Raw genomic sequence first — 65717 nt, forward strand, 5'->3', positions numbered from 1 at the left:
CATAAGGGGACATAAAGTACTACAGCAGTGTTGGGGACATAAAATACTACAGCAGTGTGGGGGCATAAGGGGACATTAAGTACTACAGCAGTGTGGGGACATAAAGTACTACAGCAGTGTGGGGACATAAGTGGACATAAAGTACTACAGCAGTTTGGGGACATAAAGTACTACAGCAGTGTGGGGACATAAGGGGACATAAAGTACTACAGCAGTGTGGGGACATAAAGTACTACAGCAGTGTGGGGACATAAAGTACTACAGCAGTGTGGGGACATAAGGGGACATAAAGTACTACAGCAGTGTGGGGGACATAAGGGGACATAAAGTACTACAGCAGTGTGGGGACATAAGGGGACATAAAGTACTACAGCAGTGTGGGGACATAAGGGGACATTAAGTACTACAGCAGTGTGGGGGACATAAAGTACTACAGCAGTGTGGGGACATAAGGGGACATAAAGTACTACAGCAGTGTGGGGGACATAAAATACTACAGCAGTGTGGGGGACATAAGGGGACATAAAGTACTACAGCAGTGTGGGGACATAAGGGGACATAAAGTACTACAGCAGTGTGGGGACATAAGGGGACATAAAGTACTACAGCAGTGTGGGGACATAAAGTACTACAGCAGTGTGGGGACATAAGGGGACATAAAGTACTACAGCAGTGTGGGGACATAAAGTACTACAGCAGTGTGGGGACATAAAGTACTACAGCAGTGTGGGGACATAAAGTACTACAGCAGTGTGGGGACATAAGGGGACATAAAGTACTACAGCAGTGTGGGGACATAAAGTACTACAGCAGTGTGGGGACATAAAGTACTACAGCAGTGTGGGGACATAAGGGGACATAAAGTACTACAGCAGTGTGGGGGACATACGGGGACATAAAGTACTACAGCAGTGTGGGGACATAAGGGGACATAAAGTACTACAGCAGTGTGGGGACATAAGGGGACATTAAGTACTACAGCAGTGTGGGGGACATAAAGTACTACAGCAGTGTGGGGGACATAAAGTACTACAGCAGTGTGGGGACATAAGGGGACATAAAGTACTACAGCAGTGTGGGGGACATAAGGGGACATAAAGTACTACAGCAGTGTGGGGACATAAATACTACAGCAGTGTGGGGACATAGGGGGACATTAAGTACTACAGCAGTGTGGGGGACATAAAGTACTACAGCAGTGTGGGGACATAAAGTACTACAGCAGTGTGGGGGACATAAAGTACTACAGCAGTGTGGGGACATAAGGGGACATAAAGTACTACAGCAGTGTGGGGGACATAAGGGGACATAAAGTACTACAGCAGTGTGGGGGACATAAATACTACAGCAGTGTTGGGACATAAGGGTACATTAAGTACTACAGCAGTGTGGGGGACATAAAGTACTACAGCAGTGTGGGGGACATAAAGTACTACAGCAGTGTGGGGACATAAAGTACTAAAAGAGTGTGGGGACATAAAGTACTACAGCAGTGTGGGGGACATAAAGTACTACAGCAGTGTGGGGACATAAAGTACTACAGCAGTGTGGGGGACATAAAGTACTACAGCAGTGTGGGGACATAAAGTACTAAAAGAGTGTGTGGACATAAAGTACTACAGCAGTGTGGGGGACATAAAGTACTACAGCAGTGTGTGGACATAAAGTACTACAGCAGTGTGGGGACATAAAGTACTAAAAGAGTGTGGGGACATAAAGTACTACAGCAGTGTGGGGGACATAAAGTACTACAGCAGTGTGGGGACATAAAGTACTACAGCAGTGTGGGGGACATAAAGTACTACAGCAGTGTGGGGGACATAAAGTACTACAGCAGTGTGGGGACATAAAGTACTACAGCAGTGTGGGGGACATAAGGGGACATAAAGTACTACAGCAGTGTGGGGACATAAGGGGACATTAAGTACTACAGCAGTGTGGGGACATAAAGTACTACAGCAGTGTGGGGACATAAAGTACTACAGCAGTGTGGGGACATAAGTGGACATAAAGTACTACAGCAGTTTGGGGACATAAAGTACTACAGCAGTGTGGGGACATAAGGGGACATAAAGTACTACAGCAGTGTGGGGACATAAGGGGACATAAAGTACTACAGCAGTTTGGGGACATAAAGTACTACAGCAGTGTGGGGACATAAGTGGACATAAAGTACTACAGCAGTTTGGGGACATAAAGTACTACAGCAGTGTGGGGACATAAGGGGACATAAAGTACTACAGCAGTGTGGGGACATAAAGTACTACAGCAGTGTGGGGACATAAAGTACTACAGCAGTGTGGGGACATAAGGGGACATAAAGTACTACAGCAGTGTGGGGACATAATGTACTACAGCAGTGTGGGGACATAAGTGGACATAAAGTACTACAGCAGTTTGGGGACATAAAGTACTACAGCAGTGTGGGGACATAAGTGGACATAAAGTACTACAGCAGTTTGGGGACATAAAGTACTACAGCAGTGTGGGGACATAAGGGGACATAAAGTACTACAGCAGTGTGGGGACATAAAGTACTACAGCAGTGTGGGGACATAAAGTACTACAGCAGTGTGGGGACATAAGGGGACATAAAGTACTACAGCAGTGTGGGGACATAAAGTACTACAGCAGTGTGGGGACATAAAGTACTACAGCAGTGTGGGGAACTTAAGGGGACATAAAGTACTACAGCAGTGTGGGGACATAAGGGGACATAAAGTACTACAGCAGTGTTGGGGACATAAAATACTACAGCAGTGTGGGGGCATAAGGGGACATTAAGTACTACAGCAGTGTGGGGGACATAAAGTACTACAGCAGTGTGGGGACATAAGGGGACATTAAGTACTACAGCAGTGTGGGGGACATAAAGTACTACAGCAGAGTGGGGACATAAAGTACTACAGCAGTGTGGGGACATAAAGTACTACAGCAGTGTGGGGACATAAGGGGACATAAAGTACTACAGCAGTGTGGGGGACATAAGGGGACATAAAGTACTACAGCAGTGTGGGGACATAAGGGGACATAAAGTACTACAGCAGTGTGGGGACATAAGGGGACATTAAGTACTACAGCAGTGTGGGGGACATAAAGTACTACAGCAGTGTGGGGGACATAAAGTACTACAGCAGTGTGGGGACATAAGGGGACATAAAGTACTACAGCAGTGTGGGGGACATAAAGTACTACAGCAGTGTGGGGACATAAAGTACTACAGCAGTGTGGGGACATAAGGGGACATAAAGTACTACAGCAGTGTTGGGGACATAAAATACTACAGCAGTGTGGGGGCATAAGGGGACATTAAGTACTACAGCAGTGTGGGGGACATAAAGTACTACAGCAGTGTGGGGACATAAGGGGACATTAAGTACTACAGCAGTGTGGGGGACATAAAGTACTACAGCAGTGTGGGGGACATAAAGTACTACAGCAGTGTGGGGACATAAAGTACTACAGCAGTGTGGGGGACATAAAGTACTACAGCAGTGTGGGGACATAAGGGGACATAAAGTACTACAGCAGTGTGGGGACATAAAGTACTACAGCAGTGTGGGGGACATAAGGGGACATAAAGTACTACAGCAGTGTGGGGACATAAGGGGACATTAAGTACTACAGCAGTGTGGGGACATAAAGTACTACAGCAGTGTGGGGACATAAAGTACTACAGCAGTGTGGGGACATAAGTGGACATAAAGTACTACAGCAGTTTGGGGACATAAAGTACTATAGCAGTGTGGGGACATAAGGGGACATAAAGTACTACAGCAGTGTGGGCACATAAGGGGACATAAAGTACTACAGCAGTTTGGGGACATAAAGTACTACAGCAGTGTGGGGACATAAGTGGACATAAAGTACTACAGCAGTTTGGGGACATAAAGTACTACAGCAGTGTGGGGACATAAGGGGACATAAAGTACTACAGCAGTGTGGGGACATAAAGTACTACAGCAGTGTGGGGACATAAAGTACTACAGCAGTGTGGGGACATAAGGGGACATAAAGTACTACAGCAGTGTGGGGACATAAAGTACTACAGCAGTGTGGGGACATAAGTGGACATAAAGTACTACAGCAGTTTGGGGACATAAAGTACTACAGCAGTGTGGGGACATAAGTGGACATAAAGTACTACAGCAGTTTGGGGACATAAAGTACTACAGCAGTGTGGGGACATAAGGGGACATAAAGTACTACAGCAGTGTGGGGACATAAAGTACTACAGCAGTGTGGGGACATAAAGTACTACAGCAGTGTGGGGACATAAGGGGACATAAAGTACTACAGCAGTGTGGGGGACATAAGGGGACATAAAGTACTACAGCAGTGTGGGGACATAAGGGGACATAAAGTACTACAGCAGTGTGGGGACATAAGGGGACATTAAGTACTACAGCAGTGTGGGGGACATAAAGTACTACAGCAGTGTGGGGACATAAGGGGACATAAAGTACTACAGCAGTGTGGGGGACATAAGGGGACATAAAGTACTACAGCAGTGTGGGGGACATAAATACTACAGCAGTGTTGGGACATAAGGGTACATTAAGTACTACAGCAGTGTGGGGGACATAAAGTACTACAGCAGTGTGGGGGACATAAAGTACTACAGCAGTGTGGGGACATAAAGTACTAAAAGAGTGTGGGGACATAAAGTACTACAGCAGTGTGGGGGACATAAAGTACTACAGCAGTGTGGGGACATAAAGTACTACAGCAGTGTGGGGGACATAAAGTACTACAGCAGTGTGGGGACATAAAGTACTAAAAGAGTGTGTGGACATAAAGTACTACAGCAGTGTGGGGGACATAAAGTACTACAGCAGTGTGTGGACATAAAGTACTACAGCAGTGTGGGGACATAAAGTACTAAAAGAGTGTGGGGACATAAAGTACTACAGCAGTGTGGGGGACATAAAGTACTACAGCAGTGTGGGGACATAAAGTACTACAGCAGTGTGGGGGACATAAAGTACTACAGCAGTGTGGGGGACATAAAGTACTACAGCAGTGTGGGGACATAAAGTACTACAGCAGTGTGGGGGACATAAGGGGACATAAAGTACTACAGCAGTGTGGGGACATAAGGGGACATTAAGTACTACAGCAGTGTGGGGACATAAAGTACTACAGCAGTGTGGGGACATAAAGTACTACAGCAGTGTGGGGACATAAGTGGACATAAAGTACTACAGCAGTTTGGGGACATAAAGTACTACAGCAGTGTGGGGACATAAGGGGACATAAAGTACTACAGCAGTGTGGGGACATAAGGGGACATAAAGTACTACAGCAGTTTGGGGACATAAAGTACTACAGCAGTGTGGGGACATAAGTGGACATAAAGTACTACAGCAGTTTGGGGACATAAAGTACTACAGCAGTGTGGGGACATAAGGGGACATAAAGTACTACAGCAGTGTGGGGACATAAAGTACTACAGCAGTGTGGGGACATAAAGTACTACAGCAGTGTGGGGACATAAGGGGACATAAAGTACTACAGCAGTGTGGGGACATAATGTACTACAGCAGTGTGGGGACATAAGTGGACATAAAGTACTACAGCAGTTTGGGGACATAAAGTACTACAGCAGTGTGGGGACATAAGTGGACATAAAGTACTACAGCAGTTTGGGGACATAAAGTACTACAGCAGTGTGGGGACATAAGGGGACATAAAGTACTACAGCAGTGTGGGGACATAAAGTACTACAGCAGTGTGGGGACATAAAGTACTACAGCAGTGTGGGGACATAAGGGGACATAAAGTACTACAGCAGTGTGGGGACATAAAGTACTACAGCAGTGTGGGGACATAAAGTACTACAGCAGTGTGGGGAACTTAAGGGGACATAAAGTACTACAGCAGTGTGGGGACATAAGGGGACATAAAGTACTACAGCAGTGTTGGGGACATAAAATACTACAGCAGTGTGGGGGCATAAGGGGACATTAAGTACTACAGCAGTGTGGGGGACATAAAGTACTACAGCAGTGTGGGGACATAAGGGGACATTAAGTACTACAGCAGTGTGGGGGACATAAAGTACTACAGCAGAGTGGGGACATAAAGTACTACAGCAGTGTGGGGACATAAAGTACTACAGCAGTGTGGGGACATAAAGTACTACAGCAGTGTGGGGGACATAAGGGGACATAAAGTACTACAGCAGTGTGGGGACATAAGGGGACATAAAGTACTACAGCAGTGTGGGGACATAAGGGGACATTAAGTACTACAGCAGTGTGGGGGACATAAAGTACTACAGCAGTGTGGGGGACATAAAGTACTACAGCAGTGTGGGGACATAAGGGGACATAAAGTACTACAGCAGTGTGGGGGACATAAAGTACTACAGCAGTGTGGGGACATAAAGTACTACAGCAGTGTGGGGACATAAGGGGACATAAAGTACTACAGCAGTGTTGGGGACATAAAATACTACAGCAGTGTGGGGGCATAAGGGGACATTAAGTACTACAGCAGTGTGGGGGACATAAAGTACTACAGCAGTGTGGGGACATAAGGGGACATTAAGTACTACAGCAGTGTGGGGGACATAAAGTACTACAGCAGTGTGGGGGACATAAAGTACTACAGCAGTGTGGGGACATAAAGTACTACAGCAGTGTGGGGGACATAAAGTACTACAGCAGTGTGGGGACATAAGGGGACATAAAGTACTACAGCAGTGTGGGGACATAAAGTACTACAGCAGTGTGGGGGACATAAGGGGACATAAAGTACTACAGCAGTGTGGGGACATAAGGGGACATTAAGTACTACAGCAGTGTGGGGACATAAAGTACTACAGCAGTGTGGGGACATAAAGTACTACAGCAGTGTGGGGACATAAGTGGACATAAAGTACTACAGCAGTTTGGGGACATAAAGTACTATAGCAGTGTGGGGACATAAGGGGACATAAAGTACTACAGCAGTGTGGGCACATAAGGGGACATAAAGTACTACAGCAGTTTGGGGACATAAAGTACTACAGCAGTGTGGGGACATAAGTGGACATAAAGTACTACAGCAGTTTGGGGACATAAAGTACTACAGCAGTGTGGGGACATAAGGGGACATAAAGTACTACAGCAGTGTGGGGACATAAAGTACTACAGCAGTGTGGGGACATAAAGTACTACAGCAGTGTGGGGACATAAGGGGACATAAAGTACTACAGCAGTGTGGGGACATAAAGTACTACAGCAGTGTGGGGACATAAGTGGACATAAAGTACTACAGCAGTTTGGGGACATAAAGTACTACAGCAGTGTGGGGACATAAGTGGACATAAAGTACTACAGCAGTTTGGGGACATAAAGTACTACAGCAGTGTGGGGACATAAGTGGACATAAAGTACTACAGCAGTTTGGGGACATAAAGTACTACAGCAGTGTGGGGACATAAGGGGACATAAAGTACTACAGCAGTGTGGGGACATAAAGTACTACAGCAGTGTGGGGACATAAGGGGACATAAAGTACTACAGCAGTGTGGGGGACATAAGGGGACATAAAGTACTACAGCAGTGTGGGGACATAAGGGGACATAAAGTACTACAGCAGTGTGGGGACATAAGGGGACATTAAGTACTACAGCAGTGTGGGGGACATAAAGTACTACAGCAGTGTGGGGACATAAGGGGACATAAAGTACTACAGCAGTGTGGGGGACATAAAATACTACAACAGTGTGGGGGACATAAGGGGACATAAAGTACTACAGCAGTGTGGGGACATAAGGGGACATAAAGTACTACAGCAGTGTGGGGACATAAGGGGACATTAAGTACTACAGCAGTGTGGGGGACATAAAGTACTACAGCAGTGTGGGGACATAAGGGGACATAAAGTACTACAGCAGTGTGGGGGACATAAAATACTACAGCAGTGTGGGGGACATAAGGGGACATAAAGTACTACAGCAGTGTGGGGACATAAGGGGACATAAAGTACTACAGCAGTGTGGGGACATAAGGGGACATAAAGTACTACAGCAGTGTGGGGACATAAAGTACTACAGCAGTGTGGGGACATAAGGGGACATAAAGTACTACAGCAGTGTGGGGACATAAAGTACTACAGCAGTGTGGGGACATAAAGTACTACAGCAGTGTGGGGACATAAAGTACTACAGCAGTGTGGGGACATAAGGGGACATAAAGTACTACAGCAGTGTGGGGACATAAAGTACTACAGCAGTGTGGGGACATAAAGTACTACAGCAGTGTGGGGACATAAGGGGACATAAAGTACTACAGCAGTGTGGGGGACATACGGGGACATAAAGTACTACAGCAGTGTGGGGACATAAGGGGACATAAAGTACTACAGCAGTGTGGGGACATAAGGGGACATTAAGTACTACAGCAGTGTGGGGGACATAAAGTACTACAGCAGTGTGTGGACATAAAGTACTACAGCAGTGTGGGGACATAAAGTACTAAAAGAGTGTGGGGACATAAAGTACTACAGCAGTGTGGGGGACATAAAGTACTACAGCAGTGTGGGGACATAAAGTACTACAGCAGTGTGGGGGACATAAAGTACTACAGCAGTGTGGGGGACATAAAGTACTACAGCAGTGTGGGGACATAAAGTACTACAGCAGTGTGGGGACATAAAGTACTACAGCAGTGTGGGGACATAAGGGGACATAAAGTACTAAAGCAGTGTGGGGACATAAAGTACTACAGCAGTGTGGGGACATAAGGGGACATAAAGTACTACAGCAGTGTGGGGGACATAAAGTACTACAGCAGTGTGGGGACATAAGGGGACATAAAGTACTAAAGCAGTGTGGGGACATAAAGTACTACAGCAGTGTGGGGACATAAGGGGACATAAAGTACTACAGCAGTGTGGGGGACATAAAGTACTACAGCAGTGTGGGGACATAAAGTACTACAGCAGTGTGGGGACATAAGGGGACATAAAGTACTAGAGCAGTGTGGGGACATAAGGGGACATAAAGTACTACAGCAGTGTGGGGACATAAGGGGACATAAAGTACTACAGCAGTGTGGGGACATAAGGGGACATAAAGTACTACAGCAGTTTGGGGACATAAAGTACTACAGCAGTGTGGGGACATAAAGTACTACAGCAGTGTGGGGACATAAATACAGTTTATTTATATCACAACAAACAAACAGATTTAGTTTATATTTATTTACAAAAACTGAATTTCACATTTTACAGAAATATTCCTTTATTTTCAATAAAAACTCAAAGTGTTTAAACAGGTTCAAATAAACCAGAGGAAAACATGGAAGAAACAAGTCTGGACCAGGACCAGGACCAGGACCAGGACCAGGACCAGGACCAGGACCAGGACTAGGGCCAGGACCAGGGCCAGGACCAGGGCCAGGACCAGGACCAGGACCAGGACCAGGACCAGGACTAGGGCCAGGACCAGGACCAGGACTAGGGCCAGGACCAGGACCAGGACCAGGACCAGGACCAGGACCAGGACCAGGACCAGGGCCAGGACCAGGACTAGGGCCAGGACCAGGGCCAGGACCAGGACCAGGACCAGGACCAGGGCCAGGACCAGGCTAAGTGTGAACTAGCTCCTAAGTCTAGTTCCAGTTAAGCCCGGCGGCCCCTGGCCCCTGCGGCCCCTGGCCCCTGCGGCCCCTGCGGCCCCTGGCCCCTGCGGCCCCTGGCCCCTGCGGCCCCTGGCCCCGGCGGCCCCTGTGGCCCCTGTCACAGAGGCTTGGGCAGGGCCGCCACCTCCTCCAGGGCCTCGTCGTACTGCTCTTGATAGTCGGCGTGAGGTTTGATCAGAATCACACACGTGGGACGTTTGGACCCGGCAGAAGACCCCAAGTCCTGGAGACAAGACACCAGTCAGAGAGCGGACAAACCGGACTAAACCCAAGACTAAACCCAGACTAAAGACTAAACCCAAGACTAAACCCAGACTAAAGACTAAACCCAAGACTAAACCCAGACTAAAGACTAAACCCAAGACTAAACCCAGACTAAAGACTAAACCCAAGACTAAACCCAGACTAAAGACTAAACCCAAGACTAAACCCAGACTAAAGACTAAACCCAAGACTAAAGACTAAACCCAAGACTAAACCCAGACTAAAGACTAAACCCAAGACTAAACCCAGACTAAAGACTAAACCCAAGACTAAACCCAGACTAAAGACTAAACCCAAGACTAAACCCAGACTAAAGACTAAACCCAAGACTAAACCCAGACTAAAGACTAAACCCAAGACTAAACCCAGACTAAAGACTAAACCCAAGACTAAAGACTAAACCCAAGACTAAACCCAGACTAAAGACTAAACCCAAGACTAAACCCAGACTAAAGACTAAACCCAAGACTAAAGACTAAACCCAGACTAAAGACTAAAGACTAAACCCAAGACTAAAGACTAAACCCAAGACTAAAGACTAAACCCAAGACTAAAGACTAAACCCAAGACTAAAGACTAAACCCAAGACTAAAGACTAAACCCAAGACTAAAGACTAAACCCAAGACTAAAGACTAAACCCAAGACTAAAGACTAAACCCAAGACTAAAGACTAAACCCAAGACTAAAGACTAAACCCAAGACTAAAGACTAAACCCAAGACTAAACCCAAGACTAAAGACTAAACCCAAGACTAAAGACTAAACCCAAGACTAAAGACTAAACCCAAGACTAAACCCAAGACTAAAGACTAAACCCAAGACTAAACCCAAGACTAAACCCAAGACTAAAGACTAAACCCAAGACTAAACCCAAGACTAAAGACTAAACCCAAGACTAAACCCAAGACTAAACCCAAGACTAAACCCAAGACTAAAGACTAAACCCAAGACTAAAGACTAAACCCAAGACTAACGACTAAACCCAAGACTAAACCCAAGACTAAAGACTAAACCCAAGACTAAACCCAGACTAAAGACTAAACCCAGACTAAAGACTAAACCCAGACTAAAGACTAAACCCAAGACTAAACCCAAGACTAAACCCAAGACTAAACCCAAGACTAAACCCAAGACTAAAGACTAAACCCAAGACTAAAGACTAAACCCAAGACTAAAGACTAAACCCAAGACTAAAGACTAAACCCAAGACTAAAGACTAAACCCAAGACTAAAGACTAAACCCAAGACTAAAGACTAAACCCAAGACTAAACCCAGACCTCTCATTGGTTCCCATGTGAGTGTGGTGTTTGCTGAATGTCTCACCAGTTTGGAGGGGATGTAGGCGTACGGCAGGCTGCAGTCCTCACACATGACAGGCAGGTGGCAGTACACGTCGATCGGCAACGTGTCTCCAGCCAAAACCACGATCCTGCAACACAACACACTCTGAACCGGGGCCGAGAGCCGGGGGCCCGAAAGCCAGGGGCCCCGAGAGCCCCCGATAGCCAAGGGCCCGAGACCTGTGTCTTAAGGATTTTGTTGTTGTGGGGTTTGTTTTAAGTCTTCTTCCGGGTCGTGTGTGACATGTGACCAGAGCGTCAGCTCTGATTGGCTGCTGCGCCGCAGGAAAGTTCAGTTTTGTTCAACTTTTCTGCGTCGTACACTCTGGACACTCTGGACACTCTGGACACTCTGGACACTCTGGACACTCTGGACACTCTGGACACTCTGGACAGGACGTGTGTCTCACCCTCGCTCGCCTTTGTTGATGAACTTCTGAACTTCTTTAACTCCACGACGGATTTGTTTCACTTTTGACGCTGCAAAGACAAAGAAGAGTCAGGAACTAAACCAGGTCTAAAGCGGGTCTAAAGCGGGTCTAAAGCGGGACTAAAGCGGGTCTAAAGCGGGACTAAAGCGGGTCTAAAGCGGGACTAAAGCGGGACTAAAGCGGGACTAAAACGGGTCTAAAGCGGGACTAAAGCGGGACTAAAGCGGGTCTAAAGCGGGACTAAAGCGGGACTAAAGCGGGTCTAAAGCGGGACTAAAGCGGGACTAAAGCGGGACTAAAGCGGGACTAAAGCGGGACTAAAGCGGGTCTAAAGCGGGACTAAAGCGGGACTAAAGCGGGACTAAAGCGGGTCTAAAGCGGGACTAAAGCGGGACTAAAGCGGGACTAAAACGGGTCTAAAGCGGGACTAAAGCGGGACTAAAGCGGGTCTAAAGCGGGACTAAAGCGGGTCTAAAGCGGGACTAAAGCGGGTCTAAAGCGGGACTAAAGCGGGTCTAAAGCGGGACTAAAGCGGGACTAAAGCGGGACTAAAGCGGGACTAAAGCGGGACTAAAGCGGGACTAAAGCGGGTCTAAAGCGGGACTAAAGCGGGACTAAAGCGGGTCTAAAGCGGGTCTAAAGCGGGACTAAAGCGGGACTAAAGCGGGACTAAAGCGGGTCTAAAGCGGGTCTAAAGCGGGACTAAAGCGGGACTAAAGCGGGACTAAAGCGGGTCTAAAGCGGGTCTAAAGCGGGTCTAAAGCGGGACTAAAGCGGGACTAAAGCGGGACTAAAGCGGGTCTAAAGCGGGACTAAAGCGGGACTAAAGCGGGACTAAAGCGGGTCTAAAGCGGGACTAAAGCGGGACTAAAGCGGGACTAAAGCGGGTCTAAAGCGGGTCTAAAGCGGGTCTAAAGCGGGACTAAAGCGGGACTAAAGCGGGTCTAAAGCGGGACTAAAGCGGGTCTAAAGCGGGACTAAAGCGGGTCTAAAGCGGGTCTAAAGCGGGTCTAAAGCGGGACTAAAGCGGGTCTAAAGCGGGACTAAAGCGGGTCTAAAGCGGGACTAAAGCGGGACTAAAGCGGGTCTAAAGCGGGTCTAAAGCGGGACTAAAGCGGGACTAAAGCGGGTCTAAAGCGGGACTAAAGCGGGACTAAAGCGGGACTAAAGCGGGTCTAAAGCGGGTCTAAAGCGGGTCTAAAGCGGGACTAAAGCGGGTCTAAAGCGGGACTAAAGCGGGACTAAAGCGGGTCTAAAGCGGGACTAAAGCGGGACTAAAGCGGGTCTAAAGCGGGTCTAAAGCGGGTCTAAAGCGGGTCTAAAGCGGGACTAAAGCGGGTCTAAAGCGGGTCTAAAGCGGGACTAAAGCGGGTCTAAAGCGGGACTAAAGCGGGTCTAAAGCGGGACTAAAGCGGGACTAAAGCGGGTCTAAAGCGGGTCTAAAGCGGGACTAAAGCAGGACTAAAGCGGGTCTAAAGCGGGACTAAAGCAGGTCTAAAGCAGGACTAAAGCGGGTCTAAAGCGGGACTAAAGCAGGACTAAAGCAGGACTAAAGCAGGACTAAAGCGGGTCTAAAGCGGGACTAAAGCGGGACTAAAGCAGGTCTAAAGCGGGTCTAAAGCGGGACTAAAGCAGGACTAAAGCAGGACTAAAACAGGTCTAAAGCAGGACTAAAGCGGGACTAAAGCGGGACTAAAGCAGGACTAAAGCGGGTCTAAAGCAGGTCTAAAGCAGGACTAAAACAGGTCTAAAGCGGGACTAAAGCGGGACTAAAGCAGGACTAAAGCAGGACTAAAGCGGGTCTAAAGCGGGTCTAAAGCAGGACTAAAGCGGGTCTAAAGCGGGTCTAAAGCGGGTCTAAAGCGGGTCTAAAGCAGGACTAAAGCGGGTCTAAAGCGGGTCTAAAGCAGGACTAAAGCGGGTCTAAAGCGGGACTAAAGCAGGACTAAAGCGGGACTAAAGCGGGTCTAAAGCAGGACTAAAGCGGGTCTAAAGCGGGTCTAAAGCGGGTCTAAAGCAGGACTAAAGGGGGTCTAAAGCGGGACTAAAGCGGGTCTAAAGCGGGTCTAAAGCAGGACTAAAGCAGGACTAAAGCAGGACTAAAGCAGGTCTTTGTTATAGAGACACTTGTTCCGTTTAGTCCAGAGAAACATTTATAATGACGCACACTTCATAGAACACTTTGTTTACTCGCGCTGGACACGTGGCTCGACTTTTCCGCTTCATTTACACATTGTGAGTTTTATTTTAAAAATCCCATTAAACAGAATTGTCCGGAGACTTATCTTGTACGTAATAATGTAAAAACATAATTAAAACGGAACAGCTTTTAAATACAAGTTACAATCTAAAATAACATTTGCATGTTTCTAAAGGGAGTTCCGGATTACGTCACTAAAATGGGTTTAAATAAAGATGAGAGGTTAAAACGTGAAGATAAACCGCACAAACGTCGTGGCTCGCGCCAGTGAAGAATTCGTGGAACTGTTCTCACCCTTTTTGACGCATTTGTAGAGCTTTTTGCAGAGTTTCTTGGAGGCTAAAGGCTGCGCGATCGGGTTGACGTTTGCGATCAGCTCCTGGTAACTCTTCTCCACCGGCGCGGACTCTTCCTCCACTTCCGGCGCCTCCGCCGCCTTTTCCTTCTTCACTTTGGTCATTTTGACTCAAAGTTTGTGCGGATTTAAAGCTCGTGAAGTGTGAACTGAGCAGGAGGTTTGTGCGGGACAGAGCACGCGTGTATAGAGGCGGAAACACGTGTTTAAGCAGAAGGACGCTTCAGCAGAGTGACTCCTGCGGCGATGAGGAGAGCTGCAGCGACTCCTGCGGCGAGGAGAAGAACTGCAGCGCGCTGAACCAGGACCAGGACTAAACAGGCCTAAACCGGGTCTGAACCGGGTCTAACCAGGACTTAACCAGGTCTAAATCAGGACTAAACCAGGACTAAACCAAGTCTAAACCTGGACTTAACCAGGTCTAAATCAGGACAAGACCAGGACTAAACCTGGTCTAAACCAAGACTAAACCAGGACTAAACCACGACTGTATCAGGACTAAACTAGGACTTAACCAGGACTATATCAGGACTAAACTAGGACTAAATCAGGTCCAAATCAGGACTAAACTAGGACTAAATCAGGTCCAAATCAGGACTAAACCAGGACTAAATCAGGACTAAATCAGGACTGAACCAGGACTAAATCAGGACTAAACTAGGACTAAACCAGGACTAAACTAGGATTAAATCAGGTCTAAATCAGGACTAAATCAGGACTAAATCAGGACTAAACTAGGACTAAATCAGGACTGAACCAGGACTAAACTAGGACTAAAGCAGGACTAAATTAAGACTAAACCAGGTCTAAACTTGGACTTAACCAGGTCTAAAGCAGGTCTAAACCGGGACTAAATCAGGACTAAACTAGGTCTAAATCAGGACTTAACCAGGACTAAATGAGGACTAAACTAGAACTTAACCAGGACTAAATCAGGACTAAACTAGGACTAAATCAGGACTAAACCAGGACTATATCAGGACTGAACCAGGACTTAATCAGGACTAAACTAGGACTAAATCAGGACTAAACCAGGACTAAATCAGGTCCAAACCAGGACTAAATCAGGACTAAACCAGGTCTAAACCAGGACTAAATCAGGACTAAACCAGGACTAAATCAGGTCCAAACCAGGACTTAACCAGGACTAAATCAGGTCTAAACCAGGACTAAATCAGGACTAAACTAGGACTAAATCAGGGCTAAACTAGGACTAAATCAGGGCTAAATCAGGTCTAAATCACAGCTTAATCAGGTCTAAACTAGATCTAAATCAGGACTAAACCAGGACTAAACTAGGGCTTAACCAGGTTCAGTTCTCTTATATAACGCGGCGATGGAGAGTGTTCAGGAGTTAATCTGATCTCATTACCTCGGGTTTATTTCGGTTTGACTCTTGAGCGTAAGAGGGTTACTCTGCAGCGGCGGCGCTCTGCTTCGGTCCCGCAGACGCCAAAGACAAGTCCAAGCCTCTTCAGGAGCAACCGCCGAAACGTCTCGGATCACGTTTGAGCCACCGACCAGCTAAAACGCAACAGGAACATATCCACCTCTAACACTGACCACGTTTTGGAAAAGTGGACGCCATTTTGTCAAACGGACTCTAAAACGTGTCTAATATTTTGTAGGATATTCCACAAACTCTGAGACCACGGGCGAGTGTCGAGGGAGAACATTTAAGACAATGTTTGGAACTGTTTTGAGTGGTTTGGAGACGAGGTGAAGCCAAAAGGTTGCGGCGGGGCGTGGGGCGTGGAGCGGGGCGTGGAGCGGGGCGTGGGGCGGGGCGTGGGGCGTGGAGCGGGGCTTGGAGTGGGGCGTGGAGCGGGGCGTGGAGCGGGGCGTGGGGCGTGGAGCGGGGCGTAGAGCGGGGCGTGGGGCATGGAGCGGGGTGCGGCGTGGAGCGGGTTGCGGCGTGAAGCGGGGCGTGGAGTGGGCGCGGTACGAAGCGGGGCGCGGCTGTCAGATCACAGCGCAAAGCCGTGAAATCCACTTAAAACTGAACTAGGGCGACCAGTAAGGGCCAAATCTCCACAAAGCATCAGCAAATGGACAAAGAGGACAAAGAAACGGGACAAATCTCTGCAAACGTCATTCAAAAAGATGCGCTGGAGGTAAAAATAGCATGTTTAAAGTCCGACTTAAACTTGAACTGAGACAAAATGAGCGTGAAGGAAAAATATTGGAGAATTCTTGAGAAAACAGAAAAAAAACATTATTTTTTTGTTTTTTTATTCGTGAATTAACCAAGCTGTTTTTTAAGAAACCGATGAAGTCTCGTGCTAAGCTAACAAAGAGCAATGGAGCCTCCAAGCTAATGCTAACAGGAGCTAGGTAAACCATTTGATTTGAATGAATAAAGAGACCAAACTCTCTGGAAACTAAACTCAAAACTGATTTTTTATAAATTTGCGTTTAACTAGTTTTATTCATTTTAATTCATTTCCAAATCTTCAAATTGTATTTTATTTCTCCGGCGAAGTAGTTTTATTATATTCTGCGCCTCTGGAAATCCTCTTGAAGCTGCTTTATAGATAAATATTACTACTGCTACTACTACTACTCCTACTACTTTTACTACTACTACTACTACTGCTACTGCTCCTGCTACTGCTACTACTACTACTACTACTACTACTACTACTCCTGCTACTGCTACTGCTACTACTACTACTACTACTACTTTTACTACTACTACTACTACTACTCCTGCTACTGCTACTGCTACTACTACTACTCCTACTGCTTTTACTACTACTACTACTACTACTACTACTACTACTACTCCTGCTACTGCTACTACTACTACTCCTACTACTTTTACTACTACTACTACTACTGCTACTGCTCCTGCTACTGCTACTACTACTACTACTACTACTACTACTACTACTACTACTCCTGCTACTGCTACTGCTACTACTACTACTACTACTACTACTTTTACTACTACTACTACTACTACTACTACAACTACTACTACTACTACTCCTGCTACTGCTACTGCTACTACTCCTACTACTTTTACTACTACTACTACTACTACTACTACTACTACTGCTACTGCTACTGCTACTACTCCTACTACTTTTACTACTACTACTACTACTACTACTACTCCTACTACTTTTACTACTACTACTACTACTACTACTACTACTACTGCTACTGCTACTGCTACTACTCCTACTACTTTTACTACTACTACTACTACTACTACTACTCCTACTACTTTTACTACTACTACTTTTACTACTACTCCTACTACTTTTACTACTACTACTACTACTCCTGCTACTTTTACTACTACTACTACTACTACTCCTACTACTTTTACTACTACTACTACTACTACTACTACTCCTACTACTTTTACTACTACTACTACTACTACTCCTACTACTTTTACTACTACTACTACTACTCCTACTACTTTTACTACTACTTTTACTACTACTACTACTACTACTACTACTACTACTACTCCTACTACTTTTACTACTACTACTACTGCTACTGCTACTGCTCCTGCTACTGCTACTACTACTACTCCTACTACTTTTACTACTACTACTACTACTACTACTCCTACTACTTTTACTACTACTACTACTACTACTACTACTACTCCTGCTACTGCTACTGCTACTACTACTACTCCTACTACTTTTACTACTACTACTACTACTACTACTACTACTCCTGCTACTGCTACTACTACTACTACTACTACTACTTTTACTACTACTACTACTCCTACTACTTTTACTACTACTACTACTACTACTACTACTACTACTGCTACTGCTACTGCTCCTGCCACTGCTACTGCTACTACTACTACTACTACTACTACTACTACTACTACTACTACTACTACTACTACTACTACTACTACTACTACTACTACTACTACTACTGCTACTACTCCTGCTACTGCTACTGCTACTACTACTACTGCTACTACTACTACTACTACTGCTGCTACTGCTACTACTACTACTACTACTACTACTACTACTACTACTACTACTACTACTACTACTACTACTACTACTCCTACTACTTTTACTACTACTACTACTACTACTACTACTCCTGCTACTGCTACTGCTACTACTACTACTACTACTACTACTACTACTACTACTCCTACTACTTTTACTACTACTACTACTACTACTACTACTACTGCTACTACTACTACTGCTACTACTACTACTACTACTACTACTACTACTCCTACTACTTTTACTACTACTGCTACTGCTCCTGCCACTGCTACTACTACTACTACTACTACTACTACTACTACTGCTACTACTACTACTACTACTACTACTGCTGCAACTACTGCTACTGCTACTACTACTACTACTACTACTACTACTGCTACTACTACTACTACTGCTGCTACTACTACTACTACTACTACTACTACTACTACTACTACTACTACTCCTGCTACTGCTACTGCTACTGCTACTGCTACTACTACTGAAAGAACTATTGCAATATTATGTGCAGTAGGAGCAGGAGTATTCGGCTGTAGAGGGAGTACCTGTAGGTTCCAGCAGGGGGCCGGAGGTTCCAGTTCCGCTGCGATGGGGAACCACGGCTCAAACCTGGACGACATCCTGGGCGAGGACATGCATCACTGGTACAATAAGTTCATGAGGGAAAGTCCGTCGGGTTTGATCACGCTGTTCGAGCTCAAGGCCATCCTCGGACTCCGGGGCATGAACCCAGAAGCCTCCAGCTACGTGGACCAGGTCTTCTACACCTTCGACATGGACGGGGTCAGTACTGCAAATACTACTACTGCTGCAAATACCGCGGGTACTGCGACTGTCTGTACGTGTGTGACGTGTCTGCACAATGTTTTACAGGATTAAACATGTTTAAGACTTTTACAAAGTACAGGGTGTGGTCAGGTGCTGGGCCAGGTCTGGACTGGGTCAGTTCTTTAGAGACCAATGGGCGATATATCGGTTTCAATATCGAGCAACTTCCCCCAATCCACCAGTCCAAGTGCGACCACTTTGAGTTATGGTTCTATAACAAATACAGATCATATTTCTGCATTTTTCACAAAGTCCTAAGAAGTGAGCCACGTTCCACTGGGTCCAAGTTGAACCTGGTGCAGACCTGGTTCCTGGTCCTGGTCCTGGTCCTGGTCCTGGTCCTGGTCCTGGTCCTGGTCCTGGTCCTGGTTCCTGGTCCTGGTCCTGGTCCTGGTCCTGGTCCTGGTTCCTGGTTCCTGGTCCTGGTTCCTGGTCCTGGTTCCTGGTCCTGGTCCTGGTTCCTGGTCCTGGTCCTGGTCCTAGTCCTGGTCCTAGTCCTGGTCCTGGTCCTGGTCCTGGCTCTGGTCCTGGTCCAGGTTCTGGTCCTGGTCCTGGTCCTAGTCCTGGTCCTGGTCCTGGTCCTGGTCCTGGTCCTGGTCCTGGTCCTGGTCCTGGTCCAGGTTCTGGTCCTGGTCCTGGTCCTGGTCCTAGTCCTGGTCCTGGTCCTGGTCCTGGTCCTGGTCCTGGTCCTGGTCCTGGTCCAGGTCCAGGCTCGAGTCTCTTCCAGACCTTTGGTTTTAATCTACTCAAAATAAGAACGTTTAAATAAAGCTGCTCTGGAGAAGTCAGATTATGCAAATGTCTGACGTGAGTAATCTGAATTCTCTCTGACTCAAAATGACTAACGTGACAAAGAGGTCAAAGGTCAAAAGAGTTCTTTAAATTCATTTGACTTTGTCTTCTAAAAAGACTACAAACATATTCAGATGAGATTTCTCTTCAGATCTTATGCTTTTATTGTTTGGGTTAAACCTTCAGGAGCCAAGTCCCGCCCCCTCGCACACAAGCTCCTCCCACTCAGGAGCGCTGGACCTTTAACTCGTTTAAACCGTTTAACTGTTTCGTTTCCTGATGTGAGCAACATAAAGTGATGATGAGACTTCAGTAAAATCACACGTACACAACCCACGTGATGATGTCATAGATGGGGGCGGGGCTTGTGATAATATAACTGTCATCATTGGCTCCACAAACTCGTCATATTAATCTCTCTTAAAGTCCTTTCCCCAGTGATCATGACATGAACCCTGCAGCTGACCTCTGACCCTGAGAGTTCACCTGAGAATAGAGCGCCCCCTGCAGCTGACCTCTGACCCTGAGAGTTCACCTGAGAATAGAGCGCCCCCTGCAGCTCCGTGTGAAACGACATGGAAAACAGACATAAAAGGGTTTTTTACTTTTTTGTTGCCATTTTTCCCTTTCTATATATATATATATATATATATATATATATATATATATATATATATATATATATATATAATAATGATAATGATGTAATATAAATCTTATAAGGTTATAATCACAAACAGGGGTTCAGGGTGTCTTCAGGTCAATGTGGTGTTGACGACAGCAGGGGGCGACGCCCGAACATACACCTTTACTCACCACAAGGTCAAAGAGGTTCAACAATGTCAAATGTGACTTCTGCTTGAACTGAATCAGATGTTGTAAAGCCAATCATTCAAGCCCCGCCCACTTTTCCCTCTTTTCCCATGTGATCAGCACTTTCACCCTAATGACGCTAGAACGCCGCTGGTTTAAATGTAGAACAAGGGAAAGTCTGGCCACTAAAACACGCTCTGAAGTCGATAGATTGGTGTAAAGGCCGTGGCTGCAGAGCCGCGGCGCGGTCAAATGGCTGAGCAGTTTCAGGAACCGCGGCACTACCATATAGCCTCATGGCTAACCCTAACCCTAACTCTAACCTTAACTCTAACCCTAACCCTAACCCTAACCTTAACCTTAACCCTAACCTTAACTCTAACCCTAACTCTAACCTTAACTCTAACCCTAACCCTAACCTTAACCTTAACCCTAACCCTAACTCTAACCCTAACCTTAACCTTAACTCTAACCCTAACTCTAACCTTAACTCTAACCCTAACCCTAACCTTAACCTTAACCCTAACCCTAACTCTAACCCTAACCTTAACCTTAACTCTAACCCTAACTCTAACCTTAACTCTAACCCTAACCCTAACCTTAACCTTAACTCTAACCCTAACTCTAACCTTAACCCTAACCCTAACCCTAACCCTAACCCTAACCTTAACCTTAACCCTAACCCTAACTCTAACCTTAACCCTAACCCTAACCCTAACCCTAACCTTAACCTTAACCCTAACCCTAACTCTAACCTTAACCCTAACCCTAACCTTAACCCGGCGCGGTCAAATAGCGCAGCAGTTTGAGGAGCCGCGGCACAAAATAACATGGCAGTTTCGGGCGTGGCTCTGTGGACACTCCCATGTGTAAAATGTCCAGAGCTCAGATTCTGGACGGTCCAAAAACGGACTTTTAGTCTGTGTGGACGTCACAGCCCTGTGGTCACTGATGCAACAGAGCCAAGATGGCGGCGCCTGGACGGGGGAATAGTCCCGGTCCAGACTCTGGTCTAGTCCCGGTCCAGACTCTGGTCTAGTCCCGGTCCAGACTCCAGATATTGGATATAAATGATAAATTGTGGTCCGGCCCCCAGACTCTGGCCCTCTGGCCCCTGGAGAATATGTTCACGGCCCTGGAGTTCTAGAACGTCCCACGTGAACGTTACGGTTTGACCTTAAAGCCCCGCCCTCTCTTGCAGGACGGGTACATAGACTTCGTGGAGTAGGTTTGACCTTAAAGCCCCGCCCTCTCTTGCAGGACGGGTACATAGACTTCGTGGAGTAGGTTTGACCTCAAAGCCCCGCCCTCTCTTGCAGGACGGGTACATAGACTTCGTGGAGTAGGTTTGACCTCAAAGCCCCGCCCTCTCTTGCAGGACGGGTACATAGACTTCGTGGAGTAGGTTTGACCTCAAAGCCCCGCCCTCTCTTGCAGGACGGGTACATAGACTTCGTGGAGTAGGTTTGACCTCAAAGCCCCGCCCTCTCTTGCAGGACGGGTACATAGACTTCGTGGAGTAGGTTTGACCTCAAAGCCCCGCCCTCTCTTGCAGGACGGGTACATAGACTTCGTGGAGTAGGTTTGACCTCAAAGCCCCGCCCTCTCTTGCAGGACGGGTACATAGACTTCGTGGAGTAGGTTTGACCTCAAAGCCCCGCCCTCTCTTGCAGGACGGGTACATAGACTTCGTGGAGTAGGTTTGACCTCAAAGCCCCGCCCTCTCTTGCAGGACGGGTACATAGACTTCGTGGAGTAGGTTTGACCTCAAAGCCCCGCCCTCTCTTGCAGGACGGGTACATAGACTTCGTGGAGTAGGTTTGACCTCAAAGCCCCGCCCTCTCTTGCAGGACGGGTACATAGACTTCGTGGAGTAGGTTTGACCTCAAAGCCCCGCCCTCTCTTGCAGGACGGGTACATAGACTTCGTGGAGTAGGTTTGACCTCAAAGCCCCGCCCTCTCTTGCAGGACGGGTACATAGACTTCGTGGAGTACATCGCTGGCATCAGTCTGCTGCTGAAGGGCGGGATCAACCAGAAGCTCAAGTGGTACTTCAAACTCTTCGATCAGGACGGAAACGGAAAGATCGACCGCGACGAGCTGGAGACGATCTTCACCGTGAGTCTCTAAAGGACCTTTAAAGGTTTAGAGTCTTAGTGACTAAAGGTTTAGAGTCTTAGTGACTAAAGGTTTAGAGTCTTAGTGACTAAAGGTTTAGAGTCCTTGTTGACTATAGGTTTAGAGTCCTTGTTGACTATAGGTTTAGAGTCCTTGTGACTAAAGGTTTAGAGTCCTTGTGACTAAAGGTTTAGAGTCTTAGTGACTAAAGGTTTAGAGTCTTTGTGACTAAAGGTTTAGAGTCTTAGTGACTAAAGGTTTAGAGTCTTTGTGACTAAAGGTTTAGAGTCTTAGTGACTAAAGGTTTAGAGTCTTTGTGACTAAAGGTTTAGAGTCTTTGTGACTAAAGGTTTAGAGTCTTTGTGACTAAAGGTTTAGAGTCCTTGTTGACTATAGGTTTAGAGTCTTTGTGACTAAAGGTTTAGAGTCCTTTTGAGTAAAGGTTTAGAGTCCTTGTTGACTATAGGTTTAGAGTCCTTGTTGACTATAGGTTTAGAGTCCTTGTGACTAAAGGTTTAGAGTCCTTGTGACTAAAGGTTTAGAGTCTTAGTGACTAAAGGTTTAGAGTCCTTGTTGACTATAGTAGAAAAAGCTTCAGTTGTTTCATCTGGACTCAGTTTGAAAAAATAGACGTTTCGACTCTCATCCAAGAGTCATTGTCAATAACAGAATTTAGGTCGAGAACTCCGATATTAATACTGTTCTGTGGTAAGACCCGCCCATTGGGAGGAGCCTTCCTGAAGTAGAAAGAGTTGTTTGTTTCAACAGAAACTCCCCCCTTGTATCTACCGAGCCTATTCAGAATCTTAATGGGCTGTTAAAACCTCTTTGTCTTAGTGAGACCCTGGCTCAACCACCCTGAGTACCTGATTAGCATCTGAATGCCCTGGTCCTTTACCTTTCCAGGGGTTCAGAATCCCATTATAAATAACAGGAAGATGAAACCTAAGCCCTCCATTTCTGTTTAAAGAAGGTCTTTCTTCTTTCTGTTGAAACAAACAACTCTTTCTACTTCAGGAAGGCTCCTCCCAATGGGCGGGTCTTACCACAGAACAGTATTAATATCGGAGTTCTCGACCTAAATTCTGTTATTGACAATGACTCTTGGATGAGAGTCGAAACGTCTATTTTTTCAAACTGAGTCCAGATGAAACAACTGAAGCTTTTTCTACTATGGAACACGCCTGGACGAATGAGGGATTACACCGACTTGTTGACTATAGGTTTAGAGTCTTTGTGACTAAAGGTTTAGAGTCTTTGTGACTAAAGGTTTAGAGTCTTTGTGACTAAAGGTTTAGAGTCCTTGTTGACTATAGGTTTAGAGTCCTTGTTGACTATAGGTTTAGAGTCCTTGTTGACTATAGGTTTAGAGTCCTTGTTGACTATAGGTTTAGAGTCCTTGTTGACTATAGGTTTAGAGTATTTGTGACTAAAGGTTTAGAGTCTTTGTGACTAAAGGTTTAGAGTCTTTGTGACTAAAGGTTTAGAGTCTTTGTGACTAAAGGTTTAGAGTCTTAGTGACTAAAGGTTTAGAGTCTTTGTGACTAAAGGTTTAGAGTCCTTTTGAGTAAAGGTTTAGAGTCTTAGTGACTAAAGGTTTAGAGTCTTAGTGACTAAAGGTTTAGAGTCGTTGTGACTAAAGGTTTAGAGTCCTTGTTGACTATAGGTTTAGAGTCCTTGTTGACTATAGGTTTAGAGTCTTTGTGACTAAAGGTTTAGAGTCTTTGTGACTAAAGGTTTAGAGTCTTTGTGACTAAAGGTTTAGAGTCCTTGTTGACTATAGGTTTAGAGTCCTTGTTGACTATAGGTTTAGAGTCTTAGTGACTAAAGGTTTAGAGTCTTAGTGACTAAAGGTTTAGAGTCTTTGTGACTAAAGGTTTAGAGTCCTTTTGAGTAAAGGTTTAGAGTCTTTGTGACTAAAGGTTTAGAGTCTTAGTGACTAAAGGTTTAGAGTCTTAGTGACTATAGGTTTAGAGTCTTAGTGACTAAAGGTTTAGAGTCTTAGTGACTAAAGGTTTAGAGTATTTGTGACTAAAGGTTTAGAGTCTTTGTGACTAAAGGTTTAGAGTCTTTGTGACTAAAGGTTTAGAGTCTTTGTGACTAAAGGTTTAGAGTCCTTGTTGACTATAGGTTTAGAGTCCTTGTTGACTATAGGTTTAGAGTCTTAGTGACTAAAGGTTTAGAGTCTTAGTGACTAAAGGTTTAGAGTCTTTGTGACTAAAGGTTTAGAGTCTTTGTGACTAAAGGTTTAGAGTCTTTGTGACTAAAGGTTTAGAGTCCTTGTTGACTATAGGTTTAGAGTCCTTGTTGACTATAGGTTTAGAGTCCTTGTTGACTATAGGTTTAGAGTCTTAGTGACTAAAGGTTTAGAGTCTTAGTGACTAAAGGTTTAGAGTCTTAGTGACTAAAGGTTTAGAGTCCTTGTTGACTAAAGGTTTAGAGTCTTTGTGACTAAAGGTTTAGAGTCCTTGTTGACTATAGGTTTAGAGTCCTTGTTGACTATAGGTTTAGAGTCCTTGTTGACTATAGGTTTAGAGTCTTAGTGACTAAAGGTTTAGAGTCCTTGTTGACTATAGGTTTAGAGTCTTTGTGACTAAAGGTTTAGAGTCTTTGTGACTAAAGGTCCCACACCCACGAGTTGTGTTTGAGCTTCATGAAAAGTACAGTCTGTAATATATTTACAGTTGAAATGAAAGTATTTGTCCAGTAAAAGCTAAAACTTCATCAAAAATGGTCATAATCTATGAAATAAACAAATGCAGTAAAATACAACGGTAAAAGTCTCTAAACAGGAAGTGATGTCACTCACGCATCACATCCTGTTCTGAGGCTCCTTCCAGTTTCTCTATTGGATCCCACTCCCACACCCACGGCCACACCCACAGCCACACCCACTCCCACAGCCACACCCACTCCCACACCCACGGCCACACCCACTCCCACAGCCACACCCACTCCCACAGCCACACCCACGGCCACACCCACAGCCACAGCCACACCCACTCCCACAGCCACACCCACTCCCACAGCCACACCCACTCCCACGGCCACACCCTCAGCCACACCCACTCCCACGGCCACACCCACCCCCACACCCACTCCCACGGCCACACCCACTCCCACAGCCACTCCCTCAGCCACACCCACTCCTACAGCCACACCCACTCCCACGACCACACCCACTCCCACGGCCACACCCATGACCACGCCTAAACCAGGACTAAACCAGGACTAAACCACGCCTAAACCAGGACTAAACCAGGACTAAACCAGGTCTAAACCAGGACTAAACCAGGTCTAAACCAGGTCTAAACCACCCCTAAACCAGGACTAAACCAGGACTAAACCAGGACTAAACCAGATCTAAACCAGGACTAAACCAGGACTAAACCAGGTCTAAACCAGGACTAAGCCAGGACTAAACCAGGACTAAACCAGGTCTAAACCAGGTCTAAACCAGGTCTAAACCAGGTCTAAACCAGGTCTAAACCAGGACTAAACCAGGACTAAACCAGGACTAAACCAGGACTAAACCAGGACTAAACCAGGTCTAAACCAGGACTAAACCAGGTCTAAACCAGGACTAAACCAGGACTAAACCAGGAATAAACCAGGACTAAACCAGGTCTAAACCAGGACTAAACCAAGACTAAACCAGGTCTAAACCAGGACTAAACCAGGACCAAACAGGTCCAAACCAGGTCTAAACCAGGACTAAACCAGGACTAAACCAGGACTAAACCAGGACTAAACCAGGTCTAAGTTGCATGTGTTTTTCAGGCGATTCAGGACATCACACGGAACAGAGATATCGACCCAGAGGAGATCGTCGCGCTCATTTTTGAGAAGATCGACGTCAACGGCGAAGGTAAAGTCACTTTTATTCCTTTTATAGCCACAGTTTGTTTGGTTCAGTCCTAAAGTGTCTGAAGTCTCTGGTCTGGTTCATGTCTTGGATCCCTAGTGGCCCCTGAGAGGTTCTAGCTCCCACAGCGGCCCCTGAGAGGTTCTAGCTCCCAAAGCGTCTGGCTCTTGGGCTCCAGGAGAACTTTAGCTCAGGGGGCGGAGCTCCATAGCACAGCCAGATGATTGGACGAGAGAGAACAGACTCAAGAGGCAAAAAGCAGAAACACTTCACCCGCAAAATAAAAACATGCAGGAGCTGGTCTGGACCCTCGGCGGTCTGGACTGGTCTGGACCCTCGGCGGTCTGGACTGGTCTGGACCCTCGGCGGTCTGGACTGGTCTGGACCCTCGGCCGTCTGGACTGATCTGGACCCTCGGCGGTCTGGACTGATCTGGACCCTCGGCCGTCTGGACTGATCTGGACCCTCGGCGGTCTGGACTGATCTGGACCCTCGGCGGTCTGGACTGGTCTGGACCCTCGGCCGTCTGGACTGATCTGGACCCTCGGCGGTCTGGACTGATCTGGACCCTCGGCGGTCTGGACTGGTCTGGACCCTCGGCGGTCTGGACTGGTCTGGACCCTCGGCCGTCTGGACTGATCTGGACCCTCGGCGGTCTGGACTGATCGGGACCCTCGGCGGTCTGGACTGATCTGGACCCTCGGCCGTCTGGACTAATCTGGACCCTCGACCGTCTGGACTGATCGGGACCCTCGGCGGTCTGGATTGGTCTGGACCCTCGGCGGTCTGGACTGATCTGGACCCTCGGCGGTCTGGACTGGTCTGGACCCTCGGCCGTCTGGACTGATCTGGACCCTCGGCGGTCTGGACTGGTCTGGACCCTCGACCGTCTGGACTGATCGGGACCCTCGGCGGTCTGGACTGGTCTGGACCCTCGGCCGTCTGGACTAATCTGGACCCTCGACCGTCTGGACTGATCGGGACCCTCGGCGGTCTGGACTGGTCTGGACCCTCGGCCGTCTGGACTAATCTGGACCCTCGACCGTCTGGACTGATCGGGACCCTCGGCGGTCTGGACTGGTCTGGACCCTCGGCCGTCTGGACTGATCGGGACCCTCGGCGGTCTGGACTGGTCTGGACCCTCGGCGGACGTGTCTTCCATCCATCCATCTTCTGCCGCTTTATCCGGGGCCGGGTCGCGGGGGCAGCAGTCTGAGCAGGGACTCCCAGACTTCCTTCTCCCCAGACACTTCCTCTAACTCCTCCGGGGGGATCCCGAGGCGTTGCCAGGCCAGCCGAGAGACATAGTCTCTCCAGCGTGTCCTGGGTCTTCCCCGGGGCCTCTTCCCGGTGGGACATGCCTGAAACACCTCCCGAGGGAGGCGCCCAGGAGGCATCCGGAACAGATGCCCGAGCCACCTCAGCTGGCTCCTCTCGACGTGGAGGAGCAGCGGCTCTACTCCGAGCTCCCCCCGTGTGGCCGAGCTCCTCACCTTATCTCTAAGGGAGCGCCCAGCCACACGGCGGAGGAAACTCATTTCGACTGCTTGTATCCGCGATCTTGTTCTTTCGGTCACTACCCAAAGCTCATGACCATAGGTGAGGTCAGAACGTAGACCGACCGGTAAACAGAGAGCTTTGCCTTTCGGCTCAGCTCCCTCTTTACCACAACGGTCCGATGTGATGCGGACGTGTCTTACTGAGCTAAAGTGCTAAGCCTGTTTCAGGAGCTAAATGGAATATTCTCTTTACACAAACTCTATGTTATTAAAATACTGACTGTTTCTAACTATGCTTCATGCTCAGTTAGAGCTTCTCTTCTCTAGAATATTCCTTTAGACCTTTTCCATCCTTTGGATGTTTGTGACTTGTTTTTGACTTGAAACGTTGGTTCTTCAGGCGAGCTGACGCTGGAGGAGTTCATCGAAGGAGCAAAAGGTCATCCCGAAATCATGGACATGCTCAAGAACCTGATGGACCTGACGCCGGTGCTCGTCATCATCATCAGCGGGTTGAAGAGCGAGAGCGGACCAGAACGGAGCCCTGATAGGACCAGAACTGAGCTCAAACAGGACCAGAACTGAGCTCAAACAGGACCAGAACTGAGCTCAAACAGGACCAGAACTGAGCACAAACCTGACCAGAACTGAGCCCTGATAGGACGAGAACTGAGCCCTAACAGGACCAGAACTGAGCACAAACCTGACCAGAACTGAGCCCTGATAGAACCAAAACTGAACTGAGCTCTGACAGGACCAGAACTGAGCCCTAACAGGACCAGAACTGAGCTCTGACAGGCCCAGAACTGAGCCCTAACAGGACCAGAACTGAGCCCTAACAGGACCAGAACTGAGCTCTGACAGGACCAGAACTGAGCCCTGACAAGACCAGAACTGAGCCCTGACAGGACCAGAACTGAGCCCTGACAGGACCAGAATTGAGCCCTGACAGGACCAAAACTGAGCCCTAAAAGCACCAGAAAAGAGCCCTAACAAGGACCTTCAAGGACCTGGATTCTGGAGGTTCAAGGACCTGGAGCTGGAGGATCGTTCTCGGCCTCGGGAAGAACCAGCACACTGCCAACTCAACCGTGCACTTTAGATTTTCAAATGACGTTTTATAACGATTGGTCAGAGAGACACTGCTCAGCTGTGATTGGTCAGAGAGACACTGCTCAGCTGTGATTGGTCAGAGAGACACTGCTCAGCTGTGATTGGTCAGAGAGACACTGCTCAGCTGTGATTGGTCAGAGAGACACTTCTCAGCTGTGATTGGTCAGAGAGACACTGCTCAGCTGTGATTGGTCAGAGAGACACTTCTCAGCTGTGATTGGTCAGAGAGACACTGCTCAGCTGTGATTGGTCAGAGAGACACTTCTCAGCTGTGATTGGTCAGAGAGACACTGCTCAGCTGTGATTGGTCAGAGAGACACTGCTCAGCTGTGATTGGTCAGAGAGACACTGCTCAGCTGTGATTGGTCAGAGAGACACTGCTCAGCTGTGATTGGTCAATTCAGGAAGAAATACTTGAAAATATGAATGAATGTCGACAGACGATGGCTGGTCTTATACCTTATACTATGTGAGGTTTAAGCGTATAAACTGTACTCAAGTGAAAGTGAAAGTTGTTTTTTGAGAACCTAGCACAAGTATTCATGGGTTCTAGGTTAAAATATTCTTGAAGTACTATGTATCACTAATACTGCGACTCTAGACTAGAATCAAAGGTTTAAGTTAAAAACAGGTCATGGATGAGGCCGTTCCACTCTCGACAGGAAGTGGGAGAAGAAGAAGAAGAAAAGGCATGTTTCAAATTTTATTTGGTTAAACTTGGATTTAAAAAGTCTCGTTCAAAAGAAATAACTCTTTTGTTGTCTCGTTGTCTCGTTTGACTTAATTCAGCCTCAGAATCTGGGCAAAAGTCGTCGGCCATTTTGTCTTTGTCAGCGTTAAGAGAAGGAAGAGGAAACGTACACGGGCTAAATCCTCCTCAATCCAATCAGTGTGTCACCAAAGGAGAAACCAGGCCAGAGCGGGGCCAAAGCGGGCTAATCCAGGACAGGGATAATTCACCTTGAAACTGATCTAACCAAACGACGTCTGTGTCAAACCTTCAAAACTCACTCCGTTTGTACCTAAAGAGCCACGTATGATCGTATCGACCAATCAAGAAGCAGTTTGTCCATAAACGTGAACAAATCAGATATTTTTAACCCATGTTTATGCAGCAAAATGAATGTTCTCATATTGTCAGATAGTCATTTCTGTGACACTAAAGTTTGACACTACATGGTTGCTAGGTAACAGTGTGATGTCATGATTTATAATCGGGAAGTAAAATTATTAACCTACAAAAATGGCAACTTAACCGTGTTTTAATCAAATGTCCACTTTAACATCTCTATGGAAACAAGCAGGTTACAGGTCTGATCTGTGGAGGGGCGAGTCCACTGAATGCAAACACCTGCAAGACAAACTGAGTGGAAAGAAAGGGAACAGATCTGCCGTGTACCTGGGCGCCACCTGTCAGGAGACGGCAGTACTGCACCAGGCCACACCTGTCACAGACGCCTGTCATATTTGACAAATGTTTATGGCATGTTCACTGATTAGTACTGGAACCATCTTGTCTGTGTTGCCTTATGAATAAAGTTTTCAAGAACAGAATGTGTAATTTAAGCCGAAACCCGAGCTTCAAGGTCGAAACACGTTTTTTAACTATTGACATTTCTGTCCCTGTTTTTAATTTTATTCATGTTATTTCAAGGCGGGGCCTCCAGCTCTGGATCTGTGGAGCCGCTTTATGTTCTGTGTTTCTGAACTAAAGCACCACTCTGTAACTTTCTCTGAGACAGAACTACTCGGATGCAACAGGTGGACGACGTGCACCTTTTCTGATGTTTAATGTCAAAGAAGAAGAAGGAGCCAAACAACGTGGCACGTAGAACACTAGAGAGATTGTCGCCGTGGTAACCTTCAAGCTCAATGTTGTGACCACTCAAGAACTCAGAAACACTGGAATTATAATGTTCTCTTCAATACTTTTATAATGGTACATTTTATATTTATACTTGATGTTATGCCCAAGTTCTACCAAACATGAAAAACCTTTAGGACACTAATGATCAAACACAGACCGGGAATATTAATGAAGCATTAATTATGCCATTATATGTCCATTTAAACCAAGGGTGTCTAAACTATGGTGCAGGGGCCAAACGGGGCCTTCAGGCTTCCTGCTGAATTGACCTAAACTACGGCCAGCGGGCCACATCCGGCCCGCTGGGCCTTTCAATCCGGCCCGCCAAGCTTGTCCAAGTTATATTTTTTTTTAAATGTTCTTTTTAAGTTTTTGCTGTAGGCTTTATTAGACAGTAGATGGAATGAGAAAGAAATGAAGGGGAATGATGAGAGAGAAAGATGGACATGCAGCAAATGTCGGAGTCAGGATTCAAACTCCGATCGCCGATCATTTTACCTTTCGCCTGTAATGCCCACATTTCCCCAAGAGATGCCACTGTTCCCTCTAAGCTGGGCGCTGCTCGCACAAGGAAGTCTCTGGCGCGCAGAAAAAAAAATAGTAGAAGACTCTTGTGGACAGTAGAAGACTCTTGTGGACAATAGAAGACTCTTGTGGACAGTAGAAGACTCTTGTGGACAATAGAAGACTCTTGTGGACAGTAGAAGACTCTTGTGGACAGTAGAAGACTCTTGTGGACAATAGAAGACTCTTGTGGACAGTAGAAGACTCTTGTGGACAATAGAAGACTCTTGTGGACAGTAGAAGACTCTTGTGGACAGTAGAAGACTCTTGTGGACAGTAGAAGACACTTGTGGACAGTAGAAGACTCTTGTGGACAGTAGAAGACTCTTGTAGACAGTAGAAGACACTTGTGTACAGTAGAAGACTCTTGTGGACAGTAGAAGACTCTTATGGACAGGAGAAGACTCTTGTGGACAGTAGAAGACTCTTGTGGACAGAAGAAGACTCTTGTGGACAGTAGAAGACTCTAGTGGACAGTAGAAGACTCTTGTGGACAGTAGAAGACTCTAGTGTACAGTAGAAGACTCTTGTGGACAGTAGAAGACTCTTGTGGACAGTAGAAGACACTTGTGGACAGTAAAAGACTCTTGTGGACAGTAGAAGACTCTAGTGTACAGTAGAAGACTCTTGTGGACAGTAGAAGACTCTTGTGAACAGTAGAAGACACTTGTGGACAGTAGAAGACTCTTGTGGACAGTAGAAGACACTTGTGTACAGTAGAAGACTCTTGTGGACAGTAGAAGACTTGTGGACAGTAGAAGACTCTTGTGGACAGTAGAAGACTCTTGTGGACAGAAGAAGACTCTTGTGGACAGTAGAAGACTCTAGTGGACAGTAGAAGACTCTTGTGGACAGTAGAAGACTCTAGTGGACAGTAGAAGACTCTTGTGGACAGTAGAAGACTCTTGTGGACAGTAGAAGACTCTTGTGGACAGTAGAAGACACTTGTGGACAGTAAAAGACACTTGTGGACAGTAAAAGACTCTTGTGGACAGTAGAAGACACTTGTGGACAGTAGGAGACTTTTGTGGACAGTAGGAGACTTTTGTGGACAGTAGAAGACTCTTGTGGACAGTAGAAGACTCTTGTGGACAGTAGAAGACACTTGTGGACAGTAGGAGACTTTTGTGGACAGTAGAAGACTCTAGTGGACAGTAGAAGACTTTTGTGGACAGTAGAAGACTTGTGGACAGTAAAAGACTCTTGTGGACAGTAGAAGACACTTGTGGACAGTAGGAGACTTTTGTGGACAGTAGAAGACTCTTGTGGACAGTAGAAGACTCTTGTGGACAGTAGAAGACACTTGTGGACAGTAGGAGACTTTTGTGGACAGTAGAAGACTAGTGGACAGTAGAAGACTTTTGTGGACAGTAGAAGACTTGTGGACAGTAGAAGACTAGTGGACAGTAGAAGACTCTTGTGGACAGTAGAAGACACTTGTGGACAGTAAAAGACTCTTGTGGACAGTAGAAGACTCTTGTGAACAGTAGAAGACACTTGTGGACAGTAGAAGACTCTTGTGGACAGTAGAAGACACTTGTGGACAGTAGGAGACTTTTGTGGACAGTAGAAGACTCTAGTGGACAGTAGAAGACTTTTGTGGACAGTAGAAGACTTGTGGACAGTAAAAGACTCTTGTGGACAGTAGAAGACACTTGTGGACAGTAGGAGACTTTTGTGGACAGTAGAAGACTCTTGTGGACAGTAGAAGACTCTTGTGGACAGTAGAAGACACTTGTGGACAGTAGGAGACTTTTGTGGACAGTAGAAGACTAGTGGACAGTAGAAGACTTTTGTGGACAGTAGAAGACTTGTGGACAGTAGAAGACTCTTGTGGACAGTAGAAGACACTTGTGGACAGTAAAAGACTCTTGTGGACAGTAGAAGACTCTTGTGAACAGTAGAAGACACTTGTGGACAGTAGAAGACTCTTGTGGACAGTAGAAGACTCTTGTGGACAGTAGAAGACACTTGTGGACAGTAAAAGACTCTTGTGGACAGTAGAAGACTCTTGTGGACAGTAGAAGACACTTGTGGACAGTAAAAGACTCTTGTGGACAGTAGAAGACTCTTGTGGACAGTAGAAGACTCTTGTGGACAGAAGAAGACTCTTGTGGACAGTAGAAGACTCTTGTGGACAGTAGAAGACTCTTGTGGACAGTAGAAGACACTTGTGGACAGTAGAAGACTCTTGTGGACAGTAGAAGACTCTTGTGGACAGTAGAAGACACTTGTGGACAGTAAAAGACTCTTGTGGACAGTAGAAGACTCTTATGGACAGTAGAAGACTCTTGTGGACAGTAGAAGACTCTTGTGGACAGTAGAAGACACTTGTGGACAGTAGAAGACTCTTGTGGACAGTAGAAGACTCTTGTGGACAGTAGAAGACACTTGTGGACAGTAGAAGACTCTTGTGGACAGCAGAAGACTCTTGTGGACAGTAGAAGACAGTAGATAATTAATCATTATTTAATGCATTTGTTGCTTTGTTACAAGTTACAGGTCAAATCTTGTGTGTAATTTATAGTACTTCATTCGTTCACACAAACACACCATATTTTTCTGGCCCCGCCCCTCGGCCAAATTTTAGAACCCTATATGTGGCCCTCGAGTCAAAAAGTTTGGGGACCACTGACCTAAACATTTTAGAGGTGTGCAAAGTTCCGTGACTTTTCGTCAATGTTCACTGGGTGAAAAATAAGGGGGTTTGTCCCGAGAAGAAAGAAAGAAGGAAAAAAATGCATATTAAAGCCGCAAGCGGCACCCAACGGCACCCAACAACTTTGTACTCATCGAACACATTATTGAGCTGTCATTTTTCAAATATCATAAACTATACATTTACTATACATACATATACATATATTTTCTACGTCATGTGTGGGTCCCTGGTCACACAGGCTCTTTGGTTATTGGCCTTCAATACAATAATAATGTTACATTTGCATTACATGTTTATAAGGAACACATTCTCCCATTTACAACGATAATGTTCAATTGTATTTTTGTATTTTTAAAATGTTTACATATTTAATTATGTCACAGGTCATTCAATCAATTTATTGAACATTGAATTAATTACACATACAATTCATTTATTTTCTATTAATTTTCAAACAAATTATTATTAAAATCAATTATTATTGACATATTAATTAATTCTGTATTTATTTATTTCCTTTGTACAATGAAATCCTCCATAAATCAGTTTTCTATCGTATAATTTTGTTCCTGTTACAAACACAAGATGGCCGTCGCCGTGGTCACAGAGTCCTTTTTCTTCTTAGTTTATTTGACTGCTTCAGCGGCAGTTGTGGCTCATTGTCGCCCCCTGCAGGCCGTCACTCGCACTACACCTCAGACACACCATGGCGGCCGTGCGGAGCCTGCGCGTGTCTCTTCCGTCCCGCAGCGGCTCCGAGCACTCTGACTCGGATTCGGACCGGGACCCACGTGAAGCGGAGCCCATGGAGGTGGAGGAGGGCGAGCTGGAGCCGGAGCCGGGGCCGGAGGATGTGTCGGTAAAGCGGTCCCTGAAGGAGCTGCTGCCGGTGAGTAGGCCGTCCAGACCGGGGACTCGCGTGAGCAGCATCCCGCGCAGGACGCTCTCTGCCCCGGCTCAAAGTGACGCCGCGGCCCGCTGAGAGCCTCGTGTCATGTTTTACCTGTTTAAATGTAGTTGTGTTTGGACTGAGCGGGCTCCGGGTCAGGGGCCCCCAGGGGCCCTCAGGGGCCCTCAGGGGCCCGGGCTCAGGACCGCTGGCCTCAGCTGCTTCTAAAACCTTCCTCTTCTATACCTCAGATGTTCAGTTTAGTCACATTCATTACTTTTATATGTATTTGATCACGTGCACGTTTGTGTGCAACTTTTATTTATTGTTAAGATTTGAGCTGTAATTAGTTACTTCTATGACTTATGATGAACTCTAAGTCCAGTTTCAGTTTGTTTATTTATTGCTGCTCAGTTTCTTAAAGAGTTGATTTAGTAGTTTAATAGTGTTATTGTTGTGTCATGTGATGCAGCCGCAATGGCGTGAGTTTGCTTCATGTCCTCCCCACTCTCTCTCCCGTATTATAAAGCCTTTGTTTATCGTCGCTGCGAAAACACGGCAAAAGTTTAATCATTTCAGAAATATAATCTTGTGTTTATAAGTTTCAAACACGCTCTCTGCACTTGACCCGCTGCAGGACGGGTCAGGAGTGTGTCTCTGCACTTGACCCGCTGCAGGACAGAAGTGTGTCTCTGCACTTGACCCGCTGCAGGACGGGTCAGGAGTGTGTCTCTGCACTTGACCCGCTGCAGGACAGAAGTGTGTCTCTGCACTTGACCCGCTGCAGGTCAGGAGTGTGTCTCTGCACTTGACCCGCTGCAGGACAGAAGTGTGTCTCTGCACTTGACCCGCTGCAGGTCAGGAGTGTGTCTCTGCACTTGACCCGCTGCAGGTCAGGAGTGTGTCTCTGCACTTGACCCGCTGCAGGACGGGTCAGGAGTGTGTCTCTGCACTTGACCCGCTGCAGGTCAGGAGTGTGTCTCTGCACTTGACCCGCTGCAGGACGGGTCAGGAGTGTGTCTCTGCACTTGACCCGCTGCAGGACAGAAGTGTGTCTCTGCACTTGACCCGCTGCAGGACGGGTCAGGAGTGTGTCTCTGCACTTGACCCGCTGCGCTGCAGGACGGGTCAGAAGTGTGTCTCTGCACTTGACCCGCTGCAGAACAGAAGTGTGTCTCTGCACTTGACCCGCTGCAGGACAGAAGTGTGTCTCTGCACTTGACCCGCTGCAGGACAGAAGTGTGTCTCTGCACTTGACCCGCTGCCGGACGGGTTAGGTCGGGTGACCCGGAAACACACCCTTATTTCTTCTTGGCCTAAATATAATCGATCTTTTTCTGGATTCAGACGAACTCTTTGTTTGTTCAGGACACGAGTCGTCGATATGAAAATAAGGCTGGAGCCTTCATCACCGGCATCGACGTCACCTCAAAGGTCAGTCCTGGTTTAGGCCCGGTTTAGGCCCGGTTTAGGCCCGGTTTAGGCCCGGTTTAGGCCCGGTTTAGGCCCGGTTTAGGCCCTGAAGTGATGGGTGTTGGTGTTTCAGGAGGCCATTGAGAAGAAGGAGAAGCGAGCGCAGCGTTTCCATTTCCAGGCTGAGGAGAGCGCCCCCCAGAGGAACGTCTGCCTCGACAAAGACCTCATAAAGAAAGGTTTGAAGCTTTAGGCCTGTCGCCACGGCAACGACCTTCACAACAGAACAGCTGCAACATGAACATTTTAACTTTAGAGGACTGAATAATGTATTAATAATGCCAGTAATGACCAAGTGTTAGCCTCAGAGTTAGCCTCAGAGTTAGCCTCAGAGTTAGCCTCAGGGTTAGCCTCAGGGTTAGCCTCAGAGCGCTCCCTAGTGTTCGTATGGAGGCGCTGCATGTGTCAGACCTGCTTCTTGTCTTGCAGCGCTCCCTAGTGTTCGGATGGAGGCGCTGCACATGTCTGGCCTGGACGACATGAGTACTCAGGGCGTGTTCGGGTTCTTCAGAGAGTATCCTCCGGCGCACATCGAGTGGATCGACGACACTTCCTGTACGTGAGCACAATGATGACATCACACTTCCTGTAATAACCGCCTCGTTTACACGTCATAATTCTGTCGCTGTAGGTAACGTCGTGTGGCTCGACGAAGACACCTGCGTCCGAGCGCTCGTCAACACCAGCCGCATGCCCCGCCCCTCCGACACTGACCCCGCCCCAACGGAGCAGGCGGATGTGACGGACAACCAATCACAGGACAGCAAAGGTACGCAGGGCCAATCAGAGGGCAGCAGAGGTACGCGGGGCCAATCAGAGGGCAGCAGAGGTACGCGGGGCCAATCAGAGGGCAGCAGAGGTACGCGGGGCCAATCAGAGGGCAGCAGAGGTACGCGGGGCCAATCAGAGGGCAGCAGAGGTACGCGGGGCCAATCAGAGGGCAGCAGAGGTACGCGGGGCCAATCAGAGGGCAGCAGAGGTACGCGGGGCCAATCAGAGGGCAGCAGAGGTACGCGGGGCCAATCAGAGGGCAGCAGAGGTACGCGGGGCCAATCAGAGGGCAGCAGAGGTACGCGGGGCCAATCTGAGGGCAGCAGAGGTACGCGGGGCCAATCAGAGGGCAGCAGAGGTACGCGGGGCCAATCAGAGGGCAGCAGAGGTACGCAGAGCCAATCTGAGGGCAGCAGAGGTACGCGGGGCCAATCAGAGGGCAGCAGAGGTACGCGGGGCCAATCAGAGGGCAGCAGAGGTACGCAGAGCCAATCAGAGGGCAGCAGAGCTGTGCCTGAAGACTTCAAACCAAAGTTCACCAAATCACAAATGACTTTGGACTAAAATGGCTGACAGAGTTTGTGATGCTGACCTCAGGACCCAGAGGTCAGAGGTCGGACGATGAGGATGAAGACGGGGAAGTGGAGGAGGAGAAGAAGAAGGAAACGACGGAGCCGGAGGAGCAGGTGAGACTCTGACCACCAGGGGGCGCCCGGCCTCGTCTGTGGTTAAATGTACTTTTGTGTGTCAGAGTCTGGATCTCTCTGGAGCCGAGGTCGAGTCCCTGATGAGGAACGAGGCGCGGCCCGTCCTCAAACCCTTCAAAGGAAACAATCTCATGCTGCGATTCGCCACACACGGTCAGCCACTTCACACTTCATTCATTTAGTGCAGTTTCACTTGATATTGTCACTGTTTTAAGGTTTTCTCTTGGTTTTACTTTGTTAATTCATTAAAAATTGTCCGTTAGAGCGCCCTCTAGGGTTGTCATGTCGATCAGCCATTTTTGATTGATTGATTGATTGATTGTCTGTCTTTGTTTGGAACATAAAAAGACCAAAGCTGATCCTTGATGTTTGTTTTCAGACGATAAGAAGGAGCTCGGAGCCGCGCGGCGCAGCAGATACTACATGAAGTACGGAAACCCCAACTACGGAGGCATGAAGGGCATCCTCAGCAACTCATGGTACTTTAGTCCTGCTTTAGACCTGCTTTAGTCCTGCTTTAGACCTGCTTTAGACCTGCTTTAGACCTGCTTTAGACCTGCTTTTGTCCTGCTTTAGACCTGCTTTAGACCTGCTTTAGTCCTGCTTTAGTCCTGCTTTAGACCTGCTTTAGTCCTGCTTTAGTGCTACTTTAGTGCTGCTTTAGTGCTGCTTTAGTCCTGCTTTAGTCCTGCTTTAGACCTGCTTTAGTCCTGCTTTAGTCCTGTTTTAGTCCTGCTTTAGACCTGCTTTAGTCCTGCTTTAGTCCTGCTTTAGTGCTGCTTTAGTCCTGCTTTAGTCCTGCTTTAGACCTGCTTTAGTCCTGCTTTAGACCTGCTTTAGAACTGCTTTAGTCCTGCTTTAGTCCTGCTTTAGACCTGCTTTAGTCCTGCTTTAGTGCCGCTTTAGTCCTGCTTTAGTGCTGCTTTAGTCCTGCTTTAGTCCCGCTTTAGTGCTGCTTTAGTGCTGCTTTAGTGCTGCTTTAGACCTGCTTTAGTCCTGCTTTAGTCCTGCTTTAGTCCTGCTTTAGTCCTGCTTTAGAACTGCTTTAGTCCTGCTTTAGTCCTGCTTTAGTGCTGCTTTAGTCCTGCATTAGTGCTGCTTTAGTCCTGCTTTAGTCCTGCTTTAGTCCTGCTTTAGACCTGCTTTAGACCTGCTTTAGTCCTGCTTTAGACCTGCTTTAGTCCTGCTTTAGACCTGCTTTAGTCCTGCTTTAGTCCTGCTTTAGTCCTGCTTTAGTCCTGCTTTAGTGCTGCTTTAGTCCTGCTTTAGTGCTGCTTTAGACCTGCTTTAGTCCTGCTTTAGTGCTGCTTTAGTCCTGCTTTAGACCTGCTTTAGACCTGCTTTAGTCCTGCTTTAGACCTGCTTTAGTCCTGCTTTAGACCTGCTTTAGTCCTGCTTTAGTCCTGCTTTAGTCCTGCTTTAGTCCTGCTTTAGTGCTGCTTTAGTCCTGCTTTAGTGCTGCTTTAGTCCTGCTTTAGTCCTGCTTTAGACCTGCTTTAGTCCTGTTTTAGTCCTGCTTTAGTCCTGCTTTAGTGCTGCTTTAGTGCTGCTTTAGTCCTGCTTTAGTGCTGCTTTAGTGCTGCTTTAGTCCTGCTTTAGTGCTGCTTTAGTCCTGCTTTAGTGCTGCTTTAGTCCTGCTTTAGACCTGCTTTAGTCCTGCTTTAGTCCTGCTTTAGTCCTGCTTTAGTGCTGCTTTAGTCCTGCTTTAGACCTGCTTTAGTCCTGTTTTAGTCCTGCTTTAGTCCTGCTTTAGTGCTGCTTTAGTGCTGCTTTAGTCCTGCTTTAGTCCTGCTTTAGTCCTGCATTAGTCCTGCTTTAGACCTGCTTTAGACCTGCTTTAGTCCTGCTTTAGACCTGCTTTAGTCCTGCTTTAGACCTGCTTTAGACCTGCTTTAGACCTGCTTTAGTCCTGCTTTAGTCCTGCTTTAGACCTGCTTTAGACCTGCTTTAGTCCTGCTTTAGTCCTGCTTTAGACCTGCTTTAGTCCTGCTTTAGTCCTGCTTTAGTCCTGCTTTAGACCTGCTTTAGTCCTGCTTTAGACCTGCTTTAGACCTGCTTTAGTCCTGCTTTAGACCTGCTTTAGACCTGCTTTAGTCCTGCTTTAGACCTGCTTTAGACCTGTTTTAGTCCTGTTTAAGGCCTGCTTTAGTCCTGCTTTAGACCTGCTTTAGTCCTGCTTTAGTCCTGCTTTAGTCCTGCTTTAGTCCTGCTTTAGTCCTGCTTTAGACCTGCTTTAGACCTGCTTTAGTCCTGTTTAAGGCCTGCTTTAGTCCTGCTTTAGTCCTGCTTTAGGCCTGTTTTAGTCCTGCTTTAGTCCTGCTTTAGTCCTGCTTTAGTCCTGCTTTAGACCTGCTTTAGACCTGCTTTAGTCCTGTTTAAGGCCTGCTTTAGTGCTGCTTTAGTGCTGGTTTAGTCCTGCTTTAGTGCTGGTTTAGTCCTGCTTTAGTCCCCGTTTAGTCCTGCTTTAGTCCTGCTTTAGACCTGCTTTAGTCCTGCTTTATACCTGCTTTAGACCTGCTTTAGTCCTGCTTTAGTCCTGCTTTAGTCCTGCTTTAGTCCTGCTTTAGTCCTGCTTTAGTCCTGCTTTAGTCCTGCTTTAATCCTGCTTTAGTCCTGCTTTAGACCTGCTTTAGACCTGCTTTAGTCCTGCTTTAGACCTGCTTTAGACCTGCTTTAGACCTGCTTTAGTCCTGCTTTAGTCCTGCTTTAGGCCTGCTTTAGACCTGCTTTAGACCTGCTTTACTCCTGCTTTAGTGATGCTTTAGTCCTGCTTTAGACCTGCTTTAGACCTGGTTTAGTCCTGCATTAGTCCTGCTTTAGACCTGCTTTAGACCTGCTTTAGTCCTGCTTTAGACCTGCTTTAGACCTGCTTTAGACCTGCTTTAGACCTGCTTTAGTCCTGCTTTAGTCCTGCTTTAGACCTGCTTTAGACCTGCTTTAGTCCTGCTTTAGTCCTGCTTTAGTCCTGCTTTAGTCCTGTTTTAGTCCTGCTTTAGTCCAGCTTTAGTCCTGCTTTAGACCTGCTTTAGTCCAGCTTTAGTCCTGCTTTAGTCCTGCTTTAGTGCTGGTTTAGTCCTGCTTTAGTGCTGGTTTAGTCCTGCTTTAGTCCCCGTTTAGTCCTGCTTTAGTCCTGCTTTAGACCTGCTTTAGTCCTGCTTTAGACCTGCTTTAGTCCTGCTTTAGTCCTGCTTTAGTCCTGCTTTAGACCTGCTTTAGTCCTCCTTTAGGCCTGTTTTAGGCCTGTTTTAGACCTGCTTTAGACCTGCTTTAGACCTGCTTTAGTCCTGCTTTAGTCCTGCTTTAGACCTGCTTTAGTCCTGCTTTAGTCCTGCTTTAGTCCTGCTTTAGTCCTGCTTTAGTCCAGCTTTAGTCCTCCTTTAGTCCTGCTTTAGACCTGCTTTAGACCTACTTTAGTCCTGCTTTAGTCCTGCTTTAGTCCTGCTTTAGTCCTGCTTTAGTCCTGCTTTAGTCCTGCTTTAGACCTGCTTTAGTCCTGCTTTAGACCTGCTTTAGACCTGCTTTAGACCTGCTTTAGACCTGCTTTAGACCTGCTTTTGTCCTGCTTTAGACCTGCTTTAGTCCTCCTTTAGGCCTGTTTTAGGCCTGTTTTAGACCTGCTTTAGACCTGCTTTAGACCTGCTTTAGTCCTGCTTTAGTCCTGCTTTAGTCCAGCTTTAGTCCTCCTTTAGTCCTGCTTTAGACCTGCTTTAGACCTGCTTTAGTCCTGCTTTAGTCCTGCTTTAGACCTGCTTTAGTCCTGCTTTAGTCCTGCTTTAGTCCTGCTTTAGTCCAGCTTTAGTCCTCCTTTAGTCCTGCTTTAGACCTGCTTTAGTCCTCCTTTAGTCCTGCTTTAGACCTGCTTTAGACCTGCTTTAGTCCTGCTTTAGTCCTGCTTTAGTCCTGCTTTAGTCCTGCTTTAGTCCTGCTTTAGACCTGCTTTAGTCCTGCTTTAGACCTGCTTTAGACCTGCTTTAGACCTGCTTTAGTCCTGCTTTTGTCCTGCTTTAGACCTGCTTTAGTCCTCCTTTAGGCCTGTTTTAGGCCTGTTTTAGACCTGCTTTAGACCTGCTTTAGACCTGCTTTAGACCTTCTTTAGACCTGCTTTAGTCCTGCTTTAGACCTGCTTTAGACCTGTTTTAGTCCTGTTTTAGACCTGCTTTAGACCTGCTTTAGACCTGCTTTAGTCCTGCTTTAGTCCTGCTTTAGACCTTCTTTAGACCTGCTTTAGTCCTGCTTTAGACCTGCTTTAGACCTGTTTTAGTCCTGTTTAAGGCCTGCTTTAGTCCTGCTTTAGTCCTGCTTTAGTCCTGCTTTAGTCCTGCTTTAGTCCTGCTTTAGTCCAGCTTTAGTCCTCCTTTAGTCCTGCTTTAGACCTGCTTTAGACCTACTTTAGTCCTGCTTTAGTCCTGCTTTAGTCCTGCTTTAGTCCTGCTTTAGTCCTGCTTTAGTCCTGCTTAAGTCCTGCTTTAGACCTGCTTTAGACCTGCTTTAGACCTGCTTTAGTCCTGCTTTAGTCCTGCTTTTGTCCTGCTTTAGACCTGCTTTAGTCCTCCTTTAGGCCTGTTTTAGGCCTGTTTTAGACCTGCTTTAGACCTGTTTTAGTCCTGTTTAAGGCCTGCTTTAGTCCTGCTTTAGTCCTGCTTTAGTCCTGCTTTAGTCCTGCTTTAGTCCTGCTTTAGTCCAGCTTTAGTCCTCCTTTAGTCCTGCTTTAGACCTACTTTAGTCCTGCTTTAGACCTGCTTTTGTCCTGCTTTAGACCTGCTTTAGTCCTGCTTTAGTCCTGCTTTAGACCTTCTTTAGACCTGCTTTAGTCCTGCTTTAGACCTGCTTTAGACCTGTTTTAGTCCTGTTTAAGGCCTGCTTTAGTCCTGCTTTAGTCCTGCTTTAGTCCTGCTTTAGAGCTGCTTTAGTCCTGCTTTAGTCCAGCTTTAGTCCTGCTTTAGACCTGCTTTAGTCCTGCTTTAAACCTGCTTTAGTCCTGCTTCAGACCTGCTTTAGTCCTGCTTTAGTCCTGCTTTAGTCCTGCTTTAGTCCTGCTTTAGTCCTGGTTTAGACCTGATTTAGTCCAGCTTTAGTCCTGCATTAGTCCTGCATTAGTCCTGCTTTAGTCCTGCTTTAGTCCTGCTTTAGTCCTGCTTTAGTCCAGCTTTAGTCCTGCTTTAGACCTGCTTTAGTCCAGCTTTAGTCCTGCTTTAGTCCAGCTTTAGTGCTGGTTTAGTCCTGCTTTAGTGCTGCTTTAGTCCTGCTTTAGTCCAGCTTTAGTCCTGCTTTAGACCTGCTTTAGTCCTGCTTTAAACCTGCTTTAGTCCTGCTTCAGACCTGCTTTAGTCCTGCTTTAGTCCTGCTTTAGTCCTGCTTTAGTCCTGCTTTAGTCCTGGTTTAGACCTGATTTAGTCCAGCTTTAGTCCTGCATTAGTCCTGCATTAGTCCTGCTTTAGTCCTGCTTTAGTCCTGCTTTAGTCCTGCTTTAGTCCAGCTTTAGTCCTGCTTTAGACCTGCTTTAGTCCAGCTTTAGTCCTGCTTTAGTCCAGCTTTAGTGCTGGTTTAGTCCTGCTTTAGTGCTGGTTTAGTCCTGCTTTAGTGCTGGTTTAGTCCTGCTTTAGTCCCCGTTTAGTCCTGCTTTAGACCTGCTTTAGTCCTGCTTTAGACCTGCTTTAGTCCTGCTTTAGTCCTGCTTTAGTCCTGCTTTAGACCTGCTTTAGACCTGCTTTAGTCCTGCTTTAGTCCTGCTTTAGTCCTGCTTTAGACCTGCTTTAGACCTGCTTTAGTCCTGCTTTAGACCTGCTTTAGACCTGCTTTAGTCCTGCTTTAGACCTGCTTTAGTCCTGCTTTAGACCTGCTTTAGTCCTGCTTTAGTCCAGCTTTAATCCTGCTTTAGACCTGCTTTAGACCTGCTTTAGACCTGCTTTAGACCTGCTTTAGACCTGCTTTAGTCCTGCTTTAGTCCTGCTTTAGACCTGCTTTAGTCCTGCTTTAGTCCTGCTTTAGTCCTGCTTTAGTCCTGTTTTAGTCCTGTTTTAGGCCTTCTTTAGTCCTGCTTTAGTCCTGCTTTAGTCCTGCTTTAGACCTGCTTTAGTCCTGCTTTAGACCTGCTTTAGACCTGCTTTAGACCTGCTTTAGACCTGCTTTAGACCTGCTTTAGTCCTGCTTTAGACCTGCTTTAGACCTGCTTTAGACCTGCTTTAGTCCTGCTTTAGTCCTGCTTTTGTCCTGCTTTAGACCTGCTTTAGTCCTGCTTTAGGCCTGCTTTAGGCCTGCTTTAGGCCTGCTTTAGACCTGCTTTAGTCCTGCTTTAGACCTGCTTTAGACCTGCTTTAGACCTGCTTTAGACCTGCTTTAGACCTGCTTTAGGCCTGTTTTAGTCCTGCTTTAGACCTGCTTTAGACCTGTTTTAGTCCTGTTTTAGGCCTTCTTTAGTCCTGCTTTAGTCCTGCTTTAGTCCTGCTTTAGACCTGCTTTAGTCCTGCTTTAGTCCTGCTTTAGTCCTGCTTTAGACCTGCTTTAGACCTGCTTTAGTCCTGCTTTAGTCCTGCTTTTGTCCTGCTTTAGACCTGCTTTAGACCTGCTTTAGACCTGCTTTAGACCTGTTTTAGAACTGCTTTAGTCCTGCTTTAGTCCTGCTTTAGTCCTGCTTTAGTCCTGCTTTAGTCCTGCTTTAGTCCTGCTTTAGACCTGCTTTAGTCCAGCTTTAGTCCTCCTTTAGTCCTGCTTTAGACCTGCTTCAGTCCTGCTTTAGTCCTGCTTTAGACCTGCTTTAGACCTGCTTTAGACCTGCTTTAGTCCTGCTTTAGACCTGCTTTAGTCCTGCATTAGTCCTGCTTTAGTCCTGCTTTAGTCCTGCTTTAGTCCTGCTTTAGTCCTGCTTTAGACCTGCTTTAGTCCAGCTTTAGTCCTGCTTTAGTCCTGCTTTAGTGCTGGTTTAGTCCTGCTTTAGTCCTGCTTTAGTCCAGCTTTAGTCCTGCTTTAGACCTGCTTTAGTCCAGCTTTAGTCCTGCTTTAGTCCTGCTTTAGTCCTGCTTTAGTCCAGCTTTAGTCCTGCTTTAGTCCTGCTTTAGTCCAGCTTTAGTCCTGCTTTAGTCCTGCTTTAGTGCTGGTTTAGTCCTGCTTTAGTCCTGCTTTAGTCCAGCTTTAGTCCTGCTTTAGACCTGCTTTAGTCCAGCTTTAGTGCTGGTTTAGTCCTGCTTTAGTCCTGCTTTAGTCCTGCTTTAGACCTGCTTTAGTCCTGCTTTAGACCTGCTTTAGACCTGCTTTAGACCTGCTTTAGTCCTGCTTTAGACCTGCTTTAGTCCTGCTTTAGTCCTGCTTTAGTCCTGCTTTAGTCCTGTTTTAGTCCTGTTTTAGGCCTTCTTTAGTCCTGCTTTAGTCCTGCTTTAGACCTGCTTTAGACCTGCTTTAGACCTGCTTTAGACCTGCTTTAGACCTGCTTTAGTCCTGCTTTAGACCTGCTTTAGACCTGCTTTAGACCTGCTTTAGTCCTGCTTTAGTCCTGCTTTAGTCCTGCTTTTGTCCTGCTTTAGTCCTGCTTTAGGCCTGCTTTAGACCTGCTTTAGACCTGCTTTAGACCTGTTTTAGACCTGCTTTAGACCTGCTTTAGTCCTGCTTTAGGCCTGCTTTAGTCCTGCTTTAGGCCTGCTTTAGTCCTGCTTTAGGCCTGTTTTAGTCCTGTTTTAGGCCTTCTTTAGTCCTGCTTTAGTCCTGCTTTAGTCCTGCTTTAGTCCTGCTTTAGACCTGCTTTAGTCCTGCTTTAGACCTGCTTTAGTCCTGCTTTAGACCTGCTTTAGTCCTGTTTTAGTCCTGTTTTAGGCCTGCTTTAGTCCTGCTCTAGTCCTGCTTTAGACCTGCTTTAGACCTGCTTTAGTCCTGCTTTAGTCCTGCTTTAGACCTGCTTTAGTCCTGCTTTAGTCCTGCTTTAGTCCTGCTTTAGACCTGCTTTAGACCTGCTTTAGTCCTGCTTTAGTCCTGCTTTAGTCCTGCTTTAGTCCTGCTTTAGACCTGCTTTAGACCTGCTTTAGTCCTGCTTTAGACCTGCTTTAGACCTGCTTTAGTCCTGCTTTAGACCTGCTTTAGTCCTGCTTTAGTCCTGCTTTAGTCCTGCTTTAGTCCTGCTTTAGACCTGCTTTAGACCTGCTTTAGTCCTGCTTTAGTCCTGCTTTAGACCTGCTTTAGACCTGCTTTAGTCCTGCTTTAGACCTGCTTTAGACCTGCTTTAGTCCTCCTTTAGGCCTGTTTTAGGCCTGTTTTAGGCCTGTTTTAGACCTGCTTTAGACCTGCTTTAGTCCTGCTTTAGTCCTGCTTTAGACCTTCTTTAGACCTGCTTTAGTCCTGCTTTAGACCTGCTTTAGACCTGTTTTAGTCCTGTTTAAGGCCTGCTTTAGTCCTGCTTTAGTCCTGCTTTAGTCCTGCTTTAGTCCTGCTTTAGTCCAGCTTTAGTCCTCCTTTAGTCCTGCTTTAGACCTGCTTTAGTCCTGCTTTAGTCCTGCTTTAGTGCTGCTTTAGTCCTGCTTTAGTCCTGCTTTAGTCCTCCTTTAGGCCTGTTTTAGGCCTGTTTTAGGCCTGTTTTAGACCTGCTTTAGACCTGCTTTAGTCCTGCTTTAGTCCTGCTTTAGTCCTGCTTTAGGCCTGTTTTAGTCCTGCTTTAGACCTGCTTTAGTCCTGCTTTAGACCTGCTTTAGACCTGCTTTAGTCCTGCTTTAGTCCTGCTTTAGTGCTGCTTTAGTGCCGGTTTAGTCCTGCTTTAGTGCCGGTTTAGTCCTGCTTTAGTCCCCGTTTAGTCCTGCTTTAGTCCCCGTTTAGTCCTGCTTTAGTCCCCGTTTAGTCCTGCTTTAGTCCCTGTTTAGTCCTGCTTTAGTCCTGCTTTAGACCTGCTTTAGTCCTGCTTTAGACCTGCTTTAGACCTGCTTTAGTCCAGCTTTAGTCCTGCTTTAGTCCTGCTTTAGTGCTGCTTTAGACCTGCTTTAGACCTGCTTTAATCCTGCTTTAGTCCTGCTTTAGACCTGCTTTAGACCTGCTTTAGACCTGCTTTAGTCCTGCTTTAGACCTGCTTTAGACCTGCTTTAGACCTGCTTTAGTCCTGCTTTAGTCCTGCTTTAGAACTGCTTTAGTCCTGCTTTAGTCCTGCTTTAGTCCTGCTTTAGTCCTGTTTTAGTCCTGTTTTAGGCCTTCTTTAGTCCTGCTTTAGTGCTGCTTTAGTCCTGCTTTAGTCCTGCTTTAGTCCTGCTTTAGACCTGCTTTAGTCCTGCTTTAGGCCTGTTTTAGTCCTGCTTTAGACCTGCTTTAGACCCGTTTTAGTCCTGTTTTAGGCCTTCTTTAGTCCTGCTTTAGTCCTGCTTTAGTCCTGCTTTAGTCCTGCTTTAGTCCTGCTTTAGACCTGCTTTAGTCCTGCTTTAGTCCTGCTTTTGTCCTGCTTTAGACCTGCTTTAGATCTGCTTTAGTCCTGCTTTAGTCCTGCTTTAGTCCTGCTTTAGACCTGCTTTAGTCCTGCTTTAGACCTGCTTTAGTCCAGCTTTAGTCCTGCTTTAGTCCTGCTTTAGTCCTGCTTTAGGCCTGTTTTAGTCCTGCTTTAGACCTGCTTTAGTCCTGCTTTAGTCCTGCTTTAGTCCTGCTTTTGTCCTGCTTTAGACCTGCTTTAGTCCTGCTTTAGTCCTGCTTTAGACCTGTTTTAGTCCTGTTTTAGTCCTGTTTTAGGCCTGCTTTAATCCTGCTTTAGTCCTGCTTTAGTCCTGCTTTAGTCCTGCTTTAGACCTGCTTTAGTCCTGCTTTAGTCCTGCTTTTGTCCTGCTTTAGACCTGCTTTAGATCTGCTTTAGTCCTGCTTTAGTCCTGCTTTAGACCTGCTTTAGACCTGCTTTAGACCTGCTTTAGTCCTGCTTTAGTCCTGCTTTAGTCCTGCTTTAGTCCTGCTTTAGACCTGCTTTAGTCCTGCTTTAGACCTGCTTTAGTCCTGCTTTAGTCCTGGTTTAGTCCTGCTTTAGTCCTGCTTTAGTCCTGCTTTAGTCCTGCTTTAGACCTGCTTTAGTCCTGCTTTAGTCCTGCTTTAGTCCTGCTTTAGACCTGCTTTAGTCCTGCTTTAGTCCTGCTTTAGACCTGCTTTAGACCTGCTTTAGAACTGCTTTAGACCTGCTTTAGTCCTGTTTTAGTCCTGCTTTAGGCCTGCTTTAGACCTGCTTTAGTCCTGCTTTAGTCCTGCTTTAGGCCTGCTTTAGACCTGCTTTAGTCCTGCTTTAGTCCTGCTTTAGTCCTGCTTTAGGCCTGTTTTAGTCCTGCTTTAGACCTGCTTTAGTCCTGCTTTAGTCCTGCTTTTGTCCTGCTTTAGACCTGCTTTAGTCCTGCTTTAGACCTGCTTTAGTCCTGCTTTTGTCCTGCTTTAGACCTGCTTTAGTCCTGTTTTAGGCCTGTTTTAGACCTGCTTTAGACCTGCTTTAGTCCTGCTTTAGTCCTGCTTTAGACCTGCTTTAGTCCTGCTTTTGTCCTGCTTTAGACCTGCTTTAGACCTGTTTTAGAACTGCTTTAGACCTGCTTTAGTCCTGCTTTAGTCCTGCTTTAGTCCTGCTTTAGGCCTGCTTTAGACCTGCTTTAGTCCTGCTTTAGTCCTGCTTTAGGCCTGTTTTAGTCCTGCTTTAGACCTGCTTTAGTCCTGCTTTAGTCCTGCTTTTGTCCTGCTTTAGACCTGCTTTAGTCCTGCTTTAGTCCTGCTTTAGTCCTGCTTTAGTCCTGCTTTAGACCTGCTTTAGTCCTGCTTTAGACCTGCTTTAGACCTGTTTTAGTCCTGCTTTAGTCCTGCTTTAGTCCTGCTTTAGTCCTGCTTTAGACCTGCTTTAGACCTGCTTTAGACCTGCTTTAATCCTGCTTTAGTCCTGCTTTAGGCCTGCTTTAGTCCTGCTTTAGACCTGCTTTAGTCCTGCTTTAGACCTGCTTTAGACCTGCTTTAGACCTGTTTTAGTCCTGTTTTAGTCCTGTTTTAGTCCTGTTTTAGTCCTGTTTTAGGCCTGCTTTAGTCCTGCTTTAGACCTGCTTTAGTCCTGCTTTAGTCCTGCTTTAGACCTGCTATAGTCCTGCTTTAGTCCTGCTTTAGTCCTGCTTTAGTCCTGCTTTAGTCCTGCTTTAGTCCTGCTTTAGACCTGCTTTAGTCCTGTTTTAGGCCTGCTTTAGTCCTGCTTTAGACCTGCTTTAGACCTTTTTTTATCCTGCTTTAGTCCTGCTTTAGACCTGCTTTAGACCTGCTTTAGACCTGCTTTAGTCCTGCTTTAGACCTGCTTTAGTCCTGCTTTAGACCTGGTTTAGTCCTGCTTTAGACCTGGTTTAGTCCTGCTTTAGACCTGCTTTAGTCCTGCTTTAGACCTGCTTTAGTCCTGCTTTAGGCCTGCTTTAGACCTGCTTTAGTCCTGCTTTAGTCCTGCTTTAGTCCTGCTTTAGACCTGCTTTAGTCCTGGTTTAGTCCTGCTTTAGACCTGCTTTAGTCCTGCTTTAGTCCTGCTTTAGTCCTGCTTTAGACCTGCTTTAGTCCTGGTTTAGTCCTGCTTTAGACCTGCTTTAGTCCTGCTTTAGACCTGCTTTAGAACTGCTTTAGACCTGCTTTAGTCCTGCTTTAGGCCTGCTTTAGTCCTGCTTTAGGCCTGCTTTAGACCTGCTTTAGTCCTGCTTTAGTCCTGCTTTAGTCCTGCTTTAGGCCTGTTTTAGTCCTGCTTTAGACCTGCTTTAGTCCTGCTTTAGTCCTGCTTTAGTCCTGCTTTAGACCTGCTTTAGTCCTGCTTTAGACCCGCTTTAGACCCGTTTTAGTCCTGTTTTAGTCCTGTTTTAGGCCTGCTTTAGTCCTGTTTTAGGCCTGCTTTAGTCCTGCTTTAGTCCTGCTTTAGTCCTGCTTTAGACCTGCTTTAGTCCTGCTTTAGACCTGCTTTAGTCCTGCTTTAGTCCTGCTTTAGACCTGCTTTAGTCCTGCTTTAGTCCTGCTTTAGACCTGCTTTAGACCTGCTTTAGACCTGCTTTAGTCCTGCTTTAGACCTGCTTTAGACCTGCTTTAGTCCTGCTTTAGTCCTGCTTTTGTCCTGCTTTAGTCCTGCTTTAGGCCTGTTTTAGACCTGCTTTAGACCTGCTTTAGTCCTGCTTTAGACCTGCTTTAGACCTGTTTTAGACCTGCTTTAGACCTGCTTTAGTCCTGCTTTAGTCCTGCTTTAGTCCTGCTTTAGTCCTGCTTTAGGCCTGCTTTAGTCCTGCTTTAGTCCTGCTTTAGACCTGCTTTAGACCTGCTTTAGTCCTGCTTTAGACCTGCTTTAGACCTGCTTTAGACCTGGTTTAGTCCTGCTTTAGTCCTGCTTTAGACCTGGTTTAGTTTCTGCTTTAGACCTGCTTTAGACCTGCTTTAGACCTGCTTTAGACCTGCTTTAGACCTGCTTTAGACCTGGTTTAGTTTCTGCTTTAGACATGGTTTAGTCCTGCTTTAGTCCTGCTTTAGACCTGCTTTAGTCCTGCTTTAGTCCTGCTTTAGTCCTGTTTTAGTCCTGCTTTAGTCCTGCTTTAGTCCTGTTTTGGACCTGCTTTAGTCCTGCTTTAGTCCTGCTTTAGTCCTGCTTTAGTCCTGCTTTAGTCCTGCTTTAGACCTGCTTTAGACCTGCTTTAGACCTGCTTTATTGCTGCTTTAGTCCTGCTTTAGACCTGCTTTAGACCTGCTTTAGACCTGCTTTAGTCCTGCTTTAGACCTGCTTTAGACCTGGTTTAGTTTCTGCTTTAGACATGGTTTAGTCCTGCTTTAGTCCTGCTTTAGTCCTGCTTTAGTCCTGCTTTAGTCCTGCTTTAGACCTGCTTTAGTCCTGCTTTAGTCCTGCTTTAGACCTGCTTTAGACCTGCTTTAGTCCTGTTTTAGACCTGCTTTAGACCTGCTTTAGTCCTGCTTTAGTCCTGCTTTAGACCTGCTTTAGACCTGCTTTAGTCCTGCTTTAGACCTGCTTTAGTCCTGCTTTAGTCCTGCTTTAGACCTGCTTTAGTCCTGTTTTAGTCCTGCTTTAGACCTGCTTTAGACCTGCTTTAGTCCTGCTTTAGTCCTGCTTTAGTCCTGCTTTAGTCCTGCTTTAGACCTGCTTTAGTCCTGCTTTAGTCCTGCTTTAGTCCTGCTTTAGACCTGCTTTAGTCCTGCTTTAGTCCTGCTTTAGACCTGCTTTAGTCCTGCTTTAGACCTGCTTTAGTCCTGCTTTAGTCCTGCTTTAGTCCTGCTTTAGTCCTGCTTTAGTCCTGCTTTAGTTCTTGACTCTTTGTGTTGAAGGAAGCGTCGGTTTCACAGTCGTCGGATTCACAGAGACGTCCTTAAGACTAAGAAGCCTCTGATCGGAGACAGTCTGGGACACACGCCTCCCTATCCACACAGGCACTCTGGTGAGCACCCGCAGAGCACCCACAGAGAGCACCCACAGAGAGGGAGCACCCGCAGAGAGCAGAGAGGGAGCACCCGCTGAGAGCAGAGAGAGCAGAGAGGGAGCACCCACAGAGCACCCACAGAGAGGGAGCACCCACAGAGCACCCACAGAGAGGGAGCACCCACAGAGCACCCACAGAGAGGGAGCACCCACAGAGCACCCACAGAGAGGGAGCACCCACAGAGCACCCACAGAGAGGGAGCACCCGCAGAGAGCAGAGAGGGAGCACCCGCAGAGAGCAGAGAGAGCAGAGAGGGAGCACCCACAGAGCACCCACAGAGAGGGAGCACCCACAGAGCACCCACAGAGAGGGAGCACCCACAGAGCACCCACAGAGAGGGAGCACCCGCAGAGAGCAGAGAGGGAGCACCCGCAGAGAGCAGAGAGAGCAGAGAGGGAGCACCCACAGAGCACCCACAGAGAGGGAGCACCCACAGAGCACCCACAGAGAGGGAGCACCCACAGAGCACCCACAGAGAGGGAGCACCCACAGAGAGGGAGCACCCGCAGAGAGGGAGCACCCGCAGAGAGGGAGCACCCGCAGAGAGCAGAGAGGGAGCACCCGCACCTGCAGAGAGAGCAGAGAGGGAGCACCCGCAGAGAGGGAGCACCCGCAGAGAGGGAGCACCCGCAGAGAGCAGAGAGGGAGCACCCGCACCTGCAGAGAGAGCAGAGAGGGAGCACCCGCAGAGAGGGAGCACCCGCAGAGAGGGAGCACCCGCAGAGAGGGAGCACCCACAGAGAGCAGAGAGGGAGCACCCACAGAGAGGGAGCACCCACAGAGAGAGCAGAGAGGGAGCACCCGCAGAGAGGGAGCACCCGCAGAGAGGGAGCACCCGCAGAGAGGGAGCACCCGCAGAGAGGGAGCACCCACAGAGAGAGCAGAGAGGGAGCACCCGCAGAGAGGGAGCACCCGCAGAGAGGGAGCACCCACAGAGAGGGAGCACCCACAGAGAGCAGAGAGGGAGCACCCACAGAGAGGGAGCACCCACAGAGAGAGCAGAGAGGGAGCACCCACAGCAGTGATAAAGCTCAGTTCCCTCGGTGTGTGAAGCACTCGGAGGACGTGACTGTGCCTCACACAGACCATCTCATGTCTGTCGTGTGTTAGTGACGTACGTGTCGTTTAGCCGTGTCCACAATCACGTGTCGTTTAGCCGTGTCCACCAATCACGTGTCGTTTAGCCGTGTCCAAATTCAGTTCCATGTTCGACTCATTTCTCTGTGAATATGAGTGTCCCTTCTGTTTTTGTCCCTTCCTCCACGTCTGGCTCTGCTCCCACGTGTGAGGGAGAGCAAAGCGGCCTGTGTCAGAGGTCAGAGGTCACAGTGTTTGTTTGTGTTTTACAGCAGATCTGGTGAATCTGCCAGAGGAGCCCATAAAGGAGGAAGAGGAGGACGAGGACGAAGACATGGACGAGGACGACCGCGTGGTGGAGTACAGAGAGAGGGGCGAGCGAGAGAGGGGCGAGCGAGGCCCAGTGCTCTCCCACAGCTCGGACGACGACTCGGACGACATGGACTACGACCTGGAGCTCAAGATGATCTCAACTCCATCTCCAAAGAAGAGCAAGAAGATGACCATGTACGCGGACGAGCTGGACACTCGCCTGCGCAGCATCCGGTGAGCAACAGGGGCCGGACTTCCTTGCGCGTTGTGAGTCTCGTTTCCCAGAGTTCCTTGCCTGTTGTGACCCTCGTTTCCCAGAGTTCCTTGCCCGTTGTGACCCTCGTTTCCCAGAGTTCCTTGCCCGTTGTGACCCTCGTTTCCCAGAGTTCCTTGTGCGTTGTGACCCTCGTTTCCCAGAGTTCCTTGTGCGTTTTGACCCTCGTTTCCCAGAGTTCCTTGCCCGTTGTGACCCTCGTTTCCCAGAGTTCCTTGTGCGTTTTGACCCTCGTTTCCCAGAGTTCCTTGCCCGTTGTGACCCTCGTTTCCCAGAGTTCCTTGTGCGTTTTGACCCTCGTTTCCCAGAGTTCCTTGCCCGTTGTGACCCTCGTTTCCCAGAGTTCCTTGTGCGTTGTGACCCTCGTTTCCCAGAGTTCCTTGTGCGTTTTGACCCTCGTTTCCCAGAGTTCCTTGCCCGTTGTGACCCTCGTTTCCCAGAGTTCCTTGTGCGTTTTGACCCTCGTTTCCCAGAGTTCCTTGTGCGTTTTGACCCTCGTTTCCCAGAGTTCCTTGTGCGTTTTGACCCTCGTTTCCCAGAGTTCCTTGTGCGTTTTGACCCTCGTTTCCCAGAGTTCCTTGTGCGTTTTGACCCTCGTTTCCCAGAGTTCCTTGCCCGTTGTGACCCTCGTTTCCCAGAGTTCCTTGTGCGTTTTGACCCTCGTTTCCCAGAGTTCCTTGCCCGTTGTGAGTCTCGTTTCCCAGAGTTCCTTGTGCGTTGTGACCCTCGTTTCCCAGAGTTCCTTGTGCGTTTTGACCCTCGTTTCCCAGAGTTCCTTGCCCGTTGTGAGTCTCGTTTCCCAGAGTTCCTTGTGCGTTTTGACCCTCGTTTCCCAGAGTTCCTTGCGTGTTATGACTCTGCTGTGTTCAGGAACCGTCTGGGTGGAGGAGCTCCTCAGAGGAAACCTTCGCCTCCGCCCAAAGTCACAGACGTGCGACAGCTGCTGGAGGAGAAGAGGCAAGGTCAGAGGAGCGAGCGCCCCCTGCAGGCCTCCACGGGGAAGACAGGTGAACACAGTGAGAGGAGCTACACGTTAGAGCTACACATTAGAGCTACACTGGAGAGCTACACGTTAGAGCTACACGCTAGAGCTACACGGGAGAGCTACATGTTAGAACTACACGTTAGAACTACACGCCGGAGCTACACGCCAGAGCTACACGCCAGAGCTACACGCCAGAGCTACACGCCGGCGCTACACGCCAGAGATACACGCCAGAGCTACACGCCAGAGCTACATGCTTTATTCGGTCTAAAGCGCTGTGTTTGTGTCAGATGTGCGTCACCGTTTGGGAAAGAGACGCAGCTCGCCCTCCCCCCAACGTGACCCTCCCACCGAGCGAGAGCCAATCAGAGACGTGCACCGCAGACTGGGCGTGGCCAAGGACAGGAAGTCAGGTACGAGCTCAAGATTGTTGTGGAAAAACCAAACGTTGCTGTGTGAAAGTGCAGTTCAGATCCACACGCATCATCTGATAAAGCTTGTGTTCCACTAAACTAATGAGAATAAAACGCATTAGATTTCTGCCATGGCAACAGTGTAGTTCCCTGTGCTGCCAGTAGATGGAGCGCTAACACTAATCCTGATGAGGGAACGCCTGACATGACTTAAAGTTGTAAAACATGAGACGCCGAAGCAAAGGAACAGGTGGCGTTTTTGAAGACATTATTGGTCTTCTAAAGTGCGGCCTGTGGACTGAATCGAGGGCGTGAAACTGAAGCCTGTGTTTTCAGATCTGTGGAGTCGTTTGGGTTCATCCGACGACGACTCGGCTCCGGCGCATCGAGCCGCCTTCACCGCCATGTCCACCAGGGCGCCGACGGAGAAGGTCAAAGCGCACGGACAGGAAGCGACGACGGCGGCGGCGGAGGAGGAGGAGGAGAAGGAGGAGGAACAGGAAGAGGACTCACAGCTGCAGCGCGTTTGGGGCGCCATGATCAAAAAGAAACAGTCCAGTTACAACAACGTGAAGAAGAGTCGCCTGGACAACCTGCCGTCTTTACAGATCGAGATCAGCCGCGAGTCTGAGGACGAGTCCGACAACTGAGGGGGAGGAGTCTGAGGACGAGTCCCACAACTGAGGGGGAGGAGTCTGAGGACGAGTCCGACAACTGAGGGGGAGGAGTCAGAGAACGAGTCCCACAACTGAGGGGGAGGAGTCTGAGGACGAGTCCGACAACTGAGGGGGAGGAGTCTGAGGACGAGTCCCACAACTGAGGGGGAGGAGTCTGAGGACGAGTCCGACAACTGAGGGGGAGGAGTCAGAGAACGAGTCCCACAACTGAGGGGGAGGAGTCTGAGGACGAGTCTGAGGACGAGTCCCACAACTGAGGGGGAGGAGTCTGAGGACGAGTCCGACAACTGAGGGGGAGGAGTCAGAGAACGAGTCCCACAACTGAGGGGGAGGAGTCTGAGGACGAGTCCGACAACTGAGGGGGAGGAGTCTGAGGACGAGTCCGACAACTGAGGGGGAGGAGTCTGAGGACGAGTCCGACAACTGAGGGGGAGGAGTCAGAGAACGAGTCCCACAACTGAGGGGGAGGAGTCTGAGGACGAGTCCGACAACTGAGGGGGAGGAGTCTGAGGACGAGTCCCACAACTGAGGGGGAGGAGTCTGAGGACGAGTCCGACAACTGAGGGGGAGGAGTCAGAGAACGAGTCCCACAACTGAGGGGGAGGAGTCTGAGGACGAGTCCGACAACTGAGGGGGAGGAGTCAGAGGACGAGTCCGACAACTGAGGGGGAGGAGTCTGAGGACGAGTCCCACAACTGAGGGGGAGGAGTCTGAGGACGAGTCCCACAACTGAGGGGGAGGAGTCACATAGAGGGAAGATCAAAACCGTCCCTGGAAAATGAAGACCCAAAAGAATTATTCACATGAGTTAAAATGGCTTGAATTCATAATAAAACTGAAAACGTATCTATAACGTATCATAACGAAATTATGATTATTATTAATCAATGATAATCTGTGTTTTTGATAACAAACTTCATCAGAGTCAAATCTGTCAAATAAAAAGTTAATCTTTGATTTATTTATGAAGAAAAATCATTAAATGAATTGATTAACAAAAGCCTCGTTAGTTGCAGCTCTGGTCTTGAGCCTCATTAGCGTCAACATTAACGATAAAAGCGCTTTAATCATCTGAATTCTAGTTATTTTAATAAATGTAGATGTTCTGACGCTGAAGAAACGAGACATTCCAGAGACGCTGCTGCTGCAGGCGCCATTTTGTGTCAAACGTGTCGGCCATGTTCCAGTTTCACTCTGATGTTCCTCTGAAGAACATGTGACGCTCACATCTGCTCGTTATGTTCGTTATGTTCGTTATGTTAGTTATGCTCGTTATGTTCGTTATGTTAGTTATGTTAGTTATGTTAGTTATGTTAGTTATGCTCGTTATGCTCGTTATGTTCGTTATGTTAGTTATGCTCGTTATGTTCGTTATGTTAGTTATGTTAGTTATGCTCGTTATGTTCGTTATGTTCGTTATGTTAGTTATGCTCGTTATGTTCGTTATGTTAGTTATGCTCATTATGTTCGTTATGTTAGTTATGCTCGTTATGTTCGTTATGTTAGTTATGCTCGTTATGTTCGTTATGTTAGTTATGCTCGTTATGTTCGTTATGTTAGTTATGTTAGTTATGCTCGTTATGCTCGTTATGTTAGTTATGTTAGTTATGTTAGTTATGCTCGTTATGCTCATTATGCTCGTTATGTTCGTTATGCTCATTATGTTCGTTATGTTAGTTATGTTAGTTATGTTAGTTATGCTCGTTATGCTCATTATGCTCGTTACGTTAGTTATGTTCGTTATGCACGTTATGTTAGTTATGTTCGTTATGCTCGTTATGTTAGTTATGCTCGTTATGTTAGTTATGTTCGTTATGCTCGTTATGTTCGTTATGCTCGTTATGTTAGTTATGTTCGTTATGCTCGTTATGCTCGTTATGCTCGTTATGTTCGTTATGCTCGTTATGTTAGTTATGCTCGTTATGTTAGTTATGCTCGTTATGTTCGTTATGTTAGTTATGCTCGTTATGTTAGTTATGTTAGTTATGTTAGTTATGTTAGTTATGTTAGTTATGTTAGTTATGCTCGTTATGTTAGTTATGTTAGTTATGTTAGTTATGTTAGTTATGTTCGTTATGCTCGTTATGTTAGTTATGTTAGTTATGCTCGTTATGTTAGTTATGTTAGTTATGTTAGTTATGTTAGTTATGTTAGTTATGTTCGTTATGTTCGTTATGTTAGTTATGTTCGTTATGTTAGTTATGTTAGTTATGCTCGTTATGTTAGTTATGCTCGTTATGTTAGTTATGCTCGTTATGCTCGTTATGTTAGTTATGCTCGTTATGCTCGTTATGTTAGTTATGCTCGTTATGTTCGTTATGCTCGTTATGTTAGTTATGCTCGTTATGTTAGTTATGCTCGTTATGTTCGTTATGTTAGTTATGCTCGTTATGTTAGTTATGCTCGTTATGTTAGTTATGCTCGTTATGTTAGTTATGTTAGTTATGTTCGTTATGTTCGTTATGTTCGTTATGTTAGTTATGTTAGTTATGTTCGTTATGTTAGTTATGTTAGTTATGCTCGTTATGTTAGTTATGCTCGTTATGTTAGTTATGTTAGTTATGTTAGTTATGCTCGTTATGTTAGTTATGTTAGTTATGCTCGTTATGTTAGTTATGCTCGTTATGTTCGTTATGCTCGTTATGTTAGTTATGCTCGTTATGTTAGTTATGTTAGTTATGCTCGTTATGTTAGTTATGTTAGTTATGCTCGTTATGTTAGTTATGTTAGTTATGCTCGTTATGTTAGTTATGTTAGTTATGTTCGTTATGCTCGTTATGCTCGTTATGTTAGTTATGCTCATTATGTTCGTTATGTTAGTTATGCTCGTTATGTTCGTTATGTTAGTTATGCTCGTTATGTTCGTTATGTTAGTTATGTTAGTTATGCTCGTTATGCTCGTTATGTTAGTTATGTTAGTTATGTTAGTTATGCTCGTTATGCTCATTATGCTCGTTATGTTCGTTATGCTCGTTATGCTCATTATGTTCGTTATGTTAGTTATGTTAGTTATGTTAGTTATGCTCGTTATGCTCATTATGCTCGTTACGTTAGTTATGTTCGTTATGCACGTTATGTTAGTTATGTTCGTTATGCTCGTTATGTTAGTTATGCTCGTTATGTTAGTTATGTTCGTTATGCTCGTTATGTTCGTTATGCTCGTTATGTTAGTTATGTTCGTTATGCTCGTTATGCTCGTTATGCTCGTTATGTTCGTTATGCTCGTTATGTTAGTTATGCTCGTTATGTTAGTTATGCTCGTTATGTTCGTTATGTTAGTTATGCTCGTTATGTTAGTTATGTTAGTTATGTTAGTTATGTTAGTTATGTTAGTTATGTTCGTTATGCTCGTTATGTTAGTTATGTTAGTTATGCTCGTTATGTTAGTTATGTTAGTTATGTTAGTTATGTTAGTTATGTTCGTTATGTTCGTTATGTTAGTTATGTTCGTTATGTTAGTTATGTTAGTTATGCTCGTTATGTTAGTTATGCTCGTTATGTTAGTTATGCTCGTTATGCTCGTTATGTTAGTTATGCTCGTTATGCTCGTTATGTTAGTTATGCTCGTTATGTTCGTTATGCTCGTTATGTTAGTTATGCTCGTTATGTTCGTTATGTTAGTTATGCTCGTTATGTTAGTTATGTTAGTTATGCTCGTTATGTTAGTTATGTTCGTTATGTTCGTTATGTTCGTTATGTTAGTTATGTTAGTTATGTTCGTTATGTTAGTTATGTTAGTTATGCTCGTTATGTTAGTTATGCTCGTTATGTTAGTTATGTTAGTTATGCTCGTTATGTTCGTTATGTTAGTTATGTTAGTTATGTTCGTTATGTTAGTTATGTTAGTTATGCTCGTTATGTTAGTTATGCTCGTTATGTTAGTTATGCTCGTTATGTTAGTTATGTTAGTTATGCTTGTTATGTTCGTTATGTTAGCTATGCTCGTTATGTTCGTTATGTTAGTTATGTTAGTTATGCTCGTTATGCTCGTTATGTTCGTTATGTTAGTTATGCTCGTTATGCTCGTTATGTTAGTTATGCTCGTTATGTTCGTTATGTTAGTTATGCTCGTTATGTTAGTTATGCTCGTTATGTTCGTTATGTTAGTTATGCTCGTTATGCTCGTTATGTTAGTTATGCTCGTTATGTTCGTTATGTTAGTTATGTTAGTTATGCTCGTTATGCTCGTTATGTTAGTTATGCTCGTTATGTTAGTTATGTTAGTTATGCTCGTTATGCTCGTTATGTTAGTTATGCTCGTTATGCTCGTTATGTTAGTTATGTTAGTTATGCTCGTTATGCTCGTTATGTTAGTTATGCTCGTTATGCTCGTTATGTTAGTTATGCTCGTTATGCTCGTTATGTTAGTTATGCTCGTTATGCTCGTTATGTTAGTTATGCTCGTTATGTTAGTTATGCTCGTTATGCTCGTTATGTTAGTTATGCTCGTTATGCTCGTTATGTTAGTTATGCTCGTTATGTTAGTTATGCTCGTTATGCTCGTTATGTTAGTTATGTTCGTTATGCTCGTTATGTTAGTTATGCTCGTTATGTTAGTTATGCTCGTTATGTTCGTTATGTTAGTTATGCTCGTTATGTTAGTTATGCTCGTTATGTTAGTTATGTTAGTTATGCTCGTTATGTTAGTTATGTTAGTTATGCTCGTTATGTTAGTTATGCTCGTTATGCTCGTTATGTTAGTTATGCTCGTTATGTTAGTTATGCTCGTTATGTTAGTTATGCTCGTTATGCTCGTTATGCTCGTTATGCTCGTTATGTTAGTTATGCTCGTTATGTTAGTTATGCTCGTTATGCTCGTTATGTTAGTTATGCTCGTTATGTTAGTTATGCTCGTTATGTTAGTTATGCTCGTTATGTTCGTTATGTTCGTTATGCTCGTTATGTTAGTTATGCTCGTTATGTTAGTTATGCTCGTTATGTTCGTTATGTTAGTTATGCTCGTTATGTTAGTTATGTTAGTTATGCTCGTTATGTTAGTTATGCTCGTTATGTTAGTTATGTTAGTTATGCTCGTTATGTTAGTTATGTTAGTTATGCTCGTTATGTTAGTTATGCTCGTTATGCTCGTTATGTTAGTTATGCTCGTTATGTTAGTTATGCTCGTTATGTTAGTTATGCTCGTTATGTTAGTTATGCTCGTTATGTTCGTTATGTTCGCGTCACTCAAACTTATGAACGACAGTAAAGTTTGAGCTGCTTCACGATGTAAACGCGGAGACAAAATGGCGCCTGTGGAAGAACGGCGTCTTCTAAAACCATCCTGTTTCCTGATTGGTGGAGCTGAAGACACTTTGGACCAAGCCCTCCTCCGATTGGTCAGAACTGTAGAACTCTAGAGCGATCCTTTAGTTTGAGACTTTAGTGAAGAATCACTACTCACTTTGTAAATAAAGACTCTTTTTGTTTGAAACTCTGCAAGTTTTTATTTTAACACAGCTGCGCAATAAAAGACTGAAGCTTCATCTGAGAGAGGCTTCATCTGAGAGAGAGGCTTCATCTGAGAGAGAGGCTTCATCTGAGAGAGAGGCTTCATCTGAGAGAGAGGCTTCATCTGAGAGAGAGGCTTCATCTGAGAGAGAGGCTTCATCTGAGAGAGGCTTCATCTGAGAGAGAAGCTTCATCTGAGAGAGGCTTCATCTGAGAGAGAGAAGCTTCATCTGAGAGAGAGAAGCTTCATCTGAGAGAGAGAGAAGCTTCATCTGAGAGAGAGAGAAGCTTCATCTGAGAGAGAGAGAAGCTTCATCTGAGAGAGAGAGAAGCTTCATCTGAGAGAGAGAGAAGCTTCATCTGAGAGAGAGAGAAGCTTCATCTGAGAGAGAGAGAAGCTTCATCTGAAAGAGAGAGAGAAGCTTCATCTGAAAGAGAGAGAGAAGCTTCATCTGAAAGAGAGAGAAGCTTCATCTGAGAGAGAGAGAAGCTTCATCTGAGAGAGAGAGAAGCTTCATCTGAGAGAGAGAGAAGCTTCATCTGAGAGAGAGAGAAGCTTCATCTGAGAGAGAGAGAAGCTTCATCTGAAAGAGAGAGAGGGGCTTCATCTGAAAGAGAGAGAGGGGCTTCATCTGAAAGAGAGAGAGGGGCTTCATCTGAAAGAGAGAGAGGGGCTTCATCTGAAAGAGAGAGAGGGGCTTCATCTGAAAGAGAGAGAGGGGCTTCATCTGAAAGAGAGAGAGGGGCTTCATCCGAAAGAGAGAGAGGGGCTTCATCCGAAAGAGAGAGAGGGGCTTCATCTGAAAGAGAGAGAGGGGCTTCATCTGAAAGAGAGAGAGGGGCTTCATCTGAAAGAGAGAGAGGGGCTTCATCTGAAAGAGAGAGAGGGGCTTCATCTGAAAGAGAGAGAGGGGCTTCATCTGAAAGAGAGAGAGGGGCTTCATCTGAAAGAGAGAGAGGGGCTTCATCCGAAAGAGAGAGAGGGGCTTCATCCGAAAGAGAGAGAGGGGCTTCATCCGAAAGAGAGAGAGGGGCTTCATCCGAAAGAGAGAGAGAGAGAGAGAGGCTTCATCTGAAAGAGAGAGAGAGAGAGGCTTCATCTGAAAGAGAGAGAGAGAGAGGCTTCATCTGAAAGAGAGAGAGAGAGAGGCTTCATCTGAGAGAGGCTTCATCGGGCTCCGCTCGTGTTGCCAATAGTGACAAAACTAGGACTGGGCAAGTTAACGTGTTATTATCGCGTTAACTCATCAATTATTTTAACTCATCAATTATTTTAACGCGCAATAACGCAGGTTTTATAATTGATTGTGTTATTGTAAAATCTGTTGCTGACAGGCTTTTATTTTGTAAAATCTGTTGCTGACAGGCTTTTATTTTGTAAAGTGGGTTGTTAACTGCTGCGGAGCTGGAAAAGAGGCGGTGGTTACTTAAATATATTATATTATTATAGATAATATTAGAGTTAAACATGGATCTTTCATGTGAACGTTCTTTCAGCTGGAGCTGTCAATCAAACCAAAGTCTCAAGTTTCATATTCTAAGTTGAATTTTCAACTAGAACTTAGTGTGAAAAAGAATGAGCCATAAAAGGTTTTACAGGAGTTTAGTTCCTCGCATAAAGAGGAGTTTAATTACTCACAGAAGGAACGTTATGACATCTTATAACTGACATAAAGACATGTAAATGTAAGAGCCAAGTGTGACCGTGTGAACGTAAGAGCCAAGTGTGACCGTGTGAACGTAAGAGCCAAGTGTGACCGTGTGAACGTAAGAGCCAAGTGTGACCGTGTGAACGTAAGAGCCAAGTGTGACCGTGTGAACGTAAGAGCCAAGTGTGACCGTGTGAACGTAAGAGCCAAGTGTGACCGTGTGAACGTAAGAGCCAAGTGTGACCGTGTGAACGTAAGAGCCAAGTGTGACCGTGTGAACGTAAGAGCCAAGTGTGACCGTGTGAACGTAAGAGCCAAGTGTGACCGTGTGAACGTAAGAGCCAAGTGTGACCGTGTGAACGTAAGAGCCAAGTGTGACCGTGTGAACGTAAGAGCCAAGTGTGACCGTGTGAACGTAAGAGCCAAGTGTGACCGTGTGAATGAGGATTAAGTGATCAAACAAGTCTAAGAAGTATACAAGGGTCACAAGGCGTTCTTCTGAGAGATCTAAAGTGTTCAGATGAGGATGAATCATTAAACACCAGGTTTATGTCCAGAGGGAGATAAGGGCGAGATAAGGGCGAGATAAGGGGTCAAGAACAGGAGAAGGGAGAGACAGCAGGCAGAGTGAATAAATTAGTCCCTAAAAGCAGCTGTTTAAATTGTAGTGTTGAGAGCTCTGTAGAACACATTTTAAGGGTTTTTCTTTTGATTGACAACAATAAAGTATAAATATTGGGTTAAACTTGATAAGAGATGAAGATGAATTCAGATTTTTATAGATGGACAATATTTTGGGGAATGTGATCACAGACAGGACACTTCCTGTCCCCGACATAGAAGACAAGAGTTGTGTTCTTAAGATATTGTGTTTTTTGTGTGCACAGAACAAAGCTACGTTTTATTTTATTTTTGGACTTAACAAAATGATCTTTTTGGACTTAATGCAGGACTAGATGAAAGTACAGGAGGAAAAAGAGACTCAAGTGTTTTTAAATTTAGGATCAAATGCAGGCACAGGCCTGGAAGTGATAATATGAGTAAATGAGTGACGACTGAAGTTTTTGGACATAAGAGTAGAACGAGCAGTAAGTAAAGTGAGAGTAAGAATGATATTAGTAAATTATTTGTATGATCATGAGGAAACCTCTATTGTGATGTAGACGTAAGTGAGGGAATAAGTTAAATAGTGACGTCCTGAAGACATGACTGTCATTAACTGAAGGCAATCGACGCAGAAGTGGGGGACATGGGACATGTCTGGGTCATAAAAGACAGAGATAACAAAGGCTATGGGCTATTGACTGGCAAAGAATCTGGAGAGAAGTCCTTATCTTTACGTATGTGAGGAGGGCGGAGTAAAGTAAATGTACACATTGTACTGATATTCATGTGAGGAGGGCGGAGTAAAGTAAATGTACACATTGTACTGATATTCATGTGAGGAGGGCGGAGTAAAGTAAATGTACACATTGTACTGATATTCATGTGAGGAGGGCGGAGTAAAGTAAATGTACACATTGTACTGATATTCATGTGAGGAGGGCGGAGTAAAGTAAATGTACACATTGTACTGATATTCATGTGAGGAGGGCGGAGTAAAGTAAATGTACACATTGTACTGATATTCATGTGAGGAGGGCGGAGTAAAGTAAATGTACACATTGTGCTGATATTCATGTGAGGAGGGCGGAGTAAAGTAAATGTACACATTGTACTGATATTCATGTGAGGAGGGCGGAGTAAAGTAAATGTACACATTGTGCTGATATTCATGTGAGGAGGGCGGAGTAAAGTAAATGTACACATTGTACTGATATTCATGTGAGGAGGGCGGAGTAAAGTAAATGTACACATTGTACTGATATTCATGTGAGGAGGGCGGAGTAAAGTAAATGTACACATTGTACTGATATTCATGTGAGGAGGGCGGAGTAAAGTAAATGTACACATTGTACTGATATTCATGTGAGGAGGGCGGAGTAAAGTAAATGTACACATTGTACTGATATTCATGTGAGGAGGGCGGAGTAAAGTAAATGTACACATTGTACTGATATTCATGTGAGGAGGGCGGAGTAAAGTAAATGTACACATTGTACTGATATTCTTAGAGAATTAGAACTCATTCTAACACAGTATTGAGTGGATGACGCAGGAATACTCCAGGTTCTGATGCAGTAAATCTTCATTAGATACAATTAAAGGGAAAGTATGACCCGTTCAGGGCAAGAGGAGGAGCGTGAAGGGGAGCGTGAAGAGGAGGAGCGTAAAGGGGAGCGTGAAGAGGAGCGTGAAGAGGAGGAGCGTGAAGGGGAGCGTGAAGAGGAGGAGCGTAAAGGGGAGCGTGAAGAGGAGCGTGAAGAGGAGGAGCGTAAAGGGGAGCGTGAAGAGGAGGAGCGTAAAGGGGAGCGTGAAGAGGAGCGTGAAGAGGAGCGTGAAGGGGAGCGTGAAGAGGAGGAGCGTAAAGGGGAGCGTGAAGAGGAGCGTGAAGAGGAGGAGCGTGAAGGGGAGCGTGAAGAGGAGGAGCGTAAAGGGGAGCGTGAAGAGGAGCGTGAAGAGGAGGAGCGTAAAGGGGAGCGTGAAGAGGAGCGTGAAGAGGAGGAGCGTAAAGGGGAGCGTGAAGAGGAGCGTGAAGAGGAGCGTGAAGGGGAGCGTGAAGAGGAGGAGCGTAAAGGGGAGCGTGAAGAGGAGCGTGAAGAGGAGGAGCGTAAAGGGGAGCGTGAAGAGGAGCGTGAAGAGGAGCGTGAAGAGGAGCGTGAAGAGGAGCGTAAAGGGGAGCGTGAAGAGGAGCGTAAAGGGGAGCGTGAAGAGGAGCGTGAAGAGGAGCGTGAAGAGGAGCGTGAAGAGGAGCGTGAAGGGGAGCGTGAAGGGGAGCGTAAAGGGGAGCGTAAAGGGGAGCGTGAAGGGGAGCGTGAAGGGGAGCGTGAAGGGGAGCGTGAAGGGGAGCGTGAAGGGGAGCGTAAAGGGGAGCGTGAAGGGGAGCGTGAAGGGGAGCGTGAAGGGGAGCGTGAAGGGGAGGAGCGTAAAGGGGAGCGTGAAGAGGAGCGTGAAGAGGAGGAGCGTAAAGGGGAGCGTGAAGAGGAGCGTGAAGGGGAGCGTGAAGAGGAGCGTGAAGAGGAGCGTGAAGGGGAGCGTGAAGGGGAGCGTGAAGGGGAGCGTGAAGGGGAGCGCGAAGGGGAGCGCGAAGGGGAGCGCGAAGGGGAGCGCGAAGGGGAGGAGCGCGAAGGGGAGAAGAATACATTCTACGAGAGCTGAAGATAGTGAAAAGAGGAAGAC

The 65717-nt window shown here is 46.4% G+C and overlaps 3 protein-coding genes across 5 annotated transcripts; 2 read left to right on the top strand and 1 right to left on the bottom strand.

Annotated features, from left to right (window-relative positions):
- Positions 1-9217: 9217 nt before the first annotated feature.
- nhp2 (NHP2 ribonucleoprotein homolog (yeast)) lies at positions 9218-14412 on the bottom strand. The gene is made up of 4 exons (XM_072459703.1): positions 14163-14412; positions 11648-11717; positions 11221-11326; positions 9218-9855 (listed from the first exon to the last, which is right to left on the bottom strand). Exons 1-4 carry the CDS (start codon positions 14326-14328, stop codon positions 9730-9732), a joined length of 468 nt encoding a protein of 155 aa, XP_072315804.1. The 5' UTR covers positions 14329-14412; the 3' UTR covers positions 9218-9729.
- Positions 14413-18654: 4242 nt separating this feature from the next.
- Positions 18655-28828, top strand: LOC140372572 (guanylyl cyclase-activating protein 1-like). Of its 2 annotated transcripts, none has more exons than XM_072459705.1 (4): positions 18655-19022; positions 22641-22790; positions 26571-26663; positions 28560-28756. In XM_072459705.1, the coding sequence occupies exons 1-4, from the start codon at positions 18828-18830 to the stop codon at positions 28737-28739; spliced, it is 618 nt and encodes a 205-aa protein (XP_072315806.1). In that variant the 5' UTR covers positions 18655-18827; the 3' UTR covers positions 28740-28756. The 2 variants fall into 2 exon arrangements, with proteins under 2 accessions (XP_072315806.1, XP_072315805.1); XM_072459704.1 differs by having other exon boundaries at positions 18670-19022; positions 26571-26658; positions 28555-28828.
- A 6201-nt stretch (positions 28829-35029) lies between these two features.
- On the top strand, positions 35030-56251 carry ncbp3 (nuclear cap binding subunit 3). 2 transcript variants are annotated; one of them, XM_072459707.1, is made up of 13 exons: positions 35030-35249; positions 36618-36683; positions 36796-36901; positions 37152-37277; positions 37354-37491; positions 38091-38179; positions 38245-38353; positions 38580-38679; positions 51452-51561; positions 52956-53226; positions 54137-54273; positions 54542-54664; positions 55001-56251. In XM_072459707.1, exons 1-13 carry the CDS (start codon positions 35067-35069, stop codon positions 55312-55314), a joined length of 1872 nt encoding a protein of 623 aa, XP_072315808.1. In that variant the 5' UTR covers positions 35030-35066; the 3' UTR covers positions 55315-56251. The 2 variants fall into 2 exon arrangements, with proteins under 2 accessions (XP_072315808.1, XP_072315807.1); XM_072459706.1 differs by having other exon boundaries at positions 52953-53226; positions 55001-56248.
- Positions 56252-65717: the final 9466 nt, after the last annotated feature.

This window comes from Eucyclogobius newberryi, unplaced genomic scaffold, assembly GCF_026437365.1.
Source record: "Eucyclogobius newberryi isolate DKJ021-1_F unplaced genomic scaffold, fEucNew1.0.hap1 SCAF_259, whole genome shotgun sequence".
Lineage (NCBI taxonomy): Eukaryota > Metazoa > Chordata > Actinopteri > Gobiiformes > Gobiidae > Eucyclogobius > Eucyclogobius newberryi.

Bases quoted from the DNA above. Each gene is read 5' to 3' on its own strand.
- nhp2 (XM_072459703.1), bottom strand. From the start codon at position 14,328: ATGACCAAAGTGAAGAAGGAAAAGGCGGCGGAGGCGCCGGAAGTGGAG. The intron at 11,327-11,647 runs GTGAGACACACG...GTTGTGTTGCAG, and splicing joins ATCAACAAAGGCGAGCGAGG to GATCGTGGTTTTGGCTGGAG. The intron at 9,856-11,220 runs GTGAGACATTCA...TCTTGTCTCCAG, and splicing joins CCTACATCCCCTCCAAACTG to GACTTGGGGTCTTCTGCCGG.
- LOC140372572 (XM_072459705.1), top strand. From the start codon at position 18,828: ATGGGGAACCACGGCTCAAACCTGGACGACATCCTGGGCGAGGACATG. The intron at 19,023-22,640 runs GTCAGTACTGCA...CCTCTCTTGCAG, and splicing joins ACACCTTCGACATGGACGGG to GACGGGTACATAGACTTCGT. The intron at 22,791-26,570 runs GTGAGTCTCTAA...TGTGTTTTTCAG, and splicing joins AGCTGGAGACGATCTTCACC to GCGATTCAGGACATCACACG.
- ncbp3 (XM_072459706.1), top strand. From the start codon at position 35,067: ATGGCGGCCGTGCGGAGCCTGCGCGTGTCTCTTCCGTCCCGCAGCGGC. The intron at 37,278-37,353 runs GTACGTGAGCAC...CTGTCGCTGTAG, and splicing joins GTGGATCGACGACACTTCCT to GTAACGTCGTGTGGCTCGAC. The intron at 53,227-54,136 runs GTGAGCAACAGG...TGCTGTGTTCAG, and splicing joins ACTCGCCTGCGCAGCATCCG to GAACCGTCTGGGTGGAGGAG.